The sequence below is a fragment of the Silene latifolia genome, chromosome 11 (assembly GCF_048544455.1).
Source record: "Silene latifolia isolate original U9 population chromosome 11, ASM4854445v1, whole genome shotgun sequence".
NCBI classification, from domain to species: domain Eukaryota; kingdom Viridiplantae; phylum Streptophyta; class Magnoliopsida; order Caryophyllales; family Caryophyllaceae; genus Silene; species Silene latifolia.
This window is the reverse complement of record NC_133536.1, coordinates 16180926-16247103: the sequence shown is the minus strand read 5'-3', so window position 1 is coordinate 16247103 and position 66178 is coordinate 16180926. Positions and strand designations below refer to the sequence as shown.

At 37.6% G+C, this 66178-nt stretch overlaps 3 protein-coding genes and 3 non-coding genes across 6 annotated transcripts; 4 read left to right on the top strand and 2 right to left on the bottom strand.

Annotated features, from left to right (window-relative positions):
* Nucleotides 1-6735: 6735 nt before the first annotated feature.
* Nucleotides 6736-7802, bottom strand: LOC141612988 (zinc finger BED domain-containing protein RICESLEEPER 3-like). Its single transcript, XM_074431734.1, has 2 exons — nucleotides 6929-7802; nucleotides 6736-6824 (listed from the first exon to the last, which is right to left on the bottom strand). The coding sequence occupies exons 1-2, from the start codon at nucleotides 7800-7802 to the stop codon at nucleotides 6736-6738; spliced, it is 963 nt and encodes a 320-aa protein (XP_074287835.1).
* Nucleotides 7803-21456: 13654 nt separating this feature from the next.
* Nucleotides 21457-24725, top strand: LOC141611192 (small ribosomal subunit protein eS30z/eS30y/eS30x). The gene is made up of 3 exons (XM_074429668.1): nucleotides 21457-21571; nucleotides 21686-21823; nucleotides 24481-24725. Exons 1-3 carry the CDS (start codon nucleotides 21568-21570, stop codon nucleotides 24525-24527), a joined length of 189 nt encoding a protein of 62 aa, XP_074285769.1. The 5' UTR covers nucleotides 21457-21567; the 3' UTR covers nucleotides 24528-24725.
* LOC141616250 (small nucleolar RNA snoR86) lies at nucleotides 22536-22660 on the top strand. The gene has a single exon (XR_012530607.1). It is a non-coding gene; the product is annotated as a small nucleolar RNA snoR86 (small nucleolar RNA).
* Nucleotides 23136-23260, top strand: LOC141616248 (small nucleolar RNA snoR86). The gene has a single exon (XR_012530605.1). It is a non-coding gene; the product is annotated as a small nucleolar RNA snoR86 (small nucleolar RNA).
* LOC141616249 (small nucleolar RNA snoR86) lies at nucleotides 23704-23828 on the top strand. The gene has a single exon (XR_012530606.1). It is a non-coding gene; the product is annotated as a small nucleolar RNA snoR86 (small nucleolar RNA).
* A 1587-nt stretch (nucleotides 24726-26312) lies between the features above and the next one.
* On the bottom strand, nucleotides 26313-32677 carry LOC141611189 (IAA-amino acid hydrolase ILR1-like 4). The gene is made up of 5 exons (XM_074429666.1): nucleotides 32369-32677; nucleotides 28306-28431; nucleotides 27738-28052; nucleotides 27470-27598; nucleotides 26313-26824 (listed from the first exon to the last, which is right to left on the bottom strand). Exons 1-5 carry the CDS (start codon nucleotides 32573-32575, stop codon nucleotides 26423-26425), a joined length of 1179 nt encoding a protein of 392 aa, XP_074285767.1. The 5' UTR covers nucleotides 32576-32677; the 3' UTR covers nucleotides 26313-26422.
* Nucleotides 32678-66178: the final 33501 nt, after the last annotated feature.

Sequence of the window (66178 nt, the reverse complement as noted above, 5' to 3'; positions counted from 1 at the left end):
GCGAGTTTTACTAAAATGATTTACAACGGGTATGATTATAAAAACCGTTGTTATAAGTTTTAACAACGGGTAACACATGCACAACCGTTGTTAATAATTTGGCGCAAAATTGACGCAAAGTTAGTGAAAAGTAATCACAACGGTTACTTTTGAAACCCGTTGTTAAAACTTATTTGACAACGGTTGTTGTTTTACAACCATTGTTAAAACTTATTTGACAACGGTTGTTGTTTAATAACCGTTGTCAATACCTTCCATACTATAAACCACACAAACACAAGTCTTTCTGACCCACAAAACACAAACCTTAATACACTAACACAAACACAACAGACAAACACAAACACAAACACAAAACACACACTTTCTCTCTTTCCCATCGTCTCTTTCTCTCTTTCTCATCGCCGCTTTATCTTCTCGCCGTCACTGTTGATTTCATCGTCTAATTATCGGGTAAATCTCGCGTCATCCTTTCGTTGGTTTCATCGTCTTTCATCGTCATTATTTTCTTTTTCTAATTATTTCATTTGCATGTGTATGTGTTTTTATCGACCATTATGTTATTTCTCTAAGTATTATTCGCTTAATTAGCTAGTAAAACAAATTAAATAAACTAAAACAAAGAAGAAGCAAGATGATAGAGAGGAATGCATGATAAACATAATTAATATATATATATATATATATATATATATATATATATATATATATATATATATATATATATAGAGGTAAGATCTAATGAGTCCCTTATCTCATTTAAGTCCTTAAGTCCCTCTAAGGGCCATTGGATGGACTAAATGGAAGGTTGAGATGAATTTGATTAAAGGCCATTAAAAAGAAAAGGAAAAAAATGTGGATGGTTGGATTGAGATGGATGGTTGAGATTGAAAATTACCAAAAAAAATTACCACTAATCAAATTTCTATACACTAATTAATTTTTCTTTCTCTCTCTAGCCCCTAATTAATCAGTTTTGAGTTTTAGATTTGAAAGTGTAAATGTAATGTTGTATGAGTTTTACAAGTGTAAATGTGACGGAAATTTTGAATTTATATAATTTTAACATTTTACAAGTGTAAATGTGAAGTTTTACGAGTGTAAATGTAATATTTTAAGAGTGTAAAATTTATTTTTTGTGACGGAAATTTTGAATTTATATAATTTTAACACTTTACAAGTGTAAATGTGAAGTTTTACGAGTGTAAATGTAACATTTTTAGAGTGTAAATTTGATTTTTTTGTGACGGAAATTTTGAATTTATATAATTTTAACATTTTACAAGTGTAAATGTGATGTTTTACGAGTGTAAATGTAACATTTTAAGAGTGTAAATTTGATTTTTGTGACGGAAATTTTGAATTTATATAATTTTAACACTTTACAAGTGTAAATGTGAAGTTTTACGAGTGTAAATGTAACATTTTTAGAGTGTAAAATTTATTTTTTGTGACGGAAATTTTGAATTTATATAATTTTAACACTTTACAAGTGTAAATGTGAAGTTTTACGAGTGTAACTGTAACATTTTTAGAGTGTAAATTTGAATTTTTGTGACGGAAATTTTGAATTTATATAATTTTAACATTTTACAAGTGTAAATGTGATGTTTTACGAGCGTAAATGTAACATTTTAAGAGTGTAAATTTGATTTTTGGTGACGGAAATTTTGAATTTATATAATTTTAACATTTTACAAGTGTAAATGTGATGTTTTACGAGTGTAAATGTAACATTTTAAGAGTGTAAATTTAATTTTTAGTCAATTTGAAGGTTTTAGAGTGTAACTTTAGTCCTTTGAGTGTGAATTTGGTCCTTTATAAGTGTAACTTTGTCCTTTACGAGTAAAACTTTAGTCCGACTACCAAAAAACGCCACCATCATCGTCCTCTCCCACCAACTCATATCCACAAAAATATATGAGTGCAAATTTATATAATTTTAACGAGTGTAAATGTAAAGAAATACAAGTGTAAATGTAAAGAAATACGAGTGTAAATGTTAAGATATATGATTGTAAATGTTAAGAAATATGAGTGTAAATTTAAAGAAATACGAGTGTAAATGTGAGGAGATACAAGTGTAAATTTAAAAGACATACGAGTGTAAATGTGAGGAGATACAAGTGTAAATTTAAATAAAAACGAGTGTAAATGTGAGGAAATACAAGTGTAAATTTAAAGAAATATGAGTGTAAATGTGAGGAAATACAAGTGTAAATTTAAAGAAATATGAGTATAAATGTGAGGAAATACGAGTGTAAATGTAATGATTTACGAGTGTAAATGTGAAAAAATACGAGTGTAAATGTGAAGAAATAAAAAAAAAGTATAATATAGATCTACAAAAATAAATTAAAAGCATTAAAAAACTAAAAACACAAGAAATATGAGTGTATAATATAGATCTACAAAAATAAAAAAGTAGAACGATAACTTTAACAAAAAATTTATAACTCCCACAACAAACAATAACCTATTAAATTAAAATAAAACAAAAAAAATAAAAAATTGAAAGACAAAGACTAAAAACACATCAAAACAAATTAAAAGAACAAACCCATCAAAACAAATTGAAAGATAGAGGACAAAACATGCCCACACAGATCTACAACAAAAACAACAAACAATGACATTTTAATTAAAAAAAATGCAGAAAAAACGACACATCAACAAAACCAAAAAGACAACCCACCAACCCACACAGTAAAACAACAAAACACAATAAAACAAAAAAGACAATAAAAAGGGAACACAATAAAAACACTATAACAATAAAAACAATAAAAAGCAACGAGAAGAAGAATGAAGAAGAAGAAGAAAGGAGTGGATGGTGTTGATGGTGGGTCGTGGTGGTGGTGGTGAGCCGTGGGCTGCGGGTGGTTGTTGTCGTGGGTGGTTGGTGGTGGCAGATCTGGTGGTGGCGTGTTTGTTGTCGTGGTGGCGTGTTTGTTGTCGTGGTGGTGGTGGCGTGTTTGTTGTCGTGGTGGCGTGTTTGTTGTCGCGGGCTTTGGGTTGTGGCGGAAATTTGTGGGCAATGTGGGAGAAACGGTGTGAGTCGTGGGTGGTTGGTGGTGGCAGATCTGGCAAGAGGGGAGGTGGTGGTGGTCGTGGGGAAATGTCGCGTGAGGGTTGTGGGTCGGTGAGTCGGTGAGGATAAAAGGAGGGTGGTGGGTCGGTGGTGGTGAGGATGAGAGGAGTGTTGTGGGTCGGTGGTGGTGTGGTTGGTGGGCGTGGGTAGGTGGCGGTGGAGGTGGAGGTGGTCGTGGAGTCGGGTAGGTGAGGAAGAGGGGGAATTTTTTTTTGAATTATTTGGTTTTTGAATTTTGTTGGATTTTCGAGAGGATTTCAGTTTTTTTTGGTTTTTAGAGAGATGAGGGGGAGGATAATTGTGAGATGAGAGAGAAGTGGGTGGAAAAAGAAGGGTTTTATAGTGCAATTAGGGTTTGATTAGTGATGGTAGAGAGGGAAAGGGATTAATTAGTATCAATCCCCTTATTTTAGCCTTAATCCCCTACTTTTTCCCTTCAATCTCAACCTCTCATCTCATCTTTTCAATGGCCCTCAAGAGGACTTAGGGACTCAAAGGTTGGAGGTGGACTCACTTGATCTCTTCTCTATATATATATATATATATATATATATATATATATATATATATATATATATATATATATATATATATATATATATATATATATATATATAGAGTAAAGATCATTTGAGTCCTCCTCTTACATTTGAGTCCATGAGTTCTCATCCAAGCCATTGGATGAGGAAGATGGGTGGTGGAGATCAAAACACAAAAAGGTGATTAATTAGCCAAAAAAAACACTCTCTCTCACTACCTTAACTAATCCACCCTAATTATCACTAATTTCACTATATATAATTTATCATCACACCCATTTATCTCTCATCTCACACAATTCATTTACCTTCTCTATCAAAAAACCCAATAAAATCAAAAACCCAATAAATTCAAAACCTAAAAATTCAAAAAAAAATTCTCCCTCTTTTCCTCACCAACCCACCTCCTCAGCCGACACCACCTCCTCGGCCGCACCACCACCTCACCCACCACACCGCCGCACACCCCACACCTCACAGCCACCACCGCCGCACGATCTCCTCCCAGACAAAGAACCACCACGACCCACACTCCCCTCCTCACCACCCACGACCGCCACCTCCATCAGCCAGCACCGCACACCCACACGACACCCCATACCACCACCACCCGATATACTCTCCACTGTCGTTGTCACCACCACCCAACCACCATTGTCCTGCCTCACTCCTCCCTCCCTCACGCCCTACTCTCCCTTTGTCTTTTTTTCTTCTTTTTTTTTCTTCTTTCTTCAATCCCACGTGAATGTGGGTTGTTTTTTGTTTTTTTTTTTTTTTTTCTTTTTTTTTTCTTCTTTCTTCAATCCCACGTGAATGTGGGTTGTTTTGTTGTTTTTTTTCTTTTTTTTTCTTTTTTTTTTCTTCTTTCTTCAATCTCACGCCCCATTTTTTTTTTCTTGTGACTTTTCTTTGCTTTTTTCTTTTTCAGATCTACTTTTTAGAGGTGGGCTTTTGTGTTTGTTTATGGGTGTGGACGTGGGGTTCTTTTTTTTCTTCTTTTTTCTTCTTTCTTCAATCTACTTTCTTCTCTGTTTTTTTTTTTTTTTTTAAATTTCTTATCTATTTTTGTAAAATAGGATGGTGGTGGTTATTGTTGTAAAATATGATCCTACTATCATTTTTTTAAAAACGAGATGAGGGAGGAGGAATTATATCATTTCTTTGGTATATCTTCAACAAATGAAGATAAATACTAAAATCTGAGTATATTGGTGTTAAAATTACAATTTTCTGTTAAAATTACAATTTTCTTCATTAAAATTACACTTCTTGTTGTTAGAATTACACCTTTTTCTGTTAGAATAACACTTTTTTAGGCTAAAATTACACTTTTTGTTGTTAGAATTACACTTTTTTCTGTTAAAATTATACCTTTTTCTGCTAGAAATAACACTTTTTTCGGCTAAAATAACACTTTTTTGTTGTTAGAATTACACTTTTTTCTGTTAGGATTACACTTTTTTTTGTTAAAATTACACTTTTCTTCATTAAAATTACACTTTTTTCTGTTAAAATTACACTTTTCTCCATTAAAATTACACTTTTTGTTTTTGTTAAAATTATACTTTTTTCTGATAGAATAACAATTTTTTCGGCTAAAATTACACTTTTTCGGCTAGAATTACACTTACTACTATTGGACTAATGTTACATTCTCCATGGACTTGGTCATATTCTCATATTCTCATTGGACTAATGTTACTCTCAATGGACTAAAATTACATTCTCAAATTGGATTTGAAATTATACTTTTCCGGACTAAAATTACACTTTTCCTCGGATTAAAATTACATTCTCCTTGACTAAAAATAACAATCTCATTGGAATGAAATTACACTTATCCGGACTAAAATAACACTTTTTGTCATTAAAATAACACTTGTAAAATGCTAAATTACAATAACTTGTGATAAAATGACAAAAATTCAAAATATTATTCGTTAAAATCACTCGGAAAAGATTGAAGTTAAACTTGTAAAACGCTAAATTCTCGAAAATATTCCTTAAAATTACACTTTTTCTTGTTAGAATTACACTCGTAAAATCCTAAAATGTCGAAAACTTGTTTGAAAAAAAACGAAAAAAAAAAAACGAAACAATCGAAAACTTGTCTCGAAAAAAAAAAAAAAAAAAAAATCGAAACAGGAAAAATTTTAACAAAATTTTCATAAACTTTGAAGTATAAGACAAAATATGGTGTTAATTGTGTATGATAATGAATTAGTGAATGTATTATTAAAACTAGAGAGAGAAGTGAATTAATTAGTGTTAAGTGTGTTTTTTGCTTTCAATCTCAACCTTCCACCATGCATGATCCAAGGGTTGTGGGAGGGACTTATGGACTAAAAAAAAAAAAGGGACTTAGAAGAACTTTGCTCTATATATATATATATATATATATATATAGCAAAGTTCTTCTAAGTCCCTTTTTTTTGAGTCCATCTTATTACTATATATATATATATATATATATATATATATATATATATATATATATATATATATATATATATATATATATATATATATATATATATATATATATATATATATATATATATATTAGATTTTATTCAAACCCGGGCTTGGGCCGGACATGGACCGGGCCAAAGTGAGATATTTGCCCTTTAAGACTATGGTGGGCGGGTTGGGCCAGAATAATGGGCCACTTATCTTTGCCCTAACCCGCCCTACTATTAAAAGTCGGGCAGCCCACGGGTTACCGGGCTCGTACATATATATGATAACTTGTGAAACTATAAATTAATTGAAGCGAAAAATTGCAAATGCGATATTAAAATAAGTTCATTGCCATATCCAAAAGCTACATTCTCATCCGAAATTAAAACTAAGTACAACCTCAAAAGGAAATTACTAATTTGGAATCTGAAATAAAAGTAAAAAAACGACATTTGAGTAACTTGTTCGATCTTCAATTCTTCACTGAATCTTGGATTCTTCTCAGGTCTTCTACATGTTTTGTTATGCTGAAATTATGGCCTATATATAAAATTGGTAACAATATATAAATAATAGTATTTGTTAATTGTTATGAAAAGAAAAAAAAATACACAGTAATATGAAATGGATCAGAAATTCAGAAGCTTACATAGCTGGGGTTTCATCATTGTCTTCTTCGTCATTTTCATCCTCACCAAGAACATCATCCCCATAACCAAAAATAGAAGAACGGCCTGCAACCAATTGAACCAGATTAATTTGTGTGTGATAAATAGATGTAACCAAAACTAAGAATGGTAAAATAATGGTACAAACTGATGGAAAGTATAAATATTACCGGTTGAAAATGCTTTTGCTCTTAACCAATCTTCGTGACATGCAAGGGCTTCAATAGTCTGTGGTGAAAGAGAACTCCTCCATGGATTGATTAGTTTCTTACCCATGCTGAAAGCAGATTCTGAAGGTACCGTAGAGATCGGAACAGTTAAGATATCACGAGCTAAGCATGAAAGACAAGAAAATCTCTCGGACTGTTTTTTCCAATATAGTAGAACATTCAGGTCTTCATTTAAATCCACATTTTTTTCCTCCAAATAAAGCTCCAGCTCGGATTTCTCGGCATCAATTTTTCTCTTCTTACTTAAAAAAGTAGCATAGTCTTCCTCATCATCCATTCTCCCATTAACCCCAAGAACATGATCATAATTAGAAGTATTCTTAACAAAATGAGAAGACTCTCCAAAAACATCCTTGTACTCATCGTATAGCTCAAAAAGGGTGTTTTTTATATCCTCAATCTTTTCCTTTGCATAAACATTCCCATACAGCTTCGAATAACAATACTCAACCCTTTCTAACTTAAAACGAGGATCCAGAACCGCAGCACATGAAAGAATCAGACTGTACTCAGACCAATACTTATTAAACTTTTCGTGCATATCAATAACCATGGTAGACAAAAAAGAAGGAGGACTATTATAAACCTCATCCAACTTCTTATGAATTTTCCACACTCCATGAAAATAAACATTTGCGGTAGGGGTATTTGATGCAGAAAATGAATTAGTCACTTCATAAAAGACCTTCAAAAACTTGTGTAACTCATTCACTTTCTTCCACTCCGCAGAAGAAAGATTATACACTTTGATGTCCTTATCCTTACTCACAAAGTTATCCAATACGTCTCTATAATAAAGGTAACGATCAAGCATTAAGTAAGTCGAATTCCACCGTATACATGTATCTCCTCATGACCTTTTAGTAGTGAGCAAGCCATAAGATGATTGAGCGACCTCATAAAACTTTTTTCTTTTAGGGATTGAATGACTCAAATGTTTAACAACACTTCTAATCTTACTAACTACACTATCAATCAAGTTCAAACCAGCTTGCACCACCAAGTTAATAATGTGAGCAGAACACCGCATATGAAAAAAATCTCCATTGGACACCAACACATTTTTCCTCATAAAATGAGTTCTAAGAGAGTTAATCATAGAATCATTATAACTTGCATTATCAACGGTAAAACTGAAAACCTTGTGAGCAATTTTTATTGACCCAAACAAAAAGTAATCTCATCAAAGAAGAGAAATGCCATCAAATGGGGGGATAAAGCACCAAACTTAATTATTCTTTTTGTAATTTCCAATTGCAATCAACCCAATGAGCAAAGTGATACACATATATTCATCATGGGTATGATCACTTCTCCAATTATATCGTGGTGAAACATATACGACCAGGGGCTTTTTGCAAGTCATCTTCAATTAGTTTCCTCTCTTCATTATAGTAGCTCAATGCATCTCTTTTTAGTGTGTGTCTACTCACATTAGTATACTGAGGGCACATTACAGATGTCATAAATCGAAACCCAGGCTCTTCACAAGTCGTAAACGGATGTGAACCAGCAACAATATAAACACATATAGCTCTACGAATCTCATCTAAATTAGGATTTGGATTTAATAAGGACATAGAACGCAAACCAGTGTTCGATGGAGAGCCAGCAATGCAAAAGTTTCGGATGTCGTGATTAAATCGTAAAGCACATTTTTTCATGTGTCTATTAAGATGAGATGTGCCATTACCACTATTTGCATTGAAAACTTGCTTACAATAGATACAGGTTGCTCGAACTTCACCAGGCGACAACTCTTCTCTGGTCATTTCCCTCCATACTTTTGACTTCAATTTCCTGCCTTTTCTATTGCAAGGAGCAGTGTTTTCCTTGGGAGCAACTGGAGTGGTGTTTTCTTTGGGAGCATCCAACTCAACAGGTTTATTTGCTGTTCCTTCGGCCATAGCAGTACGACTGGAATAAAACAAACACATTTGTAAATACATTATTCTAAAAAAGGAAACGATACGAAGCCAGCAAAGAACATACACTATCAGCAATAAGTCCATCAGAATCCATGACGTTCTCATCATCAATCACAAATAAGACTGCCAGCGTTTTTTGAGGTGCTAAATTTGGCAGATAATTAAGTGCATTGTTGAGGTGATTTAATCCGGTTTAAAAATAACAACCTCAAAAACGCCGAAGTACTAACTCAACAAATCACCTCAACAATGCACTTAATTATACTCCGGAATAAATCGCCGGAGTAATCACAAAGTAACAACAACCATCAGAGAATATAAAAAAATTAAAAACCAATCGAACTAGACAGGAAAAAATCAATCAGAAACAATACTTTAAAACAAAAAAACCAATCAAATAATACAATCAGATGTAAAGCTAATAAACTCATACAATCATATGATAAAAAAGCTTATGAATTAAAAATAATACCTTAGATCTCAGCCTTATATTTACTCGATTTACTTGTACTATTACGGCAGATCGATAAAGAACCCAAAATATACTCCGTAGCTTAATCGATAAACGAATAGGAATTGTGAAAGAAAGACTAACGTACACATATTTATACCCAGAGATGGAAGACATAGAGCCTATATTGAAGAAGATGTGAGACTGTTGGATGAGAACTTGAGAAGACAATGAATCATAGCGCAGTTTTCGAGAGATGAAAATTGAAAAGTTGATACATGTGATTATTCTGATTCTATGTATTCAATTCAATATTGATTATTGGTATTGGAATCTCAAGAGGTGGACGGTGGTCATTTACTAACTTTTTTCTTTTAGGTGTTAGCTTAATGGGCCGGGTGGGCTAGCCCGACTTCAAATTTCCTTGTCCTTGTCCGGCCCATTTACAAACATGGGCTGGGTTGGGTTAGCCCGTGGCCCATTTTTTAAAAAAATTGTTGTCCAAACCCGGTAAAAATTTGGGCCGGGTGGGTCGGGTTATTGGGCGGTACGGCCCATGATCAGCTCTAATATATATATATTAATAAGATCATATGAGTCCCCTTCTCACATGTGAGTCCATAAGTCCTCCTTAGAGTCCTTGGATGGGGAAGTTGGAGGGCTGAGATTGAAAGCAAAAAAGAGGGTTTAATTAGCTAATTTTCCACTATCTCTCTACATAAACTAATTAATCTTTAACTAACCCTAATTATCCACTAATTTAATATATATACCTTTCCACTCATTTACTTTCTCTCTCATCTCACACAATTTCAATAAGCTTATCCCTCTAAAACCCAAATATTTCCAATATCCCAACAAAATAATCCCAAAAAATCAAACCCTCTTTTCTTCCTCAAAACCCACCGCCAACTCCACCCTTCTCGCCACCTCCCCGTCCATTCCACCACTCACCTCCACCGCCACCCCACACACTCTCCCCCACACTTACCTCCACCCGATTCCACCCACTCACCAACCACCGATCCACCACCACCCACACCCACATCCATCAGCCGACAACCCCGACACCACCACCAGCCCACACGACACCCACAACACCTCACGACAGCACCCGCAACCAACACGGACTCCTCTTCTCTCCGACAGCAACCGCAACAACGACAACAACCTAGATCTGTCGCCTTACACCACCACCGTCACTCCCGTAACCCACCGCCGCCCCTGCTCTCCTTTTCCTCTGTTGTTTCTCTCCTCCTCTCCCCCGCGGCAGCATAACTTTTTTTTTTTCCCTCCAGATCTGGAGTTTATGGAGTAGTGGTTGGTGGCTGTAGTTCATTTTTTTTTCGACTTTTGTTTCGTGTTTGCTTTTTTTATTTGCAGATCTGGAGTTTATGGAGTAGTGGTTGGTGGCATAACTTTTTTTTTTCGACTTTTGTTTCGTGGTGGCTGTAGTCCAAATCTTTTGTGTTTGCTTTTTTTTTCAGTGTTTCGTCGGTTTTTTTTTTTTTTTTTTTTTTTTTTTTTTTTTTTTTTTTTAACTTTAGTTGTGATTGTTGGCTTCTCATTATTTTTAAAATTTTAGATCTAGGTTTTTGAAATAGATCGAAAAAAAAGATTTCACATTAGTACATCTCATATAATTTGTTAATTTTAATCTTAGATATATTTAAAATATCGTCTCCTCATTTTTCTTCAATTGTTGTTATATTAGATCGTTTTATTAAATAGATCTAAGGTTATTTGTTGATTTTCATCTTAGATGTGCATTTTTTTCTCCTAGAATTACTCTTTTTCCTGCTATAATTACTCTTTTTTCTGTTAGAATTACACTTTTTTCATCTTAGAATTACACTTTTCTCTACTAGAATTACAATTACTCTTTATTAAAATTACACTTTTTTTCTATTAAAATTACACTTTTTTCTGTTAAAATTACATTTTCTTCTGTTAAAATTACACTTTTCTCCATTAAAATTGCATTTTTTTCTGTTAAAATTACAATTTTTTTTTTGTTAGAATTACACTTTTCTCCATTAAAATTGCACTTTTTTCTGTTAAAATTACACTTTTTTTGTTGTTAGAATTATACTTTTTTCTGTTAAAATTACACTTTTCTCCATTAAAATTACACTTTTTTCTGTTAAAATTATAATTTTTTCTGTTAAAATTATACTTTTTTCTGCTAGAATAACTCTTTTGTCGGCTAAAATTACACTTTTTCTGCTAGAATTACACTTACTTTTATTGGACTAATGTTACACTCTCAATGGACTTGGTCATATTCTCATATTTTCATTGGACTAATGTTAGACTCTCAATGGACTAAAATTACATTCTCAGTGGATTAAAATTATACTTTTCTGGACTAAAATAACACTTTCCTGGACTAAAATAACACTCTCATTGGACTGAAATTATACTTTCCTGAACTAAAATAATACTTTCCTGGACTAAAATAACACTATCATTGGACTGAAATTACACTTTCCTTGACTAAAATAACACTTTTTGTCGTTAAAATAACACTCGTAAAATGCTAAAATTACAATAAGCTGTAATAAAATTACAAAAATTTAAAATATTATTCGTCAAAATCAGTAAAAAAAAACTGAAGTTAAACTCGTAAGATGCAAAATTCTCGTAAACATTCCTTAAAATTACAAATTTCAAAATAATATCCGTCAAAACCGCTTCGTAGATTAAAGTTACACTTTTTGCTGTTAGAATTACACTCGTAAAATCCTAAAATGTCGAAAACTTGTCTAAAAAAAACGAAAAAAAACTGAAACTTGAAAAGTGTTACCAAAATTTTCATAAACTTTGAAGTATAAAACAAATGGTGGTGTTAATTGTGTATGACAATGAATTAGTAAATGTATTATTAAAACTAGAGAGAGAAGTGAATTAATTAGTGTTAAGTGTGTTTCTTACTTTCAATCTCAAGCATCCATAAAGCATAATCTAAGGGATATGGGAGGGACTTATGGACTCAAAAGATATGAAGGACTTATAAGAACTTTACACTATATATATATATATATATATATATAGAGAGAGAGAGAGAGAGAGAGAGAGAGCAAAGTTCTTCTAAGTCCCTTTTTTTTTTTTTGAGTCCATAAGTCTCTCCCACAACCCTTGGATCATGCATGGTGGAAGGTTGAGATTGAAAGCAAAAAACACACTTAACACTAATGAATTCACTTCTCTCTCTAGTTTTAATAATACATTCACTAATTCATTATCATACACAATTAACACCACCTTTTGTCTTATACTTCAAAGTTTGTGAAAATTTTGTTAACATTTTTCCTGTTTCGGTTTTTTCCGTTTTTTTTTTTCGAGACAAGTTTTCGACATTTTAGGATTTTACGAGTGTAATTCTAACAGGAAAAAGTGTAATTTTAAGGAATATTTTCGAGAATTTAGCGTTTTACAAGTTTAACTTCAATCTTTTCCGAGTGATTTTAACGAATAATATTTTGAATTTTTGTAATTTTATCACAAGTTATTGTAATTTAGCATTTTACGAGTGTTTTTTTAATGACAAAAAGTGTTATTTTAGTCCAGATAAGTGTAATTTCAGTCCAATGAGATTGTTATTTTTAGTCAAGGAGAATGTAATTTTAGTCCAGAAAAGTGTAATTTTAGTCCAGAAAAGTGTAATTCTAGTCCAGAAAAGTATAATTTCAGTCCACTGAGAATGTAATTTTAGTCCATTGAGAGTGTAACATTAGTCCAATGAGAATATGAGAATATGACCAAGTCCATTGAGAGTGTAACATTAGTCTAATAGAGGTAAGTGTAATTCTAACAGAAAAAAGTGTAATTCTAACAACAAAAAGTGTAATTCTGACAACAAAAAGTGTAATTTTATCCGAAAAAAGTGTTATTCTAGCAAAAAAAAGTGTAATTTTAATGAAGAAAAGTGTAATTTTAACAGAAAAAAGTGTAATTCTAACAACAAAAAGTGTAATTTTAGCCGAAAAAGTGTTATTCTAGCGAAAGAAAGTATAATTTTAACAGAAAAAATGTAATTTTAATGAAGAAAAGTGTAATTTTAACAGAAAAAAAGTGTTATTCTAGCAAAAAAAAGTATAATTTTAACAGAAAAAAGTGTAATTTTAATGAAGAAAAGTGTAATTCTAACAGAAAAAAGTGGAAGTGTAATTTTAACAGAAAAAAGTGTAATTTTAATGAAGAAAAGTGTAATTCTAACAGAAAAAAGTGTAATTCTAACAGCAAAAAGTGTAATTTTAGCCGAAAAAAGTGTTATTCTAACAAAAAAAAAAGTATAATTTTAATGAGAAAAAGTGTAATTTTAATGAAGAAAAGTGTAATTCTAACAACAACAAAAAGTGTAATTTTAGCAGAAAAAGTATAATTTTAATGAGAAAAAGTGTAATTTTAACAAAAACTTAAAAAAACGAAAAAATTAGATCTAAAACTTTATCGACATTAACACCAAATCTGATTTTTGTTTAATATGAAAAAAAGGAAAAAAAGAATAAAAAACGTGTAACTTAATAAAGGAAAAACAAAAAGCGTGTAACATCTACAAACAAAAACAAACAAGTATGACACAAAGGAAAACAAACACATCTGACACAAAGGAAAACTACAAAGCAAAACAAACAAATCAAAAGAGTGCAAAAACAAAAAGACAGACAAAGCCATCAGAAAAGTCACGAGGACAAAATGATGTAACTAATGTCAAGATCTCGTTTTTTTGTTTGTTTGTTTGGTGCGGGATTTGATGTGGTTGTGCGGTGGTGGAGTTGTTGGCGGCAGAGGAGGGTGGCCGTCGTTCGGTGTACTGGTAGTGGGTGTGGGTGGCGGTCATGGTGTACCGTGGTGGTAGGGTGGCCGTGAGAACTGGTGGCCGTCTGATCTGGAATGAGAAGAAGGGAAGGGAGGTGGTGGGGCTGGTGGATGTCGGGTGGGGGAGATGATATGTGTTGGTCGGAGAGAGAAAAGGAGTCGGGTGGTGGCCGTTGTCTTTGGTGTGAGGAGAAGGAGGCGTGTGTGGTGCGTGGGATCTGGTGTTGTGGTGGTGGTGCGGTGGTCGACAAGGCGCATTGGTGTGGTGGTGGTGGGTGGGCGTAGGTGGTGCGTGGGGTGGTGGTGGTGGGGTGGACGCGGCACAGTGGCAGCGGGGTGGGAGAAAAAGGGGGGGAATTTTGGGATTTTTTTGTTTTTGAATTTGTTTGGTTTTTTAGAGAGGAGAGGTTTTTGAGAGATAAAAAATGGGTGAAATTATGAGATATGAGAGAGAAGTGGTGTTTTGGAAAAGTATATATATTAAATTAGTAGTTAATTAGGAAGAGTTAGTGATTAATTAGTATAGGTAGTGAGAGAGTGGGTTTAATGAGCTTTAATCCCTCCTTTTTTGCTTTCAATCTCAACCCTCCATCTTCCTCATCCAATGGCTCTAAAGGGAACTTATGGACTCAAATGTAAGAGGTGGACTCAAATGTTCTTTACACTATATATATATATATATAATAAATACATAAATTTTAAAAAAAATACATTAATAAAAATGCAATTCTTATATTTTCATCGAGGGTCTTATTCTCCTCTATGATATCCGTCCTCTCCTCCTTGGCTATTTGGAGGTTCCGTTCAGCAGTTGCTATATCGTCATATAGCCGCAATTCGCTTTCTCTGTCAAGCCATCTTCTTTGGCGTCCTTCAAGATGGATCGAGCATCCGCAAGGTAGCTCTCGAAACTTTCCTCAATGTGGAGCAACCGGCGGATGAAACTGTTGTTGTTCTCGATCATAGTAAGAGTCTTAAGGATGATATCATTCATTTTGTTGGAGTTTGGAGTTTGTTTTGAAAGATTAAGTAGGGTTTATTTGGAGTTTGTTTTAGCAGTTAGGGTTTGGAGATGTATAGTGAGATAATGGAATGTTAGTTGAGATAATGCATGTATTTATACTAAGCAATGTGTGGTTTGAGTTGTTTTTTAATTAATATATATGTTAGGAAGTTGTGCCATAATCATCATCATATCTCTCTTTGCTCCTTCAAATCTTATTACTAACCCTTCTCATTCCATATTGTCCGTTCATATGCACAGGGATGACAGTAATAATGCATGCATCAGAATTATAACGGGCCGTAATTATGCATGCATCTAGTAATATTTAATTTAATTTTTTATTTTATTTTTTAAGAACAAACAACAACGGTTATTTATAAAAAAACCGTTGTCTTTAGTTATAACAACGGTTTTGTATATTACAACCCGTTGTTATAACTTTCCCCCCAAAATTGAGTCACATTTTCCACAACGGGTTTTTGTACTTAAAACCGTTGTTAATAGTTTTAACAACGGATTCCTTAAGAAAACCAACCGTTTTTAAAACCTTTTACAACGGACGCTTTAACAACGTCCGCTTTTTTATATTACAACGGTTTTTAACTGTTGTTATAGCCTGTATCTGTAGTAGTGTAATCACCAGAAATAGAGTCTGATTGAATGCAAGATTTAGACAGGAAAGAGTCTAATTATGGGAATGTTCAGTATGAGTTATTTCTCACAAATTGAATGTAGTTTCCAGAAAGGTAAGGCTCGTTTATAGGGGAGTTGTTGTTAAAGAGATATGCTTGTAGTAATGAATAAGGGTCAGAATCGGTGTATTTTATAGGAAGTTTGTAAAGAACTTTGAAACTTAAACCTAAATGTTTCAAATGGATAAGTTCTTCTAGATGAAGTTGTTCCTATAGATTAGCTGTTTGTATATCAAAACTCATGATTATAGGATAATAGTTTGGCTCACAACCCGCAGTGGCGAGCAGTAAAAGGATTATACATCTGATGTACTACCTCCTATTCTATAGTATCTGAGCATTATAATAAAGTTTTTGAGTTTTGTTTAAAAGTTTCTGAGTTTATTCACTTAAACATTAAGCTCTAAAAAATTATAATAAAACTCAAAAACATTACATATAAGTTTAGTTAAATTTGAGTTTTGACGAAAAAAATATAAAAATTTAACTTATAAACTTTATTATGCTAAAAAAAATACACATATACTAAAAAACAAATAAAATCTGAGGTTATAAGCTCAAAAAAAAAATACATATATGCTCAAAAAATAAAAAAGTTGGAGGTACTACATCCGATGTATGTTCCTTTTTCTCAGTGGCGAGCCATGCATACAAAAATGCCTTTAGCGAATTATAGTTTGGCTCACAACCCATAGTTTGGCTCACAACCCGCAGTGGCGAGCCGGACACACAAAAATGCCCTTAGCAGATTATAGTTTGACTCACAACCCGCAGTGGCGAGCCGGGAATACGAAAATGCCTTAAGAGGATTATAGTGACGACCGAGCATACAAGTTCGGAGTTGCATAATGTGCTACTATTTGTCATTGTGAGATAAAAGTAATTAAAAATGGGGCATTATAATGATTGTTATTCAATATTTCAAATAGCAATCCTTATATATTTTGTTTATACTCTTCCCTTGTGGGATGAGTTGTAAGTGATTAAGAGCTTGGAGTAAGGCTACAATGACAGAGAAATTGATTATATTAGAGGTCATATTGATATATGGCTTAGGAGAGGAGCATAGTTGTAGAAATGAGTTACTAATATAGTTGGGAAAGAAAAAGATGAGCCAGAAAGACGTGCTAGTGCTTACAGATAATAAGTTTATTCACGTGAAAATGAAGTGGTTTATGTACGGGACTTTGTTACTAGTTTTGGGCCAAATTGGATTTGTAATTGTAAGGATTACACTTGATTTTGGCCATGATATTTTGATAGCGACGATTATTAGTTTACTTTATGATGGTTATTTGTAATAATTGTGATTATTAATTTTATTGAAAGTTAATATATTTTGTTTTCAGGTCATTTGCTGTTGTTCAAAAGGGTTATTTCAAGTCGAGATTTTTATTAAAGACTTTGTAAAAGTTGTATTCATTTTCTATTATATTTTTAAAAAGCATTTTGTAATAAGAGACTTTGTATATTAATTATAATATCTCTGTATATTTCGGCGAGTTTTGTATATAAACGTAATTTTTAATAGTGCCGAAAATCGGGGGTGTTACAAAGGCCGACACTAATTATGGGGCGGGTCTGGGTCGGGCCGGATTGGGTTCCATATTGTCTAACCTGGGGTTGACCCATATATTGTTTTTTGTATTTTTTCCATATTTTACCGGGCTAGGCCGAAAATCTCTGGAACTGATTGGCCCGATTAGAGTGCGTGGACTGGGCTGGGTTGACCGGGCTAGAAAATAGCGGCCCACTAGTGCGGGTTGGGCCGAGCTGGCTCGCACCATTTAATACCCCTATCCGTGGTACTAGGGGTGATAATGAGATGAGACAGCTTGCAAGCATCTCGATCTTGGCTTGATCAAAGCTCGACTTGATAACTTAACCAATTAAGCTGGCTCAACGTTGAATCAGCTCGAAAAGTTCGCTAGCGGCTTGAACTTATGTGATAAAATGATATACTGTTCTTATTTTACAAAAAAATATTTCTGTTCCGGGTGTAATTCCAGAGCAAGTATTGTTACCACCCGTGGCTTGTAGAATGATGTCTTGAGTTGGATTCTCCTTTGGTCTTAATCGTTCCTCTCGGCCTCTCCTGCAACAATGAACGAACTGAGGGCTTGGCTTTGTGCCAAGCGTACTCACTCCGACGCCTAAGTCAGTAAACTTAAATGTATAAGTTGTATGCTAATTGGCTAGGAATATATTATAGAGAGATAAGGAAGATTATACCAGATGAATAGTGTATTTAGGTCAAGTTATGTATTTCTGGATTGGATCCCTTCCTCAATGAAGGTTGAGGAGTATTTATAGACTTCACCTTTTGTCACGTAATGGCCAAGTGGCCAAGTGGCTAGCAGGTGGAAAGACTGATCTACCCCTCGGCCGAGGGACCTATGGCTGGCCGGCGGGCGCTGGTGACCCGCCGCCGAGGGGTCTTGGATGTGAGTACGCGGATATGTGTCCCGGCTGGCAGGTTGTCATCGCCGGGACCCAGATTGGCAGGCCGATGGGCCGCATCGGCCAGGGTGTCTAAGTCGTTGACTTCTTTGTGGACATCTTTGACCTTGCTCAATATGTTGACTTGGTCGGTGGTGCGAGAATATGCCCCATCAATTTGCTCCCGCCGTAGTCTATGCCGTGGTATGGGCTTCGATGTACGTCGAGCGTATATTCTGCGCAAGTAGTTTGTAGAAAATTTTCCCTGATCGGCTTCTTCTGCGGCGGCTTCTTCCGCTCCGCCTAGTCTTTCTTAGGCCGTACCATATCCCCCCTCCACATGGATGTGTATTGGGCATCCGATTTGGAAAAGAAAGGGACGCCGGCGGGGGCCGAGAGGCGCCGGTTATTTTTGATTGCCCCTACGCCGCGGTGTTTAGCTTGGTTGATCATGTGGCGGCGGAGAATAGGTGCATGGGAATTTGTTGAGGAAGGTGAATAGGCGGAGAGATTTGAATAGGCGTGTTGAAGACGTTTGGTCACCGCATTGCATTGATTGACACAATGTTGCAACGATTGACATCCCGTGGTTGCATGTCCGACACGTGTCCGCACGCTGATTGGTTGACGCTTCATGGGCTGTTTTCGATTGGTCCGCTTCATGGGCTTTTCCTATAAATAGGGTAATTGCTCGAAAAATTGGCCACCAATTTCATTCTCCAAAATTTCCTTCTCTCTAAACTTCCAAGGGTTTCTTTGTCTTCTAATTTCCAGTTGTTACTCGGCGAGCGTTTTCTTCAAGGTAAACAAACAAACTTTCCAATTTTTAATTTTGTAAGTTCATTGTAAACATGTCTTCTCGCCGACGCCGGCCTAGTAAGTCGGGCCCTAGGTCTCCTTCTCCGAAGTCGATCCTCGGATACGGAGGAATGGGAGGATGATTCGATGTCGACGATGACGCGGACGATTTTGGTGATGATCGAGGAGGCTCGTCCCTAATACCGTGAGGCGGCACGTTATGGATCACGGCCTCGCCTGTAAGGCACGCGTTGACCGAGTTTGGACCCATAAGTTGGCCAGCTCTTCCGGTGAGAAATTTTTCGAGGGCCACTTCTTCTTCGGCAGGGGATACAAGATTGTTATCCCTGAGGAGGGCCAAGCCGTCTGTTGCCCTCCACCGGGCCACACTGGCGTATATATGCGACATTTGGAGTACGGGCTCCGGTTTCCGCTGAATGGGTATGTTGTGGCCATCCTTAAGGCCATGAACGTTGCCGTTGCCCAATTGCACCCGTTGGCTATGAGGACCATAATCGGGTTTGTCTGGCTTTGTCTCTTCAAGGGGGAGGCCCCAACGGTGAACTTATTTCGCCGACTTCACTACCTCCACCGTCATTCTCTCGGCGCGCGCCGGTGGTTGATGTGCACACGGAGAAGGGTTATGTCTCTGCCGACAAACTTTCCTCTTCAAGGGGGCGGGGTCGGTGGGTGTACGTTAAGGTGCCGGATGACTATCCGCTGCCCTGCTTTTTTCAGCATCAAGTTAACTTGCGGTGTGAGACTAAGGCGGAGCATGATAGATGGGTCTCCCGGAAGAAACTCAAAATGGATGCTGGCAGGGTTCTTCTCTCGGAGGACGAGAGGCTGGCAATGCGGCTTTTGAGGTAGACAAGGGTGGGGCCGAAAAGATGGATTCCTCCAACGCAGATCATTCTTCAGGATGAGCCGCTTTGCCATGTCGGCCTCATACCGGCCCTAGCGCAGGGTGAGTGGGGTCGGTGTGAGGCCCATCACCGTTCTCGTTGTGTCTTTGAACTTTGATTTATTTCTCTACTTAACTCTTGCTTCGTTTCCTTCGCAGGCCATTTTGGACCGGACCTGTCTGAGGATATCCTCCGGAGAATGGGACTGAACAAAGATAAAACCGTTGCAAACTTACATCCCAAAGCTCTCCCCAATGACCGCAGGAGGTCGCCGACTGATCTCATAGAGCAGCGGCTGAAAAGCTTGAGTGCGGTGGAGACCCAGGCGAAGGTTGTTAGTAACGTGCCGCGCCACACGCGCAAAACGAAGTCCCATCAATTTCATTATTATATTTTTGTATAACCCTTATCAAATATTGAAGGAAAAAAAAACATAACTTAATAACCATATATACACTCGAGTTAAAGCCAGAGAGCATGGCTATTTCAATTTTTCAAGCTCAAATAAGCTCGAGTTTTGTTTTACAAGCATCAGTTCAACTCATTATCACCCCTATATGAGACGGTCTTAAAACCTCTATTTACTAAGTGAATAGGAGTTTATAAATTTTTTCCCGCCTAACATTATAACATGTAAAAAATATACTCTAAAATCATTGCTATAATTAAATATATGTCACACCTAAATCATTGCTATAATTAAACATATATCACGCCTAAATAAATAATGTCACTGTAAAATATACTGTAAGAATATAAAAAATATACTCTAAAATTATTGCTATAATTAAATATATGATACATCTAAATCGTTGCTAAAATTAAATATATGTCATGCCTAAATGAATAATGTCACTGTAAAATATAATGTAAAAATCATTCTATATATTCTATATAATAAGAGAATAAAACTTCTCTATTGTTTTCCCTCCAAAGTGTTTGAGCTTATATATAGAAATAACTTAATTTTCATTTATTAAACTAATTTTCCATTTAAAATAATCTTTTCATCATTAAACTTAAAGATATAGTATTTTAACAAAAATAAAACAAAATTGGTATAAACTATAATCTATACACATAAAATGTATCTCCTATTATTAAATTTGTGACAAAAAAAAAATTTATTAAAATAATTTGAGGTAATTAAAATAATTTCATTAAAAACACACTTCATGGAATTACTCAATTCTCTTGATTAATTTTAAAATTAATTATTTTTTTATAAAATTTATGAGATATAATTCTAAAATCTATAAGCAACACAGTAAAAATTAAAAAGGCCTACATTTACCGCGCATTTATGCGGGATCTAAACTAGTAAAATACCAACCACTCACAAATTTGGGCTGGACTGGGCCTAACCACCTAAGATCTCAATGAAACAAACCCAACAGAGTACTCCATAAACTTGACTTCCTTTATATCTACCCTAATAAATATCAACTCTCCCTCAAAACCCTAGATAGTAGAGCAGTCTGTGCAGCAGCCACACACATTTCCAGTTTCCCATTCATCCTCATCAACCAAACTCACACCATGGGTATTCATCCTCCTTCAACCAAAATCTTTTATAATTCCGTTTTCTAATTTCCAATATTCTTTTGGTTTTAGCATTACAGTAATTATTAACATGAAATATGAATTAATGTTGCAGGTAAAGTTCACGGATCATTGGCACGTGCCGGTAAGGTCAGAGGTCAAACTCCCAAGGTTGCTAAGCAGGATAAGAAGAAGAAGCCACGTGGACGTGCTCACAAGCGTCTTCAGTACAACCGTCGTTTCGTCACTGCCGGTATATTTCCTTTCTCTTTTTTTCTATGCTCTTTAGAGTTTCACTCTCCGTCCCGATTACTTGTTTACTGTTTTTGTTTTTTTGTGACGGGTATTTTAATTAAAGGTAAATAAAAGATCGGAGCAAAGAGCGTACTGGTTATGAGATTTATTGATTATTTTGACGGTTATTTGCTAATATTACCCGTCCCGATCAATTGTTTACATTTTTTTTTTCACCGTGACGGGGATTTTAGTGAAGGTAAACAAATGATGGGGATAAAAGAGTACCAATTGTGAGTTTTATGGATTGTTTCGACATATGCTCCCTTCGTCATAACTTACCTTTTATTGTGCTTTGTGAGGAGTATGTTTACCGGATTTTTTTTATTGAATTTAGACAAATGATTGAGACAGAGTGTATTTTTACAGTCATTACATTTATTCATTCATAGAATATGATATACGGGGTTAACTGATTAAGTATGTCTGTTATTTGTATACGACCGTCTCAAATGAGTTTGTTTTTGGAAAAACAATTGTAAGCTTATTGTTATGGGTATATTTGATTATGATTTTAGTATTTGATTGTTTTTGTGGAGATTTTGATGTGTTGGATGTGCTATGGTGTAGGTTTAATTTAGTACTCTGTACGTATTTATTATTGATCCACGAAGAAGCCGGTTTAGAGTCGCTTTAAAAATCTGTTTTTTTAGTTCAAATGCCAATTTGCAGAGCAAGTTCATCTAATTATATTGATGCAAATCTTGCATTGAAGGTTGGCTATAAGAAATATACGATTCTCCGTGCCTTTCAAATGTGTTAGTTTTGATTGTGGCCTCGAACAAATTGTTACATCTTTCAATTATGAGTTATATGGATTATGGATGATTTTGACAGATAGTTCTTGTGTCATACTGTTTTATATTTACAAATTACAACGGTGTCGTTTATTTATTAATAGAGTGCAATGTACTACCTCTGTTCTAATCATTTGTTCACTTTTATTGTTTGTGAGGCGTATTTTAGTCGGAGTTATATAAAAAAAATGATTAGTACGGAGGGCGTATATCATAAAATAAGTTTGATTTTCGCATACAAGTATGAATCAGTCTCACTGGAGTTGTTGTGTTTGAGAAGAATTATAAGCTTATTGTAATTGTTTTAGTTGACCGTGATTTAGTACTTGATCATTTTATAGAGGTGGGGAAGCTGATAGGGTGGATGTGCTATGGTGTAGGCATAATTTTGGTATTTGTTGGTTATCCAGGAAAAAACATTTTTAGTATGGTTGCTTTTAAAAATATGCTCTTTAGTTCAACTGCCAATTTGCAGAGCAAGTTCATCTAATTATATTGATGCAAATCTTGCATTGAAGGTTGGCTATAAAAAATATACGATTCTCCGTGCCTTTCAAATTTGTTCGTTTTGATTGTGGCCTCGAACAAATCGTTACATCTTTCAATTATATGTTTTATGGGTTCTTTTGACTAATAGTCGGTTTTGTGTGAGACTGTTGTATGTTTACAACGATGTCATTTACTTCTTCTTAGAGTGCAATATACTCCCTTTGTCGTAATGTTATGTTTATCCTTTATTGTTTGTTAAGGACATTTTAAACAATGTTAAACAAATGATTTGTACCAAGGGAGTCCATCATAAGATGTGTCGGTTGTTCGTATACAAGTATACAGTCTCATTGGAGCATCATAAGATGTGTCGGTTGTTCGTTTACAAGTATACAACCGTCTCATTGGAGTTTTTGTGTTTGAAAAGTAATGAAAGCTTATTTTTTGGAGTTCATATGTTTGATGGTGTGAGCGTATATATTGGTTTTCTAGGAACAAACTTTTCAAAATGATGGCTTTAGAAATCTGTTCTTAGTTCACATGCCAATTTGCAGAGCAAGTTCATCTAATTATATTGATGTAAAACTTGCATTGGAGGTTGGCTATAAGAAATAAACGATTCTCCGTGCCTTTCAAATTTGTTCGTTTTGATTGTGGCCTCGAACAAATCGTTACATCTTTTTTCAGAGCTCATCTAATTGTATATTAAATTTTCTGATGTTTGAATACTATCGTCTAGCCGATGTCTTCAATAAGAACTTGTTGGTGAATGCATGATTTCAAAGTGGAATGGTTGTGGTGTTAGTATACCTCTTTGGGAAGATTTAACAAAAATAATCCAAGTTTGCACAATCTTCTTGAAATAACCCATCCGTTGACTGTCAACCTCACATGAGTAGCACATGTCGCCTAATAATACAGTTGGTCATTGTAATATTGATAACCGTTACAAGTTGGTTGTGCCTAGATGTCTGCCTTTGTTCAAGTATATCATGATTCACGAAGTATTTAGCCATAAAGTTGAAATTGAGGGATACATGTTCCTCCTACAAACCAAACTAAATTTATGAATAACCCATCCAAGTTTCAAGCGTCCTTTATTTAAACGCGCTTTTGATGCTCTCTTGGTCTGTCAGAAGATAGGGTGTTAGCGAAAAATGTTTATGCTGCTCAACTTAGAACAGTAAGCCTTGTATTTGAGTCTCATACTCGCACGAGTCCCAAAACTACGTTTATTCCATAAGCTATTATTTTTATTGTTTTCTGGTTGTCTTTATTTAGATAATGGATAATATATTTACAAAAACTCATTGTCGTATTTCTGTTTCAGTTGTTGGCTTCGGGAAGAAGAGAGGCCCCAACTCATCTGAAAAGTAAGGCGAAGAAAGAAGGATGAATTTCAATTAGTATATTAGTATTTGGTACTGTTGTTAGTGTTATTCGACATTTTAGCTCCCAAGTTCTACCAGTGTTGTTTTTTGAATGTTTTATGTCGTAATTTTAATGGAGGCTGCCAATGTTGCTGGTTGTAGAAGTTTTGCACTAAATTTTATTTAACAAAGATTTATTATTCAATCACTGTGGTTCTTTTCTAATTTGAAACTCAGTTTATTGTGTTGAATTTTTGGCAATCATGTCTGCCATTCCTCTCGGTATGATGTTTCCGAGAATCTGAAATGGATTCCCCTGGCTTGAGATCTCTGGAAGTGGTATAAGAGTATAAGACCGTTTTTGTTATGGACTATTTTGTCAAGGTCTTAGAAGTGGCATGTTTTTTCAACACTGGCATCTAGCAATAACACTGCTCGGTTAATCCATTGTGTTGAGATGGATATGTAGCCGCGATCCAGCTCTTCTGATTATGAAGAATTTTGTATTATCTAGATAACTGATGTTATCTCACAATGCCTTTCATTCGTGCCCTTCATTTGCTTGCTATTTGAAGCCAGACTAGTACCCGATGGACCCGTGTTGAGATGGACTTTTTCAATGGGATTATAGGTAGACGAATAGCATATCTATGACCAACTGCTTGTTTTTCTGTCCCTCTAAGTCTGTGCCGGATGCATTTGCATAACTTAACATCAGGTGTGTTCTTAACATTATTGCAAGTCATATATCTGAATATCCGATGATGTATATGGAGTGAATGCTGATACCCTAAACATGAAACTAACACCCACACTGAACTTTGAGGAATTACACAATGAAATGTCTGCTATTAACATGTCTTGAGCTGATTGCTATTCTATCGGAACTGAAAAACCCCTGTGACACTGTCCCATATAACACGGCCTGTCATGACCCTACACGGACCCAGTCGGTGGATTGACAGCTCTAAATGTAACATCTCCGTCTACTCGTACTTGATTAAAAAGCAATGCTGTGGGAGTGAAGCACTCTTCTTGAGAAAGAAGTGCATTGTTCTGAAATTTTAGTTTTGGTGCGATAAAGTACTTCTGTATTTTAGCAGTTCGTTCACAGCTACAACATTGGTTACGCACGTCTGAACAACAGATACAATTGCGGACAGGTTCAGCAATCTATTTGCTGATCGAACATCAGCTGTATTATGTTTTTTTTAGGAGCTTTGTTTTCGAAGCAAGGTGTTTTACTTCTGCAATGCTATTAGGGTGTGCAAGCACAGGGACTCAAAGTACGTCATTGTAGCCCTCTTATGTGTGTTTTCTTCCTTTTGGTCCACAATTACGCAAAAATAGTCAACATCAGAGCGTTAATCCCAAAATAATTTGGGGTCGGCTTACATGAAGTCATGAATCATCCTTTAGACGTAATATGCTCATTATCAGTAGTGGCAGGGCGAGCGCCCCTAGCTCCGCCACTAATTATCAGCACCCCAATAGCTATAAAGAGGCTCTTCCTCACAGCGGGGTTGCCGGCGTAGAGCTTAGAAGGTGGGAGATACACAATGTTCCTAGTGCTTCAAAAGCTTATGCAGATGGCAGTAAGGGAAGGTTGGTTGGTTGGTTGGTTACAAGGGACTTCACCTTCTGTTAAGCTGTTAACAATACATAGACGATGTTTCCGAATGACTTAATTATGAAATTTACGTCGAGAAGTGCATCAAATGAAAGTACACATTAAAACTTAATGAATCAATCATTCTACAGGGAAATAAAAGAACTTGAATTTTGATTTTTGATTTTACAGAAGAATTAGTACCCCTCGACAGTTCGTCAAATGTATTTGGATTTCAAAATGTAGCCTCTTAGATGATCAAGAGCAATTTAAAACAAAAACAAAAAACCGTCTCACAGTTCGTCATGATGTATCCCCTCTTGAACTGTGCTTTTTGGTCGCTTTTCAAGAAGGTACCTGAGAGCTAGGGAAGCATGAAGAGATGCACCATATGGAAGAACCTCTTCACTAAGCCCATACGTCGGGGTGTGTTCTGATCCCGTTTCACGAGTCTCGTTCTTTGTGCCAACAAAGAACATGTACCCGGGAAGTGATTCCTGGTAAAAGGCAAAATCCTCGGACCCGGTCAATTGTGGGGCTTCTTTCACCTTATGAGCTCCAAGCATGTCTGTGGAAACACTCGTGAAGAATTTATGCAAATTCTCGTCATTTATGGTTGGTGGAGACTGCTTTAAATCGTTGAAGAAATCGACATTTGCAGTGCACCTATGTACCGCGGCTTGACTTGTGATGACCTGAATTATTGAGCTACATTGTTTTAGCAGGAGTTTAATAAATCAAGGGACAGAAGAAAGGTCTTTTCTACTCTAGCAACAAAGGACTGAAGGAACCGGAGCACCTAAAATAACGATCAATCATAGTTTAATACACAACACGGGAACTTGAGGCCTGGCAAATGGGTCATTTGAGTCGGGTTCGGGTCGGGTCACTTTCGGGTCGGGTCACTTTTGGGTCGGGTCAATCTGGGTCATTTGGGTCATGATTTTGCCTTAATTAGGTCATTTCGTGTGATTTCGGGTCATTCTGGGTCACTTTGGGTTGGATCATTTTCGGGTAATTTTGGGTCGGGTCACTTTCGGGTAGGGCCACTTCGGATCGGGTCATTTTGGGTCTGGTCAATCTGGGTCATTTGGGTCATTTCGGGTCATGATTTTGCCTTAATTAGGTCATTTCGTGTGATTTCGGGTCATTTTGGGTCAATCGGGTCATTTTCGGTCACTTAAAACGGGCCACTTTGGGTCCGGTCATTTTCAGGTTGGGCCACTTTCGGGTGATACATTTCGGGTCTCGGGTCGGGTCAGCTTTGCTAGGTCTAGTTTTAAGCACTTTTATCAATTGCAAGCTTGATTCCAATACTGCAAGATGCTAATGAGGCATACCTCCTTAATTCGCTGTTTGAGATGTGAAAAACTGTCTCTCAATAGGGCACGGAATGTTCCACCGATGATAACTGAATCAGGTATGACATTATAAGCTTCACCTCCTTGGAACTTTCCTACACTAACGACCTGCAAATGACTCATCTTTAATGTTTTTCATTTAGAACGGAGCCAAAGACTCGTATGCGCAGTTCCTATGTGTGTAGTTAACACAGGGGTAAGACGGGCCGGAAATCGACAACTGAGAATAGGGAAGGAAATAGTTTACTTGTGTATCAAAGGGATTGGCTTCGAGTGAAACGATGTGGTGTAAGCTAACAATGACATTAGAAGCAGCCAATATGGGATCCACAGACAGATGCGGAATAGCCCCATGACCGCCTTTTCCTTTGATCACTGCTTCGAAGAATCCACATCCAGCCAAGAGCGGGCCGGACCTTCCAGACACATGACCCACAGGCAACATCGAATTGACATGTAAACCGAAGATGGCTTCAACATTGTCCAGAACTCCATCATCCATCACTTTCTTGGCACCTCCATGTCCTTCTTCCGCTGGTTGAAATACCAGAACAATGGTTCCCTGAAAGGTACGAATATATCATATTATCTCAATGCATTACAAGTACTACTACATGTCAGAAAAATATTCATATTGCCATATTAGCCGTCAACTGTATTACTGTATAATGCTGCAATTTACCACTGGCAGACTAAATCAACAACGTGATCGTGATCTAATAACCCTGCATTGCATAGTTTAACAGCTCTATCACAGTTGAACAGCGATAATTTAGAAATACCAAATCAGAAAGCAAACACGACTATAAACTTACCTGTATCTGGTGTCGATGCATTTGGAGGATCCTTGCAGCACCAAGCAGCATAGCAACATGCGCGTCATGACCACAAGCATGCATTTTGCCAGGAACTTTACTTTTGTGTTCCCATTCCACTAGTTCCTACAACAAAAATCCTTTTCAACTCCGTCATCTGGCAAATGCCGATTTAGAACACACCCAAACCCCCAACACTGTCTTTTGCATCGAAGACAAAACATAAACCACAATTTTCCTACATCTCTACGAAAGCTTCTCAAGCAGAAAATTTCAATAGCAACCCTATATGAGAAAAAGGAACATACATACATCGGATGCATTACCTTAGATTTTATTTGTTGTTGAGCATATGTATATTTTTTTTGAGCTTATTATCTCAAACTTTATTTGGTTTTGAGCATATGTGTATTTTTTCCTGAGTTTATCAAAATTTATAATTTAGATTTTAATTTTTTTTTCCGCCAAAACTTAAATTTAACTAAGTTTATATATAATGTTTTTGAGTTTTATCAGATGTATAATCTACTTACCGTATAAATACGGTAACTGACCAAAACTTAGTTGGAGTAACTGAGTAAGATATTCTTAACCAATCTCCCAAAATGTTCCATCAAGCAACTTGACCTACTTTTATAATAAGACAAACAACAAGTGAATGTCACCACTTTGTCTTATTATGTAACTGGCGACATACTTGACCCATCTATACTTTAGACGGATATACCCGCCTAAAGTGAGACTAATTGCTCTCCCTAAGCTTACGAAGTGGACTATATGTCTATATCGTATCTTGATGGACGCGAGTACCAATATATCCAACAACACCAGTAACAGGCTAACAGCAACTGGGTATCTTATCTTTATAAAAGCAAGAACATTTAAGCCATCCTCATGAAGCCACATCAACACACATTTTTTTTTTAAAAAAAAACAATAAATGTGGGACCCGCATCAGATAATTTGGATTTAATTTCTGAAAAACCTTCATGTTTATGTTTTATACGTACATGTTTACGATTATGTTTTATAAGTACATAAATATTAATGAACAGCGAATAATGAAAAGTTAAATTAAAAATAATTCATTAACTTTTATATAATGCATGTAGCAACTAGCAAATAAATTGAAGAAAACTGAAAATGAAATGCGATTGAACTTATGGCCTTTAATTAACAAAGTCAATATTACTAAACATACACTCAATATCACTAAAGATATATATGCTTTCATTACTTATTTTTGCGTATTGTCAGTATACATCTAAATTACATTAAACTTGATAATAAATTACCTACTAAAAATTGCAATTATATTTATTAAATATTTAAATTACATTAAATCGGATACAAAGCTTTTTTCACCAATTCTTGAAAAGAAATTTTGAAAATACTTTTGATTAGTATAAAAAAAAAAGTAAAAAAAAAAAAAAAAATAGTGTTACATAATAATTTGAATTAAAATGGAATGGTTCATTTTGAGATTTGCAAGTGAATTATATATATATTTTTTTTAAAATAGCTATTTTATCATCAAATAAAATTAAAGTTATATAAATTGTTGTTAAATTTAAATTACTAAAATTAATATATTTTTTTTGTATTCATAATTAACATCAACTTATTAATGACATATCGGGTTGAGTAGGTCGGGTTGGATAGGGTTTCAACTCTAAAATAACAAATCATTTTACGTCCGTGTCGAGCTGTGAGTCAAAGTTTACGGGTTTTGACCTTGGAAATAACAAGTCAGGTTAATTCAGGTCAAGTCAAATTTTTATAGTGTCTACATTATGAACTTAAAAAATGTAAACACAAATATAAATAATTAATCAGTTTATTTAGACTCAAATATAAACGATTCGGGTTGGGTCAAAACTCAAAATTTGGGAACTCTATAACATGAGGCAAATTTGTAATATGAGTTACATGACGGGGACGGGTTACAGTCAGTAAACAAGTTAAGTAAGTTTATGGCGCTTTTATTTTGTCATTTTTTTTACTATAAAAACAAAATCCCATTTTTAAATAAGGAAGCTATTTTTATGAAAAAAAATAATTTCCTATTAATGCTTTAATAATAGTTGTGACTTATACTATATTAGATAAACTTATATTTAACCGGTCAGATATAGTCATATAATGGGTCGGATTTCGACCTAAGTTAATAGGTTACTTCGAGTTAATCCACAAATCAAGCTTCACGAGTCAAGACCCAGGCCAGGAAAAAATAGATTCAGTTGGGTTAAATTACTTAAATATTAACAAGTACATATTTTGTTGTTTAACTTTGTCAAATACAAATCTTTTAATAAACAAAATCACTAATTAATTTTCACGCATATTCACATAAATTCATTAAAAGATGTTAATCTTCATAAAAAAAATCTCCTTTCATTTTATTTCTCGGCTTTTACTCAGTCTCTCGATTACTATGTTAAGTAGGTATTCATACTTTAACTATCAAGAGGACAAATCATAATTTAATCAGTACTCGGACAATAAACCTAAGACTTCATGTATTTTGCATCCTCTTTGATAATTACAAATGTAATTTATAATTCAAATCTACATAAAAAATATAATTATCTTTTAATTACATACCCGTGCAATTTTGCACGGGTTAAAAACTAGTTTATAATCAATACCTAATTTCTCAAATTCCTCGAATCCAAGTTCCGGATTTTCATGCAATCTTCTTCTTATATTTACCATCCAATCAAATACTTCAGATTTTTGTGTCAAGTTTAACAAATATTTTGGAATTTCTTCTACCTCATTTGAAGGGAAGTTACCCAAGTTAGTGTCACATAGTGAAGATTTTGCAAGAAATAATTGAAGAAAATACAAGAACACATAAAATTCTAGTCTTGTCTTATCTTGTCTTTTTAGTAATACAAGAACACAAGATTTTACCCAATTTCCACTTGTCTTGTCTTTTTAGTAATTAGTCCCCTCTTCTGTCCTTTATCTTGAATGAGTATAAGGTTTAATTAATCAATTCTAGTAACATATCAAGATGATAATCTTCTCAGATTAGAGTTGACAGAAAAAGGAAGAAACCAAAAGGAACGATCATAGTTCATACTTCTACATTTCGTGCTGTATGATTGTATTCCAATAGAAGTGAATGATTATTTCCTTTGCAAAAAATAACATTTATTTATTTCTGTTTTTAATTTCTTATCTATGCCCATTGAAAAACCGTTAATTTAATTCCATTATACCCTTGATATGAGTTATGGGTTATAGCCCATATGGGCATATTGATATAAGGTGATTGTGAACAGCTACTCTCCTATAAAACTGTCCCATTAAGAGATGAATTATAATCAATCCATGAGAAGTTAGAAGTTAGAACCCTTCAGTACTGTTCCTCATGTTCCACGACCATAGCTGCTTTCCTCTCGCTGCCTCCATAATCCCGCTCCTACCAGCCACCAGTCCACCACCACAATCACCGACCCAACCATTGACTCCGCTTACTCGTCCACCACCAATCCCCACTTACTTCCCCTTTCACGAATCAACTAACGCAAAAAGTAGACAAACGTCGGCAGCCACGACGAGTCGGTGACAATCAAATAAGACAACAAATGACCGAGACAAAGGGAATATTCAATTATAAATACAAATCAATTGGTCTCACGTAAAGCCGTTTTACACAAAAATTGTGTAAAAAAATTTATTAAAACAAATATCATAACCTGTCAATTAAAAAGTTACTCCCTCCATTCAACTCCACACTACCATTATCTATTTTCCACACTACGGATAGTTAAACATTCAATTTTAATTTTCTCCCAATACCTAAATGAAAATATATTCATGTGTGGCCTTGTTTATTCGTCGTTACGAGTACATTAAAAAAATATTTAACTTTTATATTTTTTGCAAATACGTATCTAACGATATTTAGCGCGTAAAAGACGCGTTGTCACACGTGAAAAAAAAGTGGTAGTGTGGAGTGAATAGAGGAAGTAGTTACTAAAAAACCCGTTTTACAAACTTTTTTCCTAAGACGATTTTACACAAGAATTTGTAAATATAAATTCAGAGATACCTGAATAGGGAGAGCATCCATGTCAGCTCTCAATGCAACAAAAGGAGGCTTCCCAGTACCAATATAACCAACAACACCAGTAACAGCAACAGGGTATCTATAATCAATACCCAATTTCTCTAATTCCTTCCTAATTAGCTTACTAGTTTCAAATTCCTCGAATCCAAGTTCCGGGTTTTCATGCAATCTTCTTCTTATATTCACCATCCATTCATATACTTCAGATTTTTGTGTCAAATTTAACAAATATTTTGGAATTTCTTCTACCTCATTTGAAGGGAAGTTACCCAAGTTAGTGTCACATAGTGAAGATTTGGAAGAAATAATTGAAGAAAATACAAGAACACATAAAACCCTTTGGAAAAATTCATTTTTTTGGTGTTATACTTCTGGTACTGATGCTTGATCATATAAATAGAATACGTAACCAAATAACTGGAATGGACAGGGTATACAATATACAGAGTAACACTGTAACATACTCCCTCCTTCTTGGTCATTTGTTGTCCTTTGTTTTTGGCACAAAGATCAAGGAAAGGGGTGAGAGTCAATTACTAATTGACAAGTGGAATAAATTAGGGGTGAGGGTCAATTACTAAATGACAAGTTGAATAAATTGAGTGTGAATGATCAAATTACTCATCAAATTTATTCTTAAAACAGAAAGGACAACAAATAACTAAGACACCCAAAATGGAAAAGAACAACAAATGACCGGGACAGAGGGAGTAAATAGGAGGAATGATTTTATTTAGGATTTTGATGTTTGTTATTATTCTCTGTTTCAGTCATTTGTTGTCCTATTCCTCAGTCAATTGTTGTCGTTTCTATTTTAAAAATAAACTTGATGAATAATTTGATCATTCACACTCAATTTGTTCCACTTGTCTTGTCTTTTTAGTAATTAGTCCCCTCTTCTTTTCTTTATCTTGAAGGAGTATAAGATTTAATTAATCAATTCTAGTAACATATCAAGATGATAATCTTCTCAGATTAGAGTTGACAGAAAAAGGAAGAAATCACTGTATGATTGTATTCCAATAGACGTGAATGATTATATCCTTTGCAAAAAAAAATACATTTATTTATTTCCTTTTTTGGTTTCTTATCTATGCCCATTGAAAAACCGTTAATTTAATGGATGAAGTGATATGGGTTATGGGTTATAGCCCATATGGGCATATAAGGTGATTGTGAACAACTACTCTTTTATAAAACCGTCCCGTTAAGAGATGAATTATAATCAATCCATGAGAAGTTAGAAGTTAGAACCCCTCAGTACTGTTCCTCATGTTCCACGACCATAGCTGCTTTCCTCTCGCCGCCTCCGTAATCCCGCTCCTACCAGCCACCAGTCCACCACCACAACCACCGACCCAACCATTGACTCCGCTTACTCGTCCACCACCAACCTCCACTTACTTCCCCTTTCACGAATCAACTAACGCAAAAAGTAGACAAACGTCGGCAGTCACGACGAGTCGGTGACGCCGATCTCCAACAACCAGGTTTGTATTTTTATTACAGAAGGGTTAGTGTTGATGATGAAAATAAGACTTTCAATTTGTCATTACTAGTTGTTTTAAGTTGAATAGTCATGTTTTTAATTTGAGAATTGGGGTTTTTAAGCGAAAAATTATGGGTTTTAAATTCAATTAGTCTAATCCCTAACTTTAGTTTAATAACTAGATGTTTTAATTTTAAAATTTATTATTTTAATTATCTTTTTTATACTCCCATGAAAATTAAACTTTTATGATTTCATTGTAAACTTGAAGTTTTACCTTATTTTTCTAAAATAAAATGTTAGTTTGATGAGTAACTTTAGCTTGACAATATATTGTTTTTAAAGTTGGAAAATTTAACAGGAATAATCCATCCTATTAGTGGTCTTCTCATACTAATCCATCCTTTAGAAAAACACAGTAAACCCAACTTTGTCCCCCTCATACCTGACTAAACTCGTTGAATTTTTGACCTGCTGCGTCCGGTTTATTTTTTTGGTGGGCCCCACTGTTCTTATATTACCTACTTTTTCTTCCTTCCCTCCTTCATTCCATTATCTCCATTGTTGCTACATCTTCAAACTCCTTCATCCTCTCCTCATTTTATTTATTTCTCTCTTATTCTTCATCTGAAACTCCGTCTACAATTATTTTCATAAAATCTTTTACCATGAATTGTATATCTATCAATGAGAGCACATCTAACTCTTATAGCAATTGTTCAAAAACCTTAAATGAGGTTAAATGTAAACACAAATTAAGTGCGGTTATACGAACAGTGAATAAATGGACAAATGTTGGGAAGATGTTTTATGGTTGTCCATTATACCCGGTAAGTGAATTGATATTAATTTGATTATAATTGTGAATTTAATTTATTTTGATATTAATGTGTTTGATTAATGTAGGAAAATAGTTGTGGGTTTGTTGTGTTATTGAATGAGTTGGGACTTGGGACTGGATTGTAGCTCCTCACACCATTGCAGTAGAAGTTGTTGTGAAGATCAAGTGTTGAAGTTGAAGATGAAAAAGGATAAGATGAAAAAGGAGTTGTTGGAGCTGAAAAATGAACTAAGAAAACATTCAAAAGGAGAAAAGTTGGCTTTGTTTGGCTTAATTTTCTCATGGGTGTTTTTTGCATTATGTTGGATGGTGCAGAAAAATTGATATCGTTTTAATTTCTTAGTTTTTTGCTTAAGTTGTAAGATTCTGGTTGATTAATAACCATTTCAATTCTGAAATAATATGTACCATTCTCAGAAATTTATGATTGCACAACGATAATGAGGGCAACAATTTTCATTCCATAACATAATTGTTCAACTTGAAGTTTACAACCCAAAATGAGCATACACTTATTCTATTGTCAAAATGACCATTACATTACAACTCATTAACAAAATAATGCTTCAAGAGTTTGCCATTTATTGTCAATATAAGTCAGGCTTCAAGATTAATTGAGTTGCCAGCTACTGTCAGCTACTTAACATCAGCCACTGTTTGTTCTTCAAGGGTTTTGGTTGACAGACACTTGAGTTGAAGGGCAGCTTGTTGTTGCAGCATCTTGTTGGACCATGCTTGCATTTCTCCCCATTGGTACTTGCAAAACTAAACAGGTTCAGTACAGAAAATGAAATCCCTTGTAATGGACTAATCAAACAGTTTCAATGCAGTAAAGAACTCACATTAGTAAATGGAGTCCCTTGATTATCAAACAGTACTCCAAATCCTGTTGGTGCCTGCAAGATAGTACTCCATATCAATGTAAGTCAGGTGTGAAGAACTTAATGTAATTAAGGATGTGTAAAGAACTTACACTTCCACCAGATCTTCCACCTCTTAGCCCACCCCTTGCAGCAGTTTTGCCACCCCTTCCACCTCTGCTCCCTCTTCCACTTGTTATCACACTTCCACCTCTTCCCACTCTTGTTGGTTGAGCTGTTATCTGGTGGTGATTCTGAGTTGATGCAGTCATTGATTCACTTGCACTCACATTATGGGCAACCTTTGGTCTTCCCCTTCCTCTTTTTGGGGGTGGTGTGGGTAGTTCTTTATCTTTGTCAGGGCATTTTCTCTTATTGTGGGTTTTGGACTTGCAAAGAGAACAGGTCATCTCTAGGCCATGTTTAGTCAGTTTTCCCTTTCTTTTTGGATCCTCAAATGGATCTTTCCTTCTATTTTTCCTAGGTCTTCCAGGACCTACCTTTATGGGGGGGGTTAAGGGCTGCTCAACCTTAGGCCAATGCCTTTCACCAGGGCATGGAGTAATGGAAGAATTGTAACTTCTAAGGTATGTTTCCCTCTTATAACAGTCATCCACATAATCCTAAGCTTTTTCATACTTATAAAAAATGGCAGAAACAGCATGGAAGCGTGAAATTCCAGTAAGGTCCTATTTTTTACAAGTACAAGTCCTAGCAACTAAATAAACAGTTACATCATCAATGTCAAACTTCACCTGATAGACAGTAGCACTTGATAGCATAGGAGTACACAGAGCTGCCATTTTTTTCTCTTTCTCAAGTTTGGCCTGAACCCTAGGACAAAGCACACTAGATTTCTTTTCCATCTCAGCTTTTTTCTTAGCTAACCTTGTCATAAGTGCAATTCTTATATCCTCAAGCATGTAAATTAAGTGTTTTGCATGAGCACTTATTATGAAAGCATTGAATGTCTCAGCCATGTTATTAACAATAACATCATTTTTTGTGTGAGTGTTAATATATGTTCTACAGAAATACTTGGGGATTACAAGCTAAGAACGCATCAACAACTTTAGGGTCTACCTCTCTCATACCTTTTGGAGCTTCATTGAAGTCAGCTTCATTGTAAGCCTTAGCACATGACCAAAACATTAACTTCATTTCATCTTCTCTAAATGTCTTGTGCCAATTAGAAAAGATATGTCTTGCACAATGTCTGTGCTATGCTTTTGGGAATTCAGTGGCCACCATGGTCAGAATACTCTACACAAGACATTTTAAACGTGTGTGAGTATGAAAATCAAACGAGTAAGTGTGGACGCGGGCCCACGGGGGCGCTTGGGAGAGAGAACAAGCGTTTGCATTTGTGGAGTCGCCACCAATTTATTGTGGAAAATTGGAAACCGTTCGAATACCTCGTGTCATGTCAAGACACAAAGTAGTGACATGAACACCAAGAACTCGTTACCCTTAGCATTCTATGTCTAGAATGACTCTCGTGGATGCCAATGAACATGGATGTTCACAGAGATATGGAGTAAGGGGTGGGGGTACGTATTAGGAAGCTCTTTTGATCGAACACCTAATCCCGCCCGCCTCGATAGCGGCCTCTACTAATGATTAGGGAAGTTATCTATACTCGATATATCGTCGATTATATGCATGCAATGCAACATCCAAGTTTTAATCCTAGCATGTGAAAATTAGACTAAGTCAGTGAACAATTAATTTAGCATACAATTAATGTCGAGGTAGGAATTTAGATTCAATTACATGAGAAGGCATACAAGCAATGCGATAAAAGAAAAACAATAAAAATACAATAATGAAAATTACAATAATTACATCAGATTAATTGATTTATGTCGAAAATACCTTTAAAACGGATAATTTGAGAAAGAATGAATAAAGGAATTAACGAGCAGGAATTAGGGTGATAATACGAATAATAGTTAATTACATACGTAAACTAATTAAACTAGGTCAAGGCAGAACGGAAGTTCAGAGGCAGAAATCAACCTGGAACAGGCGCAGCAGGACTGCGCCCTTTGGAAGAGGCGCAGCAGATTCTGCGTGCATTCAAGGCCGAGTTCTGGCCGTAGCGGAATCGCAAATCGTTAGTATTCGTGGATAATTTAATGATTGATTATGATATTCGACTCGGATGAAAGTGATTTAATAAATTAATTACATGCGAATGAGTCATAAAAGCGATAAAACATGGATGAAACGAATGTAAACGAATTAATTACATGAATGAAAGATTGATTAGTGACATGGGTGAACTAAATAGGTTAAACATGACGAATTAATGAAGAACTAATGATGAATATGACAATAGACAGATGGAAATATATCAAAGATCGATTTCCAGAAACTCAATATGAATGAATCGAATTTCTACAACCCGGATTGATTTTAATGACGAAAACCCGCAAATATTGGTTATAAGGGATTAAAGTCGGGATTTAATGATGAATTAAATACTAATGAATGATAAACAATATGTTAATTATTATGTTCAAATCGTTATATCAAAGAATCAAAGAACGAATGAAAACAAAATAAAGACAAATAAATTAACAAAAGACGAAGGAAGAAGAAAGGAAGCAGGAACTGCGGCAGCCTCACGAAGAGGCGCAGCAGTGTGCGCCCCTTCAAAGAGGCGCAGCGATTCGCGTCCTTTCTCGACGTCTGTCTTCTGATAATCCGTAAAAAGGGTTTTAAACATGGTTTTATAAATCGGTTTTAAAAGTACTTTCGACATAAATCTTACATTAAATGATACAAAAAGTAAATAACAATAAATAAAGAAGGATTTACACCCTCAGACTTACATGTTTGACGAAACGAGATGAATTAAGTTTACGATTAGTGATGCTCAACTCGAATGTAGCGAAAGTGCCCTCGTAAGAGGAAAACGATTAAGATTAATTAAAGTTGATTATTGTGGAGTTGGTCAAATTGGTCGGTCATGCAAACGAGGCTGGTACTCAGAAGGATCCGAGCTTACGTGGTCAAATGTTCAAGCACGTAGACGCCAAAAAGTAAGAACATGGTCTAGAATGCAAAGGGAGAAGAGAAGGGCGGACACTCGCGTGAGAAATATGAGGAGCGAAGGCTCCTATTTATACTAATCACGTGGAGGAATTAGAGTTTTCGGAGAAACTTTGGAAGTGAATCTCGAAAAGATATGAAAAGATACGAAAAAATACGCAGAAAAGAACCTGGGAAGAGGCGCAGCAAGCACTGCGTCCCTTGGAAGAGGCGCAGCACCTGCTGCGTCTGTTCCCAGGTGGTTTTCTCCTGCGGAAGAAAGATTTCCGTGTTTAATTTATGGAATAACGGAATAATCTTATTTTCCTTAATATTTTGTGTGAATATTACGGGAAATTCTTTACCAAAGATTAAAAGATTGTGAAATATGGAATAGAAATATCCGGAACATTCCAGAACATTCTGACTCGATTTTAGCGGTTATCAGAAAATGAAGACGGTTTTAGGCCCGTACTCTAAATGCACTCTAATTACTGTCAAAACGACCGTATCGGCACGTAGATGACAACTAAGAGGTGGACATCAGTGTTTGAGCAATCACTTGACGATAAACTTATGAACTGTCACAAATCGTTCCGCGTACCAAACATGCGGCCCAATCATCACCGGGTGGCTTGCGGGAGGTGCAGAAATGAGGTATCTACAGAGCCCCCAATTTGACTGAGGCTTGGACAAGGCGAAAGTCAAAGTATAGCCATCAGGTCAATCGAAGATTACAACCTGACGACTATGGCGACGCGAGGCGGCTCAAGGGGTCTGAACCAAGGACCCGTCGTCGGGAACATTTTAAAGTCTGTCGACTATCGGGGAGGGTCGTTTAAAGTCCATTAGACTACGTAAGGAAGCTCGCCAGCCATAAGAAGAGATCATACCTGAGACTTCTTTCCCGAGACGCTTCCGGAGGTGCATGGGAGCTAAGGGTAAGCGTAGGAGCTAAGGGTAAGCGTAAGAGCTAAGGGTAAGCGTAAGAGCTAAGGGTAAGACCTAAAAGATAAGTAAGGATTGTGCTAGGGTGTGGGACCCTAAAAGAAAGCATCAATGAGAAGGAGGCCCGAATATAATTTCAAACTAAGGGGTAACTAAGGCTTGAGTGTAAGAACTCTACCGGTCTGGGAACTTCTGGAGAACGACACCTTTATCGCACTCCGCGGGGAAATAAGAAATGTTGTGAGTAGCAGGACACAGGCGGGAACTGCTGGGAGAAATCTGCTTGGGTCGTCTTCAAACAAACTTCAGAAGAACTTGAGAAGGACGATTGTATGTCGTGAACTCTCGTTGGGAAAACCTTATCAGGAACTTATCTCCATGTCTCGAGTGGGATTGTCTATCCGCTTACTCTCGCTGGGGGAATATAATGAAGGCGTGTCGAAACACCTGTCGAAGAATACTTGCTCGTTGTGACAAGCAAAGTCTTGGAAGCAGTAAATAATGTATGATAGTCTGCAGTTGGCTTAGAAATGCGGGTCTGAACGAAGAATAATCGTCAAACGGATCAAAAAAGATAAAATGGCATCGGGGAAGAGGCGCACCAAAGATGGGCCCACAAATAACGAACTCATAACGAATTTTTGAAAATTCGTATGAAGGGAAGCTAAGGAAGAGGCGCAGCAAGAGCTGCGTCTCTTGGAAGAGGCGCAACGCCTGCTGCATCTATTCCTGGAGGTGTCTTTCCTGCGTAAAAACGCGATGAAACAGGGGTTTCATTTCATTATTTCGAAACATAAATCATCAATTTCTCTCTCAAATTTCAACCATTTCCGCCAAAATTTGATCCAAAAGCTTGCATTCGCCATGACTAATCGAGGTATGTATATCATTCTTGCATTAATCTTCTATAATGGACGAATTGGATCGACAAAATTTAGGGTTTTCAACCCTAAAATGTCGAAATTTGGGGCTTTTCCCCTAAATGATTTTGCCTTATAAAATTGAATTTGTAAATGGCTAATTGGTAATATAAGGATCATAACCATATATTTGTTTCGAATTTTCGTTGAGTTTTGGGCATTTGAGTGAATTTGAGACGGTTTCACAGCTAGACCGTAAATTGCTTCGAAAATGGCCTTAGGATTGCCCATTTGCGATGAAACTTTATATTTGGAATCCTTGGATGATGGGTAAACTTCCTACCATCTCGGAATTTTGGTTTGTGACGGCTTTTTCAGGACACTTTTCTAGGGCATAATCGCCGTTATAACGAAATGCTGCCGAAATCTCGACTCGAACCCATGATTAGGCTTCAACTTAGGCTTGACTTAACCCAAATTACCACATGAGTGATCGGGTTTGTGGGAATACGGCCAAAGATGGCGAGAAAAGAGCGACTTCGGGGCTTCCAAAACTCGAAAATCCCCTAAACAAGGTTCGTCGTCACTTGACGCGGCCTAAAATTACTTTAACGTTGCAGGTGATGAGGCTTCTACTTATGGGAGAGCTCCCATGGAGATAGACATAGCCGTTGACGCTTCTCGTGCTCTCGAGGAGGCTTTCACTGCTGTTAGGGCAGCTGGTGAGGTTGCTGAGGGCGAGGTCCGGGAGGAGGAGGCTGCCGAGGAGGAGGAGGCCCCGAGACGGGCCAACGTTGGGCGAGGTGGTCGTCAGCTGAGGGGAGCACCTGTGTGGGCTGAGACCTGGGACAACAGGCACTTGCTTTGGGCCGCGGAGGGTCACTTGTCCTATAGGATGGTGAAGAGCTTGGTAATCTTGAATTCATTACCCATCACTCATCTTCTTCCATTTCATTTGCTCATATATTTTCCAATTTCATACAAACTAAAGATAGCTTTTGTTTCAAATCACAATAGGAGGCCGGTAATATCAGATCGTTCTCGGGCTACACGACTGCGATGGAGTGCTACGAGAGGCTGTCGGCGGAGGAGCGAGCCATGATCGAGCGAGGGGAATTCGGCGCCCTGGTGCAGGCTTGGAGGGATATCGCGAAGAGGAAGCTGTGGGCTAACCTTAGCCTGGTCCACGCTTTCTTGGACCGATTCTGGGATACGACTTCCACTTTTCAGATGTCTTTTGGTGAGGTGGGAGTCACGTTGGAGGACTACGACATGATCTCTGGTCTACCGTGTGGGACTGAGGTGGTGGAGTGGCCGGAGACTGCCATGAGGGTGGACTCGGCCGAGGCTAGGAGGTTGATCGGCTGGAACTTGGCGCCGGAGGCTGCTGCATTGCCTGGTTTGGTGCCTAGTTCTTATGTCCGAGACTACTTCGCGGGGAAGACCCCGACGTCGGTGGTGATTGACGGGAGAGAGACGGCTCCTCCTCCCTGTACAGTTGAGCAGAGGGCTCGCTTGTGGCTTTGGTGGTTTCTGTATTCGATGTACCTCGGAGACAAGGGAGAGAGATTGTCGACGAAGCTCCTTCCCTTTCTTTCTGACCTGAGCTCCCTTGGACGTTGGGACTGGGTCACCGCTGGTTTTGCGGTCCTCATCCGCTTTATGAGGGCCATGGTTCGTCCGAAGTTGATGGAGAAGGGGACTTCTCCTGGTGCTGTCGGCCCTGGACTACTGTTGGAGATATGAACCTTCATTTAGATTAAAATCACTTCTTTTCCTTATCGAATTACAAAAGATCGTTATTGACCATCTTGCTTAACATGCGTGGGTGTACTCCTACTTTCCGAGCCTCTTGCCCAAGGGGACGGAGCCACTGGAGAAGGCCTATCCCGTCGTGAGGGATTGGGTGATGTGTCGCACGAGGAGCAAGCATTCTTCTCATGGTGTCTACCGACGGGACGTGAATGCTCTTCATCTGGACAGCGTGAGCATCTCACTCATATTCGTTTTGCTTCTTTATTACTTTTTAACCGATCTTAAGAATGATTTCTTGTTCGTCTTTTCCCAGTGGGTGCCCAGGCCTTGGGCGGAGTACGCTGGTGCTCCTCCTTTTGTGGCTGAGGTCCTTCGACCCAGGAGCTCGAGCCGGTTGCTTCTGAGGATGTCGATGGGTCCTGTGTGGTACTTGGGCGAGCGCTTGGCTCGTCAGTGCTCTCGGGATGTCTTGACGGTTCCCATCGATCCTCCTAGGACGATGTTCAGGGAGCCTTCTGAGGCTGAGAGGGAGGCTGACTTGGCTGGCGTTGGTGGCGACGCCCTTCTGATTCATGGTGAGGACTACTCGGCGTTCCTCTACGGGAGGTTGGCGTACTGGCCGGTTGTGGTGAGCATTTACTCTCCTTATGACCATTTCGAAAGCATGATGAATGATCATCGATTTGATGGCAATTCTTTGTCTTTGCAGGAGGTTGAGGCGGCGGACATCGAGCCCCCAGAGTACCCCGAGACCATCGAGTACACTGACGCGACCGGGAGGATGACGATCTCCGAGCTGCGTGACTTTGACGTGGCTGTGACAGATGCTGGCTTGGACGATTGGCAGCATCTGATTCGGAGGGTGAACCTCTAATTTGTATGATTTTTGTGTAAGAACACATTTGATTTAAACTTATCCAATTATTAAGAACCTCTTTTTGAAAATGCAGGTTGCGCCGTCTCGGTTTGTGGCGTTATAGAGGGTAGCCAACCGGCTGCGAGCTACTACCGTCGAGGCACTTGTCGGCGGTCGAGGTCGTCAGGTATGAACCTTTCGTCTACTTCATTTTTGAACTTTCTAACCTTTCTTATGATTGCTTGAAATGATTGACATGAGCCAATTATTGTTGTTTGCAGAGGGAGCGCGAGCTGGAGCGAGAGTTAGCCCAGTCTCGGGAGGAGACAGCTCATTTGCTGAGGGAGCTCGAGGTTCGTGACGCCGAGGTTGCTGCTCTCGAGGTTAGAGTTGCGGAGTTAGGCAGCGACCGGCAGTAGTTTTATTGTTGTTTGTTTGTTGTTGGCTGTATCTTGCACATTTGTACATTTTAGGACCTACATTTTGGACATTTTGGATTTTGCTTGGGGCTTGAGCCTCCAGTTTGTTGTACATGTCCCTCTTTTGGTTGTATATATGATGGCCTGAGTGACTTTGCTGCTGGGTTGCGTTGTTTGTACCTGCAGGTTAGCTTTGAACATGTTTGGTAGATGACGGTTTATGCCGTCATGCTGCCGAAATTTACATAGAAATCACATAGGACATGTATGCATACATATGGCCTAAATTAGCGCAAAACAAATGACTTGAAAATGCAAAAAAGCAAAAATCAAAAATTTGGTCGGAAACGACCGGACGGTAGGGAGGGTTACCCCCTAAAAAATAAAAAAATAAAAACATATAAGTTTGAAATGGAGAGTGAAATGATTCCCTGAAAAGAAAAAAAGTAAAAAAAAGGAAATGTATAAAAAAAGATGTAAGGAAATTAAATACAAAAAATGTATAGGTTTTTAAAAAAAGAGGAATTGAATCAAATTTTTGGAATGATTCCCAAAAGAAAATTAAAAAGAAATGTACAAGTGTGCTAAAATGACGAAAATGTCGATATCGTCTCGAGATGAGCGTCTGCGAAATTAGGAAACATGAAAATATGGTAACTTTGACGTATTTACCAAAATAATAACCCGTATGAATAGGAAATTATTTGTTAAGGAATTTAGGAAAGATCCAACGCGGAAAATCACAGAAACATTGCTGAGGAAGAGGCGCAGCAGGAGCTACGTCCCTTTGAAGAGGCGCAGCAGGTGCTGCGCCTGTTCCTCGGTGTGTCCGTCCTGGCGGATTTTAGGAAACAGATTTTAGTATAAATAGAGACATCGATAGAGGTTTTATTCACACAATTCTTCCGTCTCTTCCTTCGTCTTATTATATAAAATTCTCAAAATAATCATTCATCATGAATACTTTAGAGATTCGTCTGAAAGAGTGGACCAACGAGTTTTCCAACGTGGAGAAACACGACATGGGTGCTTATAATCTTGGATCATTGTTGAGTCTGAAGCTTATCAAGGTGGTCAAACCGTTCCTAGATGCTTGTCTTGATTATTGGGACCCGAATTATCATGTTTTTGCTTTCCCTGGAGGTGACATTTGCCCATTTCCTGAAGAAATTGCTGCGATCGGTGGGTGGGACCCAGAACACTTGCCTGCTATTCCTTCTACTTCACAAGGGTATAAGAACAAGTTTAGGGACTTGCTTGTGTTGACAAGAATTGAGGTGGACCGTCTAGTGACCTCGAAAGGAGTGTGGATGTTGGACTTTATTGACCGATTCATTAACAAGGCCGACCCCACCATCTCTTATGTTGCTAGGCGAAGGGCATTCAGATTTTGCTTGTTGCATGTATATGTCCTTCAAGGGCATGTTGATGAATATTTGAGGGGTGATCCCCGTCTCCTGGGCCTAGTTGAGCAAATGGAACTGCGCAGGAGCCCAGCTTGTTTATGTTTAGGAGAGATCCTATTGGGTTTGGATAACAGGAAAGCCAATCGTGACCTACCTTATTTGGGAAGTCCCATTATTTTGCAGGTAAAAGAACGCGTTTCTTCTTTTTTCTCTTTTTTTTCGTTTTTTTTTTCTTTTTAATACCCCCTTTTGGTAGGTCTGGCTTATGGAGCGTCTTCGATTGATCGAGCCCCCAGTTCATGTTCCTTCTTATCATGCTCGCTCGATTGCAATGAGGACCAGGCTTTACATGATGGACTTCACTCGAGTGTGCAATTACTGGGAAAACAAATTGAAGAATGATGATGACCCCTTGATTAGATGGATTGTACCATCGTGGCATCTCAAATATGTCACTGGAGTATCTTCCTTGGATCCTACCCGATCCGTGCACATTCCTGGCTTGGAATTCATGGTATGCATCTTCTCGGAGAGGCTGATGAGACAGGTTGGACTGAAACAGACAATCCCGAAGCTTGATACTGTCCCGTAGACTGCCGTGGCGCTTACTACTGAGAGTCGAAGGGAGTGGGCCATTAAATGGGCTCAAAGAAATGTATGGTTCTTGAACTCTTCTACTAGTGCCTTATGGGTGTCAGATTCCTATATGCGATGGAGGAAGGCTACTACTCCGGAGGAGCGTGAGAGATTGAGGAAGCGCGAGGCCGTTGACTACAAGGTGCACGAGGTTGAAAAGGAGAAAGAGAAGCATCTGACTGAGGGAGAGGAAGAAGCCGTGTTTCGAGTTGTTCATCCTTCGAAGAAACCGAAGACCTCTCCTGCCGTGGACAAAGTGATTGACAAGAATGGGAAGGCTAGACCGTGAGAAAGACCGTTGGTGATTAGGTCCGAAGTGGCGTAGGAGCGTCCGGCTTGAGGTCGGGACAAGAAATATGACAAAAATGACAAGGGTAAAGGGAAAATAGAGGAATAGCCCAAGTCTTTATTATTATTTATTATTATTATTATTGTAATAAGAAGGTGGGGTTTTTAGAATCCTAGCCTATTTTATTTTTTTTCTTTGGCATTATTATTATTATTATTATATAACGTACTATTATTATTATTAGAAAATGAATGAAATAAAGGAGGTTAATTGGTTATGAAACCGTTGTGATTTTCTATTTATTATTCTTGTCGAATTCCAAATGCAACTGCAAATGTCCTTCTATTTACATTTTGAAATTAACGGATTGTATCCTGTGAAGGATTGCCTACGTATTCATTTAAAAAATGAAATCAAACCCTTGCGCGTAGTTCGAGTAAATGTAAAAGAATAATTGTTCAAAGCAAGAGCTTGTAATGAACTTAGAAGATAAGCATGAGCTTTTTAGTTACTCTTAAGATGCAATTTAGTTTATTTGACGATATGAGGATGATAAATTGTCAAAATGCAAGAGCAGAGTGACATTAGCTTATTTCAGCTTGGCCAGGGGCCGTTTATTTTAGTGCCACAAGAGCGACACGTGAGGTTACGCGAGGCGCGTTTTTGTTCCTATTCTAAGCATAATACCGCTTTAGTTGGTCAAGGTTTGTCGGGTTGGCAAATTCATTCCTATCTAGGTCTGTGATTCTAACCGCACCCCCTGGAACTATGGACTTGACTAGAAATGGCCCGGCCCAATTAGGTTTGAATTTTCCCCGTGGATCGACAGGTAAAAGAGCTCTAACTGACTTGAGTACTAAGTCTCCTTCCTTGATGTTCCTTGGCTTGACCCTTTTGTTGAAGACTCGTTTGATACGTGCTTGATATGTTTGGACATTATATAATGCGCGTAGCCTACGTTCATCCAGGAGGATGAGTTCTTCATATCTATCCCTCTTCCAATCGGCTTCCGGGATTTGACTTTCGAGTAAGATACGCAAGGATGGTATTTCTAACTCGACAGGCTGTACAGATTCCATGCCGTAGGTTAAATAAAAAGGGGTGGCTCCAGTGGGCGTCCTAACATATGTGCGATATCCCCACAAAGCAAAGGGTATTTTGCTTGGCCAATCTTGATAGTTGTCGATCATTTTCTTGAGAATTGTGACAACGTTCTTGTTTGCCGCCTCTACCGCGCCATTAGTCTGTGGTCTATATGGCGAAGAGTGGTGATGCCTAATTTTGTACTTGGCTAGCAATTGCTCAGTCTCGGCTTGGAAATGTGATCCATTATCACTAATGATCTCATATGGGCAACCGTATCGACAGATGATGTTGTTTTGTATGAACTTTGCTACATTTTTAGCCGTGAGACTAGTGTAGGAAGCCACTTCTACCCATTTGGTGAAATAGTCAATCGCCACTAGGATGAAACAATGACCTCCTGTTCCGGCTGGAGTTATCTTCCCGATTATATCAATTCCCCAGGCAGAAAATGGCCAAGGAGATGTCATCGTATAAAGTAATGAAGGAAGGACATGCTGTACATTCCCGAAGATTTGGCAGTTGTGGCAATGCCTTACGTATTTGATGCAATCGGATTCCATTGTGGTCCAATAATACCCCAAACGTGTTATTTTCGTTGCCATCATGGGCCTACTCATGTGAGGACCGCATTCTCCATCATGGACTTCTTCCATCACTTTCCGTGCCTGTGAACGATCAAGGCAACGTAGGACTACACCAAGAGGTGTTCTTTTGTATAACTCTCCTTGCATGAGAACGTATTGGGAAGCTAGTAGGCGTATAGCACGTTGTCCCTTCTTGTCCATATCCAGTGGATAGGTACCATTGAGCTTGAAATTTAGGATTGCTTGGAACCAAGGTTCCTCTGTGATTTCTTCTTCATCGGTGATTTGGTGGACATAAGCTGGCTCTGATCGTCGTTCGATACATAAAGGCATTTCCACCATGTCATCTGGCATATTAATCAAAGATACAAGTTTTGCAAGAGCATCTGCAAATTGATTTTCTTCCCGAGGTAGGTGTAGATAGGTCACGTGATCAAAGAATTGGGCAACTTGGTCTATTCTGGCTTGATAAGGTGCTAGACTTTCGCTTCGGACTTTCCAAGATTCCGTAACTTGATTGATGATCAGGGACGAATCCCCATGCACTCGGAGGTTTTTAATGCCTAAGCTCACTGCCGCTTGTAGCCCAATGAGACAAGCTTCGTATTCTGCAGCATTATTTGTCACCTCGAAGTCGAGTTTGACAGAGATCGGTGTATGCTCGCCTTCAGGAGAAATGAGCAACACTCCTATTCCAAATCCTCTTAAGTTTGATGCTCCATCAAAGTAAAGGTCCCAGGAGTCTACATCGGTTTGGAGTATATCCTCGTCTGGAAATGACCAAGTATCTATTGTTTGTGCATCATTGATGGGATTTTCTGCAAAGAATTTGGCAACGGCGCACCCTTTTATAACTTTCAGAGGCACGTATTTGAGATCGAACTCTGAGAGCATCAAGGTCCATCTTGCTAGGCGTCCGTTGAGGACGGGTTTCTCGAAGAGGTATTTGACTGGATCCATTTTGGAGTATATTTTGACGGAGTAGCTAAGCATGTAATGACGTAACTTCTTTGTTGCCCACACAAGAGCGAGGCATGTCTTTTCGAGTTGTGAATATTTGCACTCGTACTCCAAGAACTTCTTACTAAGGTAGTAGATAGCCCTTTCTTCCTTTCCTACGGTTTGAGCTAGCATGGCGCCCATGGCTGTTTCGGTTACTATGAGATATAAACCAAGAGGTTGATCTCGTTGAGGTGGCATGAGCACGGGTGGTTTAGATAATATCTTCTTGATTCGGTCGAATGCCTTCTGATAGTCATCATCCCATATGGTGTGATCTGTTTTCTTGAGCTTCTTGAAGATAGGTTCACAGATCATGGTGAGTTTCAATATGAATCGACTTATATATTGCACTTTTCCCAGGAATCCCCTGACTTCTTTTTTCGTTTGAGGTTTTGGCATTTCGATCAGAGCTTTGATCTTGGAAGGGTCTATTTCTATACCTCGTTGGCTAACGACTTATCCCAGGAGTTTGCCAGATGTTACTCCGAATGCGCACTTCTGAGGATTGAGCCTCATGTTGTACTTTCGTAGCCTTGAGAAGAATTTGCGAAGGTTCGCAATGTGCCCCTCTCTATCCTTGGACTTGACAATCATGTCGTCTACGTATACCTCAACTTATTTGTGCATCATGTCATGTAAGAGTGTGGTTGCGGTGCGTTGATATGTAGCTCCGGCGTCGATTAACCCAAACGGCATGACCGTATAGCAATAGGTTCCCCATTGAGTGACAAAGGCGGTCTTATGCATGTCTTCTATGGCCATCTTAATTTGGTTATAACCCGCGTACCCATCCATGAAGGATAGTAACGCGTGATCTGCGGTATTGTCCACCAATATGTCGATATGTGGTAGAGGAAAGTCATCTTTAGGACTTGCTTTGTTTAAGTCTCTAAAATCAACACAAACACGGATTCTCCCATCCTTTTTGGGTACGGGTACTATGTTGGCTACCCAGTCAGAGTACTCGGAAACTTTGATGAACCCGGCTTTGAATTGCTTATCGACTTCTTCCTTAATCTCGAGAGCCCATTCTGTTCTCATTCGACGAATCTTTTGTTTCACGGGCTGGAAACCTGACTTAATTGGAATTCTATGTTCGGTGATATCCCTGTCGATCCCTGACATGTCTTTGTAGGACCAAGCGAAAACGTCTTTGAACTCGTGTATGAGGTCTATGAAACTGGCCCTTTCGGTGGAGCTCAAGGTAGTCCCTATCCTAAGTTCTTGGGGTTCTAGTTCGGTTCCTACATTGATGGGTTCGGTGTTCTCTATTACTGGTCCCCCTTCCCCCTCTTATAGTATTTCCTTGGCTATGTAGGGAGGTATCTCAATTGAGTCTGGGTCTGGGTCATCCTCAGTATCATCGTAAAAAGAATTGCATTCAAGATAACACAAAGAGTAAGCAGAACCTGATTTATTCATGTTAAAGTTTGAGAAAAGTTGAAACAAAGAAGCCATCTGATCTGTGGTCAGTGGCGGTAAAGGGACAGTTGTTGGGACATTTCCCGAACTACTGTTACTATTTGAGGCTAAGCTAGGAGAAACAAAGGGAATGGGGGTGACGACAGGAGGAGACTTCTTAGTGACTTCTCTAGACTTCGACTCTGACTCCGACTCTGACTCTGACTAGAATTCATCATCTTCTGGTTCTCCTTTGAACATCTCTCCTTCTCCAGTGGTGAGCTTGAAGAGTCTTCCTTGATTGTTGGTCCACTTGATTGATTTTCTCCATCCTTTCTGCTGGTTCGCGTTTGTTTCTGTGATTAATGCGGTAGGGTTGAAGTGGTTGTCTTGAAGTATCATGGTAATGATCTCATCCTGTGCGGCTAAAACAAATCGATCTTCTCCAAATAGTAGACTAACAGCTTGTTCGTCTAAGCAAGGTGCTTGACGGGCTTTGACGATAGGAACCGTTTCTGGAGGAATGAAGTAGAAATCGTGAAAGATCTCGATTCCGGCTAGCTTCCTTCCGAGGTAGTGCCAAGGTTCGGGAAATCCGTGAAAGAGTTCTTGACTTCCTTCCCTAACAAAGTATCCACCAAGTTGGAGTAGGGATCGTAGTATAGGGGTGCCAACTCGCTTTCTATGACACTTATGCTTTGAAAGCCCCCAAGTTCATATACTGGATCCGCAAGGACTTGATTATTTGACTTCTTTTCGATTATTGCCTTGATGGGCGACGAAGTGATCGTCACCACTTTGACATTTAGTGGAATTTTGATCTTTTGGTGAAGGGTGGATGTTACCGCTTTGGAAGCGTGAATCCAAGGTCTTCCCAGAAGTATGTTGAAGAAAGCTTCAATGTCCACTATTTGGAAGTTAACCTTTCGCTCAATTGGCCCTGTGGCTATGGTTAGGTTAATGAGTCCTACTACCTTTCGCCGTGTACCATCATATGCGCGAACACCTTGATTGGTAGGGGTCCAATCCGACTCTTTCATGCCTAGTTTGTATGTCGTTTTGAGGGGTATGACGTTGACCGCGGAGCCATCATCCACCAAGGTCATTGGCACATTCTTCTTTAAGCAAACGACAGTGATGTAAAGAGCCAAGTTATGACTAGCGCCAAAGGGTGGCAAATCTTCATCTGAGATAGTAATAGGATTAATTAGCTTCGGTGATTCTTGGAAGACCAAGTTGACTACATCGTCGGGTGTGGAGTTATGTGCTACATTTAGTTTGGCCAAAGCTTGCAGTAAAGCTTGGCGATGTGGGAATGAGCTTGCTACTAGTTGCCAGACTGAAAGATCAGCCTTTGTCTTCTGTAATTGCTTGAGCAAATGATCAGTAGAGTCATCTTCGTTATCATTTGGTGTGATAACGTTGGTTGGACCATTTTGAGTAGTACTTTGATATGGATGCCCCGAACGAGTTAGATGGTCCACATCTTGGTCTTCACCATTTTGGACTACTTCCTTGACTAGGGAGTGTTCAATGAGATACTCGTCTTCATCATCATCGGCCCATACTCCATTGACTGTAGCTAGTTCTCTCATTCTCACGATCTCGTCCTCTAATTGTGTGATTTGGTCGACTAGTTTATCAACCACGGCGACTATTTCTTGCATAGTAGCATTTTGAGAGAAAATTAGTGGCGCATGTTCTTTAGGTGTTGCATTGGGGTCATGTAAAGTTGTCACCACATTTTCCAATTCTGAAACTTGCCTATCCACGCTCCTTGTCCATGCGATGAAGTCGGTAATGGTAGGGGAGATGGTAGAGTAGAACCCTTCATTCTCGATCGCGTGGATCTCATCTTCGACTGGAGAAATGAGGTGTGAACAATCTAAGGTAGATTCTTCACTTGTGATCACTAGAATTCCAAGAGGATTCTGAATGTTGTTGGGCTTACCTCCCGGCGGTATTGGTAGTCGACCATCCCCAATCATGTCTTGAAGCACATTTTTCAATTTGTAGCATTTTTCCATATCATGCCCCTTACCCCTATGATATTCGCAGTATGAGTTCTCATCCCAGAAATTAAATTTCTTTTTAGGTTCGGGTGTAGGACCTATGGGTTGGAGTTTGCCTTGTTTCATTAACCTTTTTAGAGCATTGGAGTAAGTGTCCCCAAGATTTGTGAATTTCTTCGGTGGGATACTCTTCTTGGATGGCTCGAGAAGGTTAACTTCATCGGTCTTGCTAGTGGAGCCGTAAGAACGACTTGTTGAGCCTTGGTATCCTCGACCTACCGTTTTGGACAAAAGCCCTTTACGGATGTCATCTTCGATCCTCGTTCCTAGTACGGTTAAGTCTTTGAGAGTTTTGATGTTTTGGTACCTCAAATGATTTGCATATATGGGTTTTAGGTTGTCCACGAACTTCTCCACAAGGGTAGCCTCATCCGGGCGTTCAACTAGTTGAGTACTAGTCTTCCTCCACCTACCTAGGAAGTCGGTGAAACCTTCTTTGTCATTTTAGGTAAGAACCTCTAAAGTGCGCATGTTAACTTGGATCTCAGCATTATCCGCATATTTTTTAGCAAAATCGATCGCGGCGTCTTCCCAGGTAGTGATCTTCTTATGTTCTAGAGAGTAGAACCATTGCTTTGGGATGGTGTCAAGAGATGAAGGAAAGATCCTTAAAAACATTTAGGGATATCCGTCATGTTGAAGTTGGTTGGCAACTTGGAACTCACGGCCTCATACTTGCGATTATTCTCCCTATAAATGTCATCCCCTTTTAGATACATCAATTGCTCTTCTAAGTATTGGAGTCGTTTCTCAGCTGCAGTCATACCCATGGGAGGGTTTTCGTCCCTGAAGTCATTCACGAAGTCATCAACGATTTCACTTTCCTGAGGAGGCAACCTCGTTTCTACGGTATAGATTCGGCCCTCGATGGTGTCAAGGCGATCATACACTTGGTCTTGAGTAACTTGGAGTTGAGCTAGCGCGGTTAGGATTCGATCATTACCATCTTGGAGTTGATTGAAGTTCACGTCGCTTGTTTCAGGCATCTTGGAAACTGGATAAGAGATCGATGACGAATCAAAACGCGATCGACCGTTCTACCACACTTACTAAGAAAGAAATGTTTTGACTCGTGAAGTGGGTGTGTGCCACTTGTGTCAGTGAGCTTTTGAAGAAATGATGAAGTTTGAAGATGTGTGTCCTAGTCAACTTTAGTGTAGTTGTAGGAGTGGACTCGAAGTGAGGTTTTGAAATGGGCTTGGGCCCGAAATTTGACTCGACAAATGGACAGAGTTTTGACTCGGTTTTGCGCTGATCATTGGCTTTTTTCGAAATTTAGATTTTAAAGGGATTTTGATTTTATAAAAATCGTCATGGTTTCGTTTATAAATGGTGATCACGTAAGGTACAAACATTTATACAAGCATTATAACGGGATGCTGAGTGCATTTAAAAGGATTTTGGTTTAAAGGGTGGGTTGCCATACCGAACAATCAAACCCGAAGTCTGTGGAGAGGCTCGTACCAAACAAGAGTAAGGCCGATTCCTAGTCCATTTCCTCAAGTAGTGAAGGTCCTTGATACAAACAGGAGTAAGTACCATGGTATGGATGACGTCAATCGCTATCCATCCTTAGGCCTAAATAAGAATTAGGACCGTTTAGACGGGACGATTGGTCGAATGGGTTGGGTTGGGCCTAGGAAGGCCGAATAAACGATCTAGGAAGACCGAGTTATGAAAACCGACAATTGTCTTGTACAAACTATTCCCTAACCTTGTTCAAGTTTCACCCTTGGCTACACATAAGTGTATTATCCCCAGCGGAGTCGCCAAACTGTGGACGCGGGCCCACGGGGGCGCTTGGGAGAGATAACAAGCATTTGCATTTGTGGAGTCGCCACCAATTTATTGTGGAAAATTGGAAATCGTTCGAATACCTCGTGTCATGTCAAGACACAAAGTAGTGACATGAACACCAAGAACTCGTTACCCTTAGCATTCTATGTCTAGAATGACTCTCGTGGATGCCAATGAACACGGATGTTCACAAAGATCTGGAGTAAGGGGTGAGGGTACGTATTAGGAAGCTCTTTTGATCGAACACCTAATCTAGCTCGCCTTGATAGCGGCCTCTACTAATGATTAGGGAAGTTATCTATACTCGATATATCGTCGATTATATGCATGCAATACAACATCCAAGTTTTAATCCTAGCATGTGAAAATTAGACTAAGTCGGTGAACAATTAATTTAGCATACAATTAATGTCGAGGTAGGAATTTAGATTCAATTACATGAGAAGGCATACAAGCAATGCGATAAAAGAAATACGATAAAAATACAATAATGAAAATTACAATAATTACATCGGATTAATTGATTTATGTCGAAAATACCTTTAAAATGGATAATTTGAGAAAGAATGAATAAAGGAATTAACGAACAGGAATTAGGGTGATAATACGAATAATAGTTAATTACATACGTAAACTAAATAAACTAGGTCAAGGCAGAACGGAAGTTCAGAGGCAGAAATCAACCTGGAACAGGCGCAGCAGGACTGCGCCCTTTGGAAGAGGCGCAGCAGTTGCCGCGTCTGTTCCAAGGCTGAGTTCTGGCTGTGAAGACGGAACTGCAAATCGTTAGTATTCGTGGGTGAATATAATGATTGATTATGATATTCGATTCGGATGAAAGTGATTTAATACATTAATTACTAAAATGAGCCATAAAAGCGATAAAACATGGTTGAAACGAATGTAAACGAATTAATTACATGAATGAAAGATTGATTAGTGACATGGGTGAACTAAATAGGTTAAACATGATGAATTAATGAAGAACTAATGATGAATATGACAATAGACAGATGGAAATATATCAAAGATCGAATTCCAGAAACTCAATATGAATGAATCGAATTTCTACAACCCGGATTGATTTTAATGACGAAAACCCGCAAATATTGGTTATAAGGGATTAAAGTCGGTATTTAATGATGAATTAAATACTAATGAATGATAAACAATATGTGAATTATTATGTTCAAATCGTTATATCAAAGAATAGAAGAACGAATGAAAACAAAATAAAGACAAACAAATTAACAAAAGACGAAGGAAGAAGAAAGGAAGCAGGAACTGCGGCAGCCTCACGAAGAGGCGCAGCAGGTGCTGCGTCCCTTCGAAGAGGCGCAACAGTTGCTGCGTCCTTTCTCGACGTCTGTCTTCTGATAATCCGTAAAAAGGGTTTTAAACATGGTTTTATAAATCGGTTTTAGAAGTACTTTCGACATAAATCTTACATTAAATGATACAAAAAGTAAATAACAATAAATAAAGAAGGATTTGCACCCTCAGACTTACATGTTTGACGAAACGAGATGAACTAAGTTTACGATTAGTGATGCTCGACTCGAATGTAGCGAAAGTGCCCTCGTAAGAGGAAAACGATTAAGATTAATTAAAGTTGATTATTGTGGAGTTGGTCAAATTGGTCGGTCATGCAAACGAGGCTGGTACTCAGAAGGATCCGAGCTTACGTGGTTGAATGTTCAAGCACGTAGACGCCAAAAAGTAAGAACGTGGTCTAGAATGCAAAGGGAGAAGAGAAGGGCGGACACTCGCGTGAGAAATATGAGGAGCGAAGGCTCCTATTTATACTAATCACGTGGAGGAATTAGGGTTTTCGGAGAAACTTTGGAAGTGAATCTCGAAAAGATATGAAAAGATACGAAAAAATACGCAGAAAAGGACCTGGGAAGAGGCGCAGCAAGCACTGCGTCCCTTTGAAGAGGCGCAACACCTGCTGCGTCTGTTCCCAGGTGGTTTCCTCCTGCGGAAGAAAGATTTCCGTGTTTAATTTATGGAATTACGGAATAATCTTATTTTCCTTAATATTTTGTGTGAATATTACGGGAAATTCTTTACCAAAGATTAAAAGATTGTGAAATATGGAATAGAAATATCCGGAACATTCCAGAACATTCTGCCTCGGTTTTAGCGGTTATCAGAAAATGAAGACGGTTTTAGGCCCGGACTCCAAATGCACTCTAATTACTGTCAAAACGACCGTATCGGCGCGTAGATGACAACTAAGAGGTGGACATCAGTGTTTGAGTAATCACTTGACGATAAACTTATGAACTGTCACAAATCGTTCCGCGTACCAAACATGCGGCCCAATCATCACCGGGTGGCTTGCGGGAAGTGCAGAAATGAGGTATCTACAGTAAGTAAATAACAAATAAAAATACTGGTCTTGGGAATTTACCTGATGTTCATCTGAGATGATAGTCCATCCATCACCATCTTTTTCACCTAAAGACTTCTTTAATTCTTGAAAGAACCATTGGTAGCTATCATTATTTCCCCCCTCCACAATAGCCCATGCCAATGGGAACATTTGTTTATTGGCATCCCTACCTACTGCAGTAATTAGTTGACCACCCAAAAATGTCTTCAGAAAATAGGCATCAATACACAATATTTTTCTACAGCCTATAAGCCAACCTTGTTTCAAGGCTTCAAAGCACACGTAGAATCTTTGAAAGATAGTAGGGTTTGGTCTGACAGCTGGTTTAGTAACTAAACAGAAATCACTATTTGGACTATCTTGCTTAAGAGCTGCCATATAACTTCCTAGCTTGCTGTAATGCTCCTTCATTGACCTATGGAGCATTCTATGTGCATAATACTTTACTTTGTAAGCAAAGCCAAGTTTGATGATTATCTTATAGGCTCTCCTCACAGTGTCAATGATTTCAGAAGCAGGCTAATGAGGCCTTACCTTGAACACCTCAAGAAATTGTTTAGCCAACCAACTGCTCTTCAACTGCCTGTTACTCTCCATGGTCCTATGACAGGTATGTTTATCCTCCAAAGATTTAACCATAAAACAGGCACTGCTATTATCCCAGCTACCATACATCTTAAAAGGGCACCCTGATACACACCTCACTCTCAGTCTTTTCCCCCTACTTTCATCACTCACATCAAAGGTAAGATTTCTGCCTTGAGCTACATCATATCTTGTAACACAATCCCTAAACAGATCTCTATTTGGAAACCTTATTCCAACTCTCCATTTTAGCTTGGTGAAGTCAGTTCTCTCATTCATTGTTGGTAAACTAGATTTATTTCTATTACCAGGCCTGGACTCTTCATCACTTTCAACTGGAGTGGCAATCTCATCCTCACTCTCATCATAGTCACTCACAAAATCATCCCTCTGAACACTAGATGTGGTTGGAACATCAGCCACTTGACCAACCAAAGATTGAAAAGGCCACATTAAGAGCCTTTCTCCTGGGGACCATTTCTTGTGGAATGTGTACAACACTTGCCTGCTGCATTCCCTCTATCATTTGCAATAAACCAGAAACATCATCAGCTACAACAATATAGCAATTTATCAACCTATCACGCTCTGCTATTTCACACATTATCTGAAAATCTTTGTCATCTAAAGCCCTTTGAATTCCAACATTAGGGTTCATAAAGAAAAGAGCATCATCATTCCTCCTAAATGTACGAGTTTTCTCAGCTTCCTAAAGTAATGTAAACCAGCAAAACTCATCCTTTTCAACACCAAAAGTCCTACTACTTCTACCCATATAACTAATACCATTGTCATCCCTTTTAAATACACCATCATAAAACAGTTTCATAGTAACAATTGCCCATGGATTTGCCTATATAATAAGAAATTAAAATGAATATCACAAGCTAAATCAGCTAAATTACAATACTTTAGACAAATAAAGCTTCAATTAATATGAAAATGAACGAAAATGAAAGAAAATGAAAGAAAAAGATAGGAAAAAGGTATAGCTTTAATACTTGTGTCGCCGTCATCCTCAAGCTCAGATCTTTAATAGCATAAACAAGCAATAAGCAATCAACAATGTCATAAAAATTGATGATCAGATTTAGGGGAGGCGGAATTTAAAGAGGTTTTAGGTGAATTTTAGGGGTTTTGGTAAGAGGTAAGTATGGGTAAAATGATTGGGATAATTGATTAAGTTAGATGTTAACCGGTTTTGCAGGTCACCAGTCCAACGAGTTTAGTCAGGTATGGGGGGGGGGGGGGGGACAAAGTTGGGTTTATTGTGTGTTTTTCTAAAGGATGAATTAGTATGAGAAGACCAGTAATAGGATGGATTATTCATGTTAAATTTTCCTTTAAAATTTAGATTAGTAACTTTAGAAGTTGAAAAGCAATAGGTAAGTAGTTTTCTTTTTTTGAGATTGAGAAGTTCAGAAGATGACAGTCAGTTTTAAAAAAATTGGGTGTTGTATTTTTTATTTTAGTCTAATTTTTTTGGGCCATTTGGTAAATGAGCTGGTCTCATGATAAGAGACCGTCTTATAGAACAATTTGTGGATTGTGAATAGACTTGACAAAGCAGGTTAATCGGGTCAGGGTTGGGTCTGGTCAATTCATATGAGTCATTTGGGTTTGCAAGAATTCTCAGTTGGTTGAGTTGAGTTATTTTCGGGTTTGGGTCTTTTTTTATGTGGGATGTTAGAAGTTTATTTGATGATAAATGTTGGGGTACAGGGTACGGAAGTGAATAAATTCAACCAAAGTTTTAAGAGAAATAATAAAAGACAATAAAAATAACATCAAGATTTTTAGGTGGAAAAACCCTATTTGAAATAGAGGTAAAAAACCACTGGCGAGAGAGTCAAGTATTTCACTGTAATGATGTGAGAGTACAAGGATAGTTTCCTCAAGGACTATTGAAATAGCCAAGATAATAAACTCTCAAGAGGTGTTAAATATTAGCACCCAAAATGATTATGGAGAGTAGTAATAAAGGAGGAAGAGAAGAATATATTATGTTGTAGTTTTGTTGTGTGATTATTTTGTGGAGGACTGAGCATGTATTTATAGTGTATTAAAAATAAATGAGCAAATGCGTTTGTAGAAATTCCATCAATTGTCTTCATTTGCGTTACTTCACCATATGTTACACATTCTCTTCATTACTCCATCAAATGCATATTTTAGCATCCGTTGCGTAAGTTTTCTTTAACTCCAAACTTCAATTGCATGAAGTTAACATAAAACATCACAATCTCACAATAACTCTTTAGAGAGAATTAAAAGTAAGGCATATAACTCAAACAATCTCCACCTTGACTCGCCTTCCTATTGAAAGAACCTCTCTCGCCAATGAAGCCTTGTTAAGTGTGAATAATACCAGCTAAGTAGAAGCAATGGACAAACTTAGCTGCTATGAGTGGTTTGGTTAACATATCTACAGAATTCTCAGTTGTATGAACCTTTTCAACGGTTAAGTTTCCTGCATCAATAATATCTCGGATAAAATGGTGCTTGATATCAATGTGCTTGGTTTTTGAGTGATGCTTGCTATTTCTGGTCAAGTGGACCGCACTTTGACTATCATAAAATACTACAAGAATATCTTGTTTTAAACCAAGGTCGCTCACCGAGCCTCGAAGCCATATCACCTCTTTCATACCTTCAGTTGCAACAATATATTCTGCTTCAGTTGTTGATAAAGCCGCAATGGCTTGTAGTGAAGAATACCAACTGATAGCAGAGCCACAAAGTGTAAATATATAGGCTGAGAGTGACCTTCTTCGATCTAAATCACCACCGTAGTCAGCATCAACATAACCAAATACACCTCCAGGATCGCCTCTTTGCTTATCAAATACCAAACCAATATCAGAAGAACCCTTCAGATAACGAAGAATCCATTTAATGGCTTCCCAATGTTCTTTGCCTGGATTGTGCATAAATATGCTAACCACACTAACGGCATAAGCCAGATCAGGCCGAGTGCACACCATGGCATACATAAGACTCCCAACGGCATTTGAATATGGGACATGTGACATTCGTCTTTTGTCGTGATCCGTCTGTGGACACTGTTCAGATGGCAATTTAAAATGAGCGGCAAGAGGAGTATTGACAGGTTTACTGTCTTGCATATTGAACCTGTCGAGCATTTTCAGAATATATCTCTTCTGTGATAGTATTAATTTCCCTGCTCGACGATCCCTGTTAATCTCCATACCAAGAATTTTCTTTGTCGGACCTAAGTCCTTCATATCAAATTCACTGCTCAACTGGGCCTTTAGCTTGCTGACAAGTGACTTATCTTTTGCAGCAATTAACATGTCATCGACATAAAGTAATAAGTATATAAACGACCCGTCAGATGTCTTCTGAAAATAAACACAATTATCATAACCACTCTATGAGTAGCCATGTCCAACCATAAAAGAATCAAACCTTTTATACGATTGTCTTGGAGACTGCTTCAAACCATAAAGAGATCTTTTTAGACGACATACATAGTCCTCTTTTCCTGGAACTATGAAACCCTCTGGTTGATGGATATAAATTTCTTCTTCGAGATTACCATGAAGAAATGCAGTTTTTACATCTAACTGCTCTAACTCCAAATCATGCAAAGCAACTAGAGCAAGTAATACACGAATTGAGGTATGACGAACAACAGGAGAAAATACCTCATTGAAATCAATGCCTTCCTATTGATCAAATCCTCGTACAATAAATCTAGCTTTATATCTTGCATTTTCAACACCAGGGATGCCTTCTTTTCTCTTAAATATCCACTTACAACTAATAGCTCTCTTACCCTCAGGTAACTTCACCAGATCCCAAGTTTCATTCTTATAAAGACTTTCAATTTCTTCTTGCATCGCTGCAACCCATTTTGAAGAATCTGCATCGGAAATAGCCTCAGAATAATCTCTAGGCTCATTGCAGTCATTCATCTCTTGTGCAGCGGCCAAAGCATAAGCAGTATTTGCGCTTTGGTTAATATATTTTGGATTCAATTTTCTTGGTCTCTGTTCAGGAATATTTTGAGCCATGGATCTGGTAAACCTCGTCTTTGTGGTTGACGTGGTTATTGTGGACTTCTTTGTTCAACGATATCGGTTTGTTCATTGGAATTTGGCGGAGTAGAGGAAGTAGAGACATCCTCCTCTGACTTTGAGACTTTGACATCAAACTCCACCTTCTCTCTAGTATTCTCTTGATCATCTGTACCAGGATGAAAAGAATCAACTTCTTTTCCAGAAGATAACATAGCATTTTCATTAAAAGTTACATTTCTGCTATGAAAGGTTTTTCGAGACTCGGGATCATATAAACGATAACCATTAACCCTTAAGCCATAACCCAAGAAAATGCACTTTTTAGCACGAGGCTCAAATTTTCCCTCGTTCACATGAGAATATGCGGGGCAACCAAATATTCTAAGATTAGAATAATCAACAGGGTTACCTGACCAAACTTCTTCTGGAATGTTGCAGTCAAGAGATCTATTTGGGGAGCGGTTTATTAAATAACATGCTGTAGACGCCGCTTCAGCCCAAAAGTTTTTTCCCAAGCTAGAATGGGAGAGCATACAATGAACTCTCTCCATAATAGTGTTGTTCATACGTTATGCTACTCCATTTTGTTGTGGAGTTCCTGGAATGGTACAATGTCTGGCAACACCTTCCTTCTTGCAGAAAACATTGAATTCATTCAAACAGAACTCAAGACCATTGTCAGTTCTTAATCTTTTTACTTTCTTTCCAATCTGGTTCTCGATCAAAGTTTTCCACTCTTCAAAGGTGGGAAACGCCTCATTCTTGTATTTGAGAAAATAAACCTAGAGTTTTCTGGAAAAATCATCAATAATGGTCATCATATAATGACAACCTCCTTTTGAAAGAACTTTTGAAGGACCCCAAAGATCAGAATGGATATAATCCAAAGTACCCTTGGTTCTATGAATACCCTTTGAAAAGCTCACTTTTTTCTGCTTGCCAAAAATGCAATGTTCGCAGAGATCAACCTTACCGGTACAATGCTTTCCGAGTAGTCCTTTCTTGTTAAGGACATGCATTCCTTTTTCACTCATGTGGCCCAATCTCATATGCCACAATTTGGTGTCATCGCTGGATGAGACAACTGCTACAGAACCTGTAATAGTAGAACCTTGCAGCACATACAAGCTACCAGATCGATTTGCCTTCAATAATACAAGAGCGCCTTTTGACACTTTTAAAACTCCACCTTCAGCTAAATACTTACACCCAAGTGATTCTAGGTTCCGCTTCAAGTTGGGGACATGTCCGACACTAGTCAAGGTTCTAGCAACACCATCATGTGATTTAATTTTTACTGTACCTTCACCAACAACTTTGCAATGTACATCGTTGCCCATCAAAACAAGACTGTTAGGTTCATATACCCCTATTAGACCCATCTAATTCATTTTTATAAATTACTCATAATTTATGTCATATGGATCTAGTTGCATGCAAGATGTTTTAAATCAAAATAAGGAGAAAAACGATTTTTCTTACATTTCATTTGGACCGAATTTTAAGGCACTAGATTTGGACTCCTTTCAAGTCTAGATTTCGAGCTTACTACATTAGGATGATCCTCCATAAACTCAAACTTTCAAATTAGAAAGTCTCCTCTTGATTGCACCCAAAACAATCCCATAATACTAATATTATTACTAACTAGATAACAATATTAGTTACCTTAAATAAATCTAATATTGATACTATTACTACCTTAGTAATCTTATTTTAGATATTAGATTTTTGAACAATTTTATGTACTAAGACTATTTTAGAGAGTTAGAGAGATATGCATAAAAAGACTGATAAGAATTATATGAATGGGAAAAATAAGAACAACTTTCTTATGTTCCATGGAGGGGGGGGGGAATGCTTAGGTTTGGTGGAGTGGCCAAAGAGCCAATGCATGCCCCTCTTACATTTTGCTCTTATCACTTATCTAAATGTTTAGGGTAGCATATAGGGTTTTAGGGGTAATCATAATGTCCTTAATATAAAATTAACAATTACAATTAACCCTTAAATACCCCTTAAAATCGGTGGTCTCATATAATGTAGACTCCATTTTATTTTTGTCATTTGTCATTTGTAATATGGTGTGACACGTGACATGTAACATGTCATTAATCAATTTAATGCATATTTAACAATTAAATACCATTATATAAATTAATAAATTGCAAATAACAAATTTCCTAGTAATTCATAATTACTTGTGAATAAAATTGGTCAAGTTAATATACTTCACAACATTTTGTAATTATAATTAACTATTCATTCTTATCTCAATTGTTTCATAAACAATAATCAATTTTAGTAATAAAACATTTTAATTACTAAAATGAATCTTATTTAATCAAATTACAATAAGTTATATATATTCTCACTCACTATCATAAATTGTTCAATTTTAAGGAATTAATTAATCTGTATCATTATACAATTAATTAATTAATCTATTAAGGGAATTGTCATATATGCGTGACCTTAAGGGATCAACTGATCACCACCGTCAAACGACAGTAATGTCAAACTCTAGTTAGCCAATTATTACCGATTAATGTTAATCAGTTGACTATATAATTGAACCATCCCTTACGTATTCTAATATGAGATTTATTAATGTGATCACACTATTGTTGAGGACACTTACTCCAACAATCTCCCACTTGTCCGAGACAAGTGTGCGTCACCAATTCTCTTGTCCTATTACATAATCTCCCACTCAATGCAAGGTGTCTTGCAGGTCGTACTTGCATTTGATCATATCTACAGTGGTTTCCTCGATCTGGAGAGTAACTGTCTGACCGGAATTATCTACCATAGATACCTTACGAGCGTGGCCACACATTTTTAGTTCACTGCTCCTCGAGTGGCCCTGAGATTCATAGATAACCCTGACAAGGGGTGGACAATTCCTATCGCACTATTCCCTTTGAATAGCCACAACTCATCATGACCCAAAAGATGCCCATTTGACCTCAGTTACGACAGTCGTAGAGCATAAATCAAAGCCAATCAGAAACTGTGCCAACTTAGGCGAACAGTCTCTAGTCATAGAATCGACTCATAAGAATACTATAGTAGCTCTCACCACGACCAGACTTTATAAAAATTACCAGAACTCTATAAGCGGTCACTGCCCGACAGAGTGTCCCATACAGTCTGCCTATGTGATCGACTAGTCATCTCTTATGACTCTATGACACTTGAACTTGCCATCAATCGCATCACACTCTAGTCACTTGGAGACGTCTCCTCATATAAGCAACTAGGGGCCAATACTATGTTAATCCAGTTCACTTAAATAGGATTCAACATTGTCTCGACAACCTATTTGGAAAAACAAAGTATTAAAGAAAAGAGTTTTGTATAAAACTCAAACGATGAATGTATTATCACATATGTAAAATTGATAAAATATCAATTACTACATAATCTATAATTCATTTTAAATTTTGTATATAGTTGATTATTTCAATTCAATTGAAATGGCATGACTTATCATGCTAAGCCTATGAAAAGACTTTGGTTAGTAAGTCTTAGCAACACTTTGCACTTTCCTAACCTTACTATATGCCTTTTCCCTTTGTTATGTATAATCTTTATTATAAAACTTTTGAATACGTGTCTAGATCCAATCTAGACATAGGGTCTCTTGTCTTAGAATAACTCCCACTGTCTTCACAGTGTGTAGGGATAGGACCTTCGGTTATTGGAACGAACTACTCTAGTTCCTCCAATTCATAAAACCGAATCCTAACATCATCCCCTCCTGCTTGCATATCTTATTATTGCAAGTGTACTCAATTTCCGTAGTATATATCTCATTGTTCAACTGCCTAGGACGTTTCTAGCAGATATCCTCCTTAGATAATATAGCCAAGATGTTTCTCTAACCATCTTTGTGTGTTTAGAATATGGTTTTTGTGTAACTCCTTGCACATAAATCCATCTCATTTCTAAATGCTTAGCTTCATATCTTTAGTACTTCCTGAGTACTAACTAATGAATTATATGGCTATATAGAGACTTCTCTTAAAGATTCGATTTGTAATATCTCGTCATACTCGAAGTATACGAGGTTTAAGAATGGTGATACATCTTAGCATAATGAATTAATCCCGCAGCGGAAGCACGTGGATTCAACTTCTACATGTTCAACACCTTTGAACTTGTCAAGATTCTTATTAACATAAGAATATTAACTTTATGCTAATATCCATCGAACTGGATATTTTAGAGATGTATTATTCTTCTCCTAATTCTTTCATCATTCACAATGATCAATATGTCATTTACATATAAGACTATTAACACCACCTTACTCCCACTCAACTTCATGTATAAACATAACTACTCGACAATTCGAGAAGGGTTTATCACATGTCCCATGACCAAAACATAAAATTCAACTCTTTAACATCTACTTAAGACTTCTTCTTAAGTTCGCATCCTACCTTAGGATAGTTGCGATTTATAAAACTCATGCAAGATGATTTTAAAATCCAACTATATCAAATCATATCCGAATACAATGAAGCGTCGTTGTTGCGTGCAAAACCCTTTGCCACCAATCAACCAAGCTAAATAAACATCTTCATGTTTATGCTCACTTCGGACTCTTGTGGAGTTGAGACCAGATAAAGTATCTTAACAAGTTGCATGATTGTTACTTTCAAAAGGTAACATGACTCCTGTCAACTTAGGTTTCAAAGAAATATCAACTGACTTAGACAAAGATGGAACATTTTCCTATGTCTTATGCTCTCAGTTTGTGGCTCTTGAACATTTTCTCCCACTCTGTCTTTTAGAAATAATCCTCTTTTCTCAAAAGACAGTATTACGAGCCATAAACCTGTCGTTCTCATGATAGTTGGGTTAGAAAGCCACACGCTTTCTTTCGAAACAAGCTACAACTTAGGTACCATGCCTAATCATATCATATATGAATTGTACTTAATTGCTTTAACTATGTTTTGTTTTAGTGGAATAAATAAATACTAGACAAATTGTGATAGAAACTACTTCCAACTTTATAGGTAAGATTCAATCATATCGTATAGGATTCTTTGTATCCTTATAACACACCTTATCTTTATAGGGTGTGATTATGAAAGTGATCTTGTGATACCACATCATACTCTATTTGGTGTAAATCAAAGTCATTACTTTATTTTTCCAACCTTAACAAAGTACTAATACTTTGATTATATAATCTCTAGGTTTCGATACTTCATGTAAAGAATTCATTGAACTTATTCAAAGAATTTCTCTTCTTACCTCATTAGGTAGATACCTAGTATCAACCTAGTTCGTAGATAAAAGAGACGAAGTAATAGTAACCTTTTCTCATTGAAGTTGTATTCGACCATACACAACATGGTGTAAATAGGTCGAATAACTTATTCTATTCGATATTCTTTTCAACAAAAGTCACA

What these genes read in the sequence shown, in the direction of transcription:
- LOC141612988 (XM_074431734.1), bottom strand. Translation starts at nt 7,802, where the DNA reads ATGCTTGATCGTTACCTTTATTATAGAGACGTATTGGATAACTTTGTG. An exon ending in AGCAAAAGCATTTTCAACCG is followed by an intron (nt 6,825 to 6,928) that starts GTAATATTTATA and finishes AATTGGTTGCAG; the next exon opens with GCCGTTCTTCTATTTTTGGT.
- LOC141611189 (XM_074429666.1), bottom strand. Translation starts at nt 32,575, where the DNA reads ATGGTGAATATAAGAAGAAGATTGCATGAAAACCCGGAACTTGGATTC. An exon ending in CCAATCCCTTTGATACACAA is followed by an intron (nt 27,599 to 27,737) that starts GTAAACTATTTC and finishes AGTCATTTGCAG; the next exon opens with GTCGTTAGTGTAGGAAAGTT. An exon ending in TCAAACAGCGAATTAAGGAG is followed by an intron (nt 26,825 to 27,469) that starts GTATGCCTCATT and finishes TCAATAATTCAG; the next exon opens with GTCATCACAAGTCAAGCCGC.
- LOC141611192 (XM_074429668.1), top strand. An exon ending in CCGTCGTTTCGTCACTGCCG is followed by an intron (nt 21,824 to 24,480) that starts GTATATTTCCTT and finishes TTTCTGTTTCAG; the next exon opens with TTGTTGGCTTCGGGAAGAAG.